This window comes from Berghia stephanieae, chromosome 4 (assembly GCF_034508935.2).
Source record: "Berghia stephanieae isolate SIO BIC M18660-M18661 chromosome 4, UCSD_Bste_1.3, whole genome shotgun sequence".
NCBI classification, from domain to species: domain Eukaryota; kingdom Metazoa; phylum Mollusca; class Gastropoda; order Nudibranchia; family Aeolidiidae; genus Berghia; species Berghia stephanieae.
Genome location: NC_088363.1, coordinates 28,506,374 through 28,578,462, shown reverse-complemented (window position 1 = coordinate 28,578,462; position 72,089 = coordinate 28,506,374). Strand labels below are relative to the sequence as shown.

At 34.8% G+C, this 72,089-nt stretch overlaps 1 protein-coding gene across 1 annotated transcript; it reads right to left on the bottom strand.

Annotated features, from left to right (window-relative positions):
* Nucleotides 1–12,964: 12,964 nt before the first annotated feature.
* On the bottom strand, nt 12,965–64,821 carry LOC144970366 (uncharacterized). Its single transcript, XM_078909927.1, has 4 exons — nt 64,792–64,821; nt 46,652–47,749; nt 35,592–35,622; nt 12,965–14,708 (listed from the first exon to the last, which is right to left on the bottom strand). The coding sequence occupies exons 2-4, from the start codon at nt 47,735–47,737 to the stop codon at nt 14,689–14,691; spliced, it is 1,137 nt and encodes a 378-aa protein (XP_078766053.1). The 5' UTR covers nt 47,738–47,749; nt 64,792–64,821; the 3' UTR covers nt 12,965–14,688.
* Between the last annotated feature and the right edge of the window lie 7,268 nt (nt 64,822–72,089).

Genomic DNA, 72,089 nt, shown 5'->3' with positions numbered 1-72,089 from the left:
AGAAAAAGAACATGAAGAAAGAATTCGTAGAGAAGAAAATGAAGAAAGAATTCGTAAAGAAGAAAAAGAACACGAAGAAAGAATTCGTAGAGAAGAAAATGAAGAAAGAATTCGTAGAGAAGAAAAAGAACACGAAGAAAGAATTCGTAGAGAAGAAAAAGAACACGAAGAAAGAATACGTAGAGAAGAACGAGAAGAAAGAGTCCAAGAAAGGGAACTAAAAAGACAAATAGCTTTAGCAGAAGAAGAAACCAAAAGGACCCAAATGATGCTGGAAATTGAAAAAACAAAAACCGGTCATGAAAGAAAACATAATAATAGTGATGAATTTTTCGTGAAACTCCCACGCATGCCAACATACGATGAACGCTCAGACTGTCTAGAATCCTTCTTACACCGATTCGAAGTTCAGGCTAAAGGTTATCGTTGGCCAGAAAGCAAATGGGCCACAGCCTTGATTAACTGCTTATCCGGAGAACCGCTAAAAGTTTTCTATACCTTAACAACTGAAGATGCAGATGACTATGGAAAAATTAAAGACGCTCTACTAAAAAGATTTAGATTAACGGAAGATGGTTACCAGGAAAGGTTTCACACTGCAAAACCGGAAAGTGGAGAAGACTTTAATACATTCGTGAACCGAATTACTCAATTTCTAAATCGGTGGCTTGAGTTGGCAAACGTAAAACAAGACGACTTTGCAGGCCTTTACTATCTCACGCTGAAGAATCGAATCTATCAAGCTTGCAACCCAGATTTAGTCGCATTCTTTAAAGAGAGAAAGCCAGAAAACTTGGACAAATTAAAAATCTACGCAGAAAACTTTAACAGCGCACATCCATTGACACCCCTTAGCAGAACATTGAAGGAACCATACTACGCTGCCGCTGCTCAGAGTCCAGGTACACCTAAAGTTCAGTACTCAAATAGAACGAGCCGATCAATCACTCGGAACACGCAAGTGAAACAGGATGACCATAGTAACAAACCATGGAACAAACAGTTCAATAGAGACCATAGCCGACCCTATCAAAACAAAACAAGAAATAGCACTGACAATAATACTGAGTATAAGAAAACCAACAAACCTATAATTAAATGTCAATATTGTGGAATGAAAGGCCACACAGCAGACAAATGTTACAAAATCGTGGGATATCCGAAAGAAACTGCAAATGCATCACTCCAAACCAGTGTAAATAATCAGACACGAATAATGTCAGGAGAAAATATAAATGTGTATTGCGTGAAAGGTATGTCACTTTTAACACAAACTCACAAATCAGGATCGCTATTTTTTTGTGAAGGCAAAGCTAATGGAACTGATTGCAAAATATTGAGAGACACAGGATGCAGTACAGTAGGAATAAAAGCATCTTTGATCAATGACGAAGACAAAACTGGAAAAACGGTACAATGCATCACATTCAGTGGCACAGTCGAAACCTTTGAAACAGCTAATGTGTACATAGAAACCCCATACTATACAGGAATAGTGGAATGCTGTATACTTCCCAACCCCGTCGCTGATGTTATTGTTGGCAATATAAAAGGTCTTAAAGACAACCCAACAGATGTAAAGGAATGGTCATTAACCCAAGAAACAGCTTGTCTAGCAGAAACAAGAAAGATGACTAAGACAACAGAGAAGCCAATGACTATTTCTCTTGAACCACAACAATTTGACAGGAACACGTTCATTGAAGAACAGAAAAGGACCCGACTTTAACTTCATATTTCAATATCGCAAACAAAGGGACGAAATCAAAAGTTGAATACATCATTGAAAAAGATATTCTGTTCAGGTTACATAGGAAAAGAAACAAAATAGCTAAACAACTGGTCACGCCGAGTATTTACAGAAACAAAATCCTTGGAATAGCGCACGATTCAATAACTTCTGGACATCTTGGGAGCTCTTCCACATTGAAGAGAATATCCGAGAATTTCACATGGCCTGGAATTACTAAAGACGTCCGAGAATATGTGAAATCGTGTGACACATGCCAAAGAAGAGTCGCAAAAGGCAGAATACCGAGATTGCCATTAGAGACAACCCCAGTTATTGAAAAAGTTTTTCAAAAAGTTGCAATTGACATTATAGGTCCTTTAACAAAATCAGATAGAAACCATACACACATACTAACACTAGTCGATTACGCAACCAGGTGGCCAGAAGCGATAGCATTGAAATCAACTACATCGGATCACATAGCTGAAGCATTGATGACAATTTTTACTAGAATAGGCATACCAAATGAGATACTGTCGGACAATGGACCCCAATTTACATCACATATGATGCATGAAACCATGAAACTCATGGGAATCCAACACTCATTCACAACTCCCTACCACCCCCAAGCAAATGGTCTTTGTGAAAGATTTAATGGCACTCTAAAGAATATGTTAAGAAAAGTGTCAGCAGAAAAACCAGATGATTGGGACAGATACTTACCAGCAATCCTATTTGCATATAGAGAAATACCCCAAGAATCTACAGGCTACTCCCCATTTGAGTTGATGTATGGACGATCACCTCGCGGCCCGATCAATATAGTAGCCGACATTTGTAAAGGGAATGAGGAGGACAATAACGAATTTATGTTTGCTTACGAATATGTAAGAAACCTGAAAGACAGAATAGAGGACACATGTAAGCTAGCACAGGAATCCGTCACTAAAAAAGCAGAGAAATACAAGGAATACTCCGATAGAAAAAGCAAGTCAAGAAAATTTGAGATTGGTGACAAAGTACTAATACTCTTACCCGATGACTCGAGTAAACTTTTAGCTACATGGAAAGGACCATTCAAGGTATTAGCAGTACGATCTAATGTTAATTACGAGATTCAAATTAACAACACAACAAAGACATTCCATGCAAACATGCTAAAAAAATATTTCGATAGAGACAGATTACCACAACCAATATTTAACCATGTTGAAGCTGCAAATGTAGGATTAATCATCGAAACTCACAGCGATGATGTCGAACTACAACACACCCCACAACACGGTAACCCTAAAAATAGTACAATTAATGACGTCACAATCAATCCTCAACTAAACGAATGTCAGAAACGAGAAATCAGGTCATTATTAGAAAAGTACCAGTCAGTCTTTACAGACGCACCCGGACATACAACATTAGTGGAACACGACATAAAGTTAACCACATCTATCCCTATCAACGTGAAAAACTATCCTATTCCATTTCACGCACGAGAACAAGTTGAAAGGGAAGTTAAGGATATGCTAGATACAGGAATAGTTAGATATTCTTCAAGCCCATACTCATCACCAATAGTAGTAGTGAAAAAGAAAGACGGATCGATAAGGCTATGTATCGACTTTCGCAAATTAAATGAAGCAACAGTGTTTGATGCAGAACCAATACCAAATCAAGAGAATTTATTTGCTGCCTTATCTCAAGCAAAATACATGACAAAATGTGATCTTTCTAGAGGTTACTGGCAGATTCCACTGAAAGAATCATGTAAGAAATACACAGCATTTCAATCACCATTAGGATTGTTAGAATTTAACTATATGCCATTTGGATTATCGACAGCCGCATCGACATTCCAAAGAATGATGCGTATGTTATTAAAAGACATCCCGTCTACACTCTCATACTTCGACGACGCATGTATTTTCTCAAACTCATGGACTGATCACATGACAACCTTAGAATTAGTGCTTGAAGCATTAAAACGTAATTCTTTAACAACAAAACCGTCAAAAACAAGCATTGCATTTTACAAAATTGATTTTCTCGGTCATACCGTTGGTCATGGGACACAGACACCCGAGACAGAAAAACAAACAAAAATCGCACAATTGCAACCACCTAAGACAAAAAAAGAAGTACGCAAAGTACTTGGGCTCCTAAATTTTTACAGGAAATACATTTACAACTTCGCGCACATCGCGACACCGCTAACAAATCTGACAAAGAATGGGTCACCGAACAAAATTGTTTGGACAGAAGCGTGTCAGAATAGCTTTAACCAATTAAAGGCATTACTCTGTTCAGAACCAATTCTTAAATTACCCAACATGTCAAAAGAATTTGTTGTAAGAACTGACGCGTCTGATAAGGGCATCGCAGGTGTACTATTACAGGAGCATGAGGGAACTCTAATGCCTTGCTTATATGCAAGCAGAAAATTATTGGACAGAGAATCACGATACTCTGTAATAGAGCGTGAAGGACTGGCCATCGTCTTTGCTTTAAAGACATTCAGCAGATATCTACTGCTAAAAGAGTTTGTGGTCGAAACGGACCATAAACCACTCACGTACATAAGAAATAACAAAATGAATAATAGTAGAGTACTAAGGTGGAGTTAATTTTTGCAAAATTACACTTTCAGTATCTCTCACATACCAGGCTGTGAAAATATTCACGCCGACCTACTTTCTCGATTAGTGTAAACACGTGAGAAGGGTATAACTTAACCTCCCATGCATACTGTTAGTTACCTCGCAAACTATGCCAAATCAGAACGCACAAATTCGATAATTTTATTTGTAAACATGATGACCCAACTTAATGTAACATTGAGTATTGTTTGGATATATATACCATACCCATTCATGATTTGGGAAATCTTCTCTTTATCTATTATTGTTATGAATTTTCACTCATTTATGATTAATAATTGAAATGTCAATATTTCATTTACATTTTCATTCATTTCATTTAGTAAATTACCTTCATATCATCGACTTAAATCATGCTTCATTGCCATCACTATTGTTTATCACAATGATTTGTAATCACATTGCCATCATGTCGTTCATCACAATGATTTGTAATCACAATCTTTCATTGTTATTGTCGACCATTCATATACCTACGTTAATATAAACATTTCCATGTCTAGTTAATAAATAATTTAATTGTAGCACAAATCATAACAATGGATTAATGCTAGAGTATCATGATAGTAAATTTACTTCCGTTTGTAAAATCTATCTTTCCCATAATGGTTAAAGAGTATATTTTAAACGTGGGTGGGGGGTGTCACAGTAAAGATTGTTCACAATTATCTTATTAAATTTTATTTTATTAAGAACTGAATTCATCTCACTCCAGTTATATTTCGGTAGGCTTAGATAAACTTTACCTTCTAATATTAGATCGTCTTTCCTTTTATAGCCTTCCCTCGAATTAATTTCTAATTAGTGAATACTTTTCGTTCTACATTCTGTCACGTAGCCACTTATTATAAAAGCTGATAGGTCTAACACTCTACACTCACTTTCTCTCCACAATCTATGCCGGACGGCCAGTCGCTCTATTCCTATATATATACTGGAAGATTTTTATCTTTTGGGACTTTGTAGATATTATATCTACGCCATTAAGACGCCGGAGCTTTTAACTTTGATTGTATAATCTTCAAGGATCAAACCCAAGCCCGCTGTACTACACTATAACCTCTTTCCAATTGCCTGGAAGCGGAATTTTACGAGTCCAATCCTGTTATCAGAGGAATAGATCATCCAAGCCCATCAACTGCCTGGAAACGTAAACTTATGAACCTGACATATTATCATAAGTTACGTAAAATATTCATATCTCTATTTGTAACTGCCACGATCACTGTTTATCTCTTTTAATTAAATTTCATCATTATTTTTATTTCATTGTAAACAAATCGTTAATTGTTTTTCATTTATAGTAACTAGTAAATTCTGGGGCCTCATTCTACATAGATCTTTATGCATAGTCGAGTAGCTCTTTACTCACTTGAGACCATGACAATATAAATCACGAACGAATATATTGATTGGAGTTTGGACACTGAGGGAAATGGCTAAAGGGACACATGCAGACATTGCATGTCAATCGAACAAAGGGTAATTTCAAAACTTACAAAGCGTAAGAATGTAAACAGCCCATGGCCTATTAAAAGAGTACTGTAGTTACGTCATGAAACAGCCCCATTCCACTTCGGAAATCAAACATGACACCATACAAGATCTCTCTCTCTCTCTCTCTCTCTCTCTCTCTCTCTCTCTCTCTCTCTCTCTCTCTCTCTTTTTCTCTCTCTCTATCTATCTATCTATCTATCTATCTATCTATCTATCTATCTATCTATCTATCTATCTATCTATCTACCTATCTGTGTGTGTGTATGTGTGTGTGTGTGATGAACGCGCGCACACACACACACACACACTTAACGTCAAACACGCATATTCACGCAAAGATCATGCATTTAGCATATTGCATCACTATCAAGAAATGTTTGACTTAACTCGTTCACATTCCTTCATATCAATTTTTGCAGCAATAATAATAATAATAATAATAATAATAATAATAATAATAATAATAATAATAATAATAATAATAATAATAATAATAATGATGATGATGATGATGATGATGATGATGATGATGATGATGATGGTGATGGTGATGCTAATAATGATAATAATAATAATAATAATAATAATAATAATAATGATAATAATGATAATAATAATAATGATAATAAATAATAATAATAATAATAATAATAATAATAATAATAATAATAATAATAATAATAATAATAATAATAATAAATTAATATATACAATAATCACGACACAGAGAGAGAAACAAATGAACTTGTTAATAATCGTGATGTCGATAATAATAAAGATGGTCGAAGTTACCATACTATGACTAGGACGTATATGATCAACATTAGCTTTTTTTCCCCCAGTCCAACAGAGTTGGAGCAAAAATTTCTCGGCACCTGAGGTGGGTTTTTTCTCGTATGTGAAGATGGTGAAAATTCGAGCCAGGTATTCAATGTGGCATCATTATCGTACATTATAGTAATAGCCTTGAATGGTGCCAGCAAAAATCCGCTCCATGCAATCGTTTGAGTGGGGAAATCCAGTCACTCGTGATAATAATCGTGATTTCGATAATAATAAAGATGGTCGAAGTTACCATACTATGACTAGGACGTATATGACCAACATTAGCTATTTTCCCCCAGTTCAACAGAGTTGGAGCAAAAATTTCTCGGCACCTGAGGCGGGTTTTTTCTCGTATGTGAAGATGGTGAAAATTCGAGCCAGGTATTCAATGTGGCATCATTATAGTACATTATAGTAATAGCCTTGAATGGTGCCAGCAAAAATCCGCTCCTTGCAATCGTTTGAGTGGGGAAATCCAGTCACTCGCTCAGCCATGGTACACAGTCGCTGACAGTCATCAACGGACTGTGTGAATCGGGAGAAAAGCGTCGATAGAAGGCGTTGTGACAGAAAGGGAGTCTGTTTCGCACTGTTGATAAAAGGCGATATATACCATTTCTCAGTTTTATATATTTAAAAAAATGCTGTCATCCATTTTTAAAACATGGATGTTGTGCCAGGCACCATTTGAACCAATAGAGCCACGCCCCTGGCTATAGGTTCTCACGAGTGAAAGGACGCTGGCACACTGTACCTTACACGCAGCCGTCTCCTATGGTAAGGTATGATAAGTATGAGACAATTAAAAACAAATTCAGTTTTATATCTTAAATTTAAATTTAAGATTAGTGAATAATATAAAGAATGTTAATCAAATCCCCCCCCCCAAATATTTAGATAACGATTTGTAATTTTTGAATATGAATTTAATTTTAGATATTAAATTATTAAACGTTTTATAGTTCAAGACTTACAAAATATTTTTTGATATGAAATAAGAGAGGTAAATTTTTATTTATTAGTGACATCACCGAAGCACAGATAGTATCAAGAGAGATTTAAAATTACGTCATCAATTTTTGTAGTGGGTATGCTAGAATTGCTTATTCGCAATTGAAGTCAATGGTAAAAAGGACTGAGTATATTATTATTATTATTATTATTATTATTATTATTATTATTATTATTATTATTATTATTATTATTATTATTATTATTATTATTATTATTATTATTATTATTATTATTATTATTATTATTATTATTATTATTATTATTATTATATATTATTATTATATTAACAGTATTATTATTATTAGTTTTGTTATTATGATTACCAAGTTAACGATTGCACTCGTCAAGTTATACGAACGATCACATGATCAAATTTTCTTTCCCGTTCTCTCGTCACAACAATTCAGAACCATGATGGAAAGCCTGCCTTTCACGTTAGAAGATAGAAACGGTTAGGAATAATTGTGCTTTGATATTTATCATTTTGCGACAGCAATAAAATATATTGTAGAAATTGCGATTTGATCCTTTTTTATTCGCGGGTGTAAATCGTTAACATTGCACTTTGTTTGGTAAAAATCGGAAATAAAATACGACTTTGGTGATAAAAAATTACTTTGATGACAATTAAATGTAACATAAAACAATTATTTTGAAGAGTTTATAACTCCCTCATTTGTGGTATTAATTTGATTGTAATTGAGAGATAGGAACTACAGAGTTATTTTTTTTCTGATGCGAAATTATTACTTTATATAATTTAGTACCAGAAAAATGGTTGGTAAATAAAAATTCTACCTTCTGTGATCTACCTCCACCGTCTTTATTCGTGTAAAATTGTGAGTCTTCGACCGATGACAGGCTCTCTAACCGGCTCTACTCGCCTTCCATGTATTACGCTATTGTTATGCAAAAAGTGTAACACCATTTTGAGTAGGCTTAATAGCAAAAATCTAAAAGTAAAATATAAAGTTCTGAGGAATTTGAAAGTCACATTGCTGAAATCAGTTTGAAAAAAGAAGAACATTGGTTCTTATTTCAGAAAAATCGATTGAAAACCAACTTTTCTACGAATAAATTTGATTTAAAAAATTGTTTTTCTTTATTTTAGCTTGTTAAAACATTTTAAAAATTCATCGGCCGATTTCCTTTATTTTTATATCATTGTTTATATCTCAATTAGACGAGATCAGTGATATACCTTACCTGTTTCAAATATTATTTTATGCATAGAACATAATTAGGCTTTTTGTCTATCAACCATGCCCGGATAATATATTCTTCGAGGTGGTGATTGTTAAGAAACTATCCGATGACCGTCTTCTAATGCTTCAGCGAAGACTCAATTAGTTGACAGCTTTGACATGTGAGCTGTCAGGACGACTAATCGTTGAAGGGTCAAGATGCCTAATAACTAAAATCTAAAAGCAACAAATATAATTGAGAGGTATTTGAAAGTCACTTTGCTGAAATCAGCTTGAAAAATGAGGAACATTGGTCTTTATTTCAGAAAAATCGGTTGAAAAACACTGTTTTACGAATACATTTGATTTTAAAAATTGCACTTGTATAAATTTTAGCTTTTAAAGCAACTTTATTATTTATCGGCCGATTTTCTTGATTTTTATATCATTTTCACATCTCAATGAGACAAACACGTTTGATTCAAAAGAGTTTAAAACACAAATTTCGTTTTTAGATTTCGAGTCCAGCCTTACTAATTAATTCATGAGCGTTGAGACAGTGACCCAACCATTAAATACAAAACCTCGTGGTCCAAGGCACATGGCTTTGGTGTCACATCACCACTCGTCACTTTCTGTCAACCCTATCCTTTTGTAGGTGTACCGCCTTCATGAATGTTCTCAAAGATATGCGGCATCGGTACTACCGAGATCTCGTTCATGGCGTCGAGATGTGATGTAAGAAGGCTACATCCGGGTACCGTTTTTCGATCGGAACGATTTCGTTAAGAGTCCATTCTTCTTCTTCTTCTTCTTCTTCTTCTTCTTCTTCTTCTTCTTCTTCTTCTTCTTCTTCTTCTTCTTCTTCTTCTTCTTCTTCTTCTTCTTCTTATTATTATTATTATTATCATCATTGTTATTATTAATGCAAGGAATGTCCCGATTACGATCTTGATTAAAGATTAATCGAATGCATAATAATCGACGAATGACAAATACGACGATTTACTCTAATACTTATTACCACCCGTCCCTAATTTACCTTTGTTTTGAGAAATCTGTGGGGAAAAAATATGTGCTGATTAAAATGAACGAATATTTAATTGAAAAAAAAACAACCTTATAGTCAAACTATTAATCTGCTTATTGAAGACACTATAGCACAAAATTCGCTCTTTTGAGAATAACAAATGACAACTTATTAGACATTGTCTCATGGGGCAGCATGGCTCAGCAATATGGTCTTTGCTTCTCACCAAAATATACAGAGTTCGACTACTCGACCCGCTGTGTGGCCTTGAGCAAGTCAACCACCCGCCCCCCTAGTTCACTTTGCTGTGCATTCGCCAATCCAGTCTTTCTTTGGGATAGACCCTAAAGAAAAAGATATCTTTGTAGATGAATGAAAGGAATTAGAATTTATTTATCTAATTACATTCTTATACTCTTGAATTTCTCTGCTACGTTTGACAACATTGATCTTTCCGTCTTCTGAAGCCGACTGTCAGAATACTTCGGCATTGACGGAGGTCTCATGGATTTCGTTTATATTTAAGTGGACGATATCATATAGTAGTAACCAATAGACACTCTCCTGACGATTTTATGTTAAATCGTGATGTACCGTAAGGCTCAGCTCTTGATCCCATTCTCTTCGCCCTATATGTATTCTACTCATAGCAAGCTAGGTAAGAGGGCGATGATACTACCTCTTTCTTCTTTTAGAAACAGTCATAACATAAACCACCGTTTATATGCTGATGACACACAGCTGAACAAAGATCTTCAATCGAGTTAACAAACTTGAAAATTGTTGCCCATCCAATAAAACTTGTATTGGATCAAACGGACTAAAACTAAATGAAAACAAAACTGACATGATCGTATGTTTCTCTATAAGTAAGATGAAATTCTGTTGACCTGTTCTATATCATAAGAAATGATACAACAGTTTTGCTATTTAAAATAATAAAATCTTGGTGCATAAATAAAATTTGCGTTCTCAATGGAGAAACAAATCGGTAATGGTTTTAACAATGAATTTTGAATTAAGAAGATCTGCCAAAATGAAACAATTCCTCTCTCTAAACTTATTTAAAAAACGTTTGTGTCGTCCTGATTAATGTTCTTCTTGCTGGTCTACCTGAGGATCAATTCAAGATTCAATAGAGCATTTGTATAGGGCAGTATTCACTAAACGTGCTCAAAGCACTTTACAAGGGGTCCCTTGTCAACTGCAATACTTAGCATGTAGCACTAGACGTGACGCCTGTTAGGCGATATGAGATTTTTTTTTTAACGGAGACACCGTTCTTAACGGCCATGTACTCATTTTGATGTCAAAGACTGCTTTCTCTCGGCTGCTTTGAAAAGCTGCGAGGTAGATCCGATTAAAACCGACATTTCATTTTAAAATTATGCATGCTCGAATTAATAAAATCCTTTACTTTCATCATTAATAAATCACTTAAACTGGGTGTCGTACCCGATATCTACAAAATTGCGTATGTTAAATCTTTATTGAAAAAAAATCTAATCTTGACAAAGAAAATCTAAAATAACTATCTTTCTGTCCCTAACCTTCTCTTTTTATCAACAGTTCTCGAACAACTGGTATTTGAACGACTTCTAGCTCACCTTAAAATAAATTTAATGGAAGAAATCCTTCTATCTGCCTAAAGAGAAAATCAGTCGATCGAAATTGTTCGTGTCCGGGTTGTAAATGACCTTAAAAGTTTCGATAAGGGTTTTTGAAAATCTCATTCTTCTTGATTTATCATAAACTTTTGACACTATCAATCACGAATTACTGTTAAAACGTTTAAAAATACCTTTCGGTATTTCCAGTACGGCACTCAGTTGGTTTAAAACTTATCTATAAGATATACAACAAATTGTAGTTGTAAATAATTTGAAGTCTGATCAATTTATTTTGGAATGCGTCCTGCAGGCTCAGTTCTTGGACCTGTGCTCTTTGTTATCTACTTACATCACTTTCAAAGATTATAAAGGGCTTTGGCTGTCCTACCACCGATGTGTTGATTACACCCAGTTGTTTGGATCGGAATGTACCAAGAACTTACAAACTGTCATAAGTGCATGTGAAAAATATGTACTGGGTGCAAGGGATTGGATGGGAAGGAAGAAGCGAAAGCTGAATGACGAAATAACAGAGGTGATATATGTAGGTAACAAGATTTTGAAACGATACGAAATTGTTAGTAGAAGAGGCGTGTCAATAGATCTTGTTGACTAGGTCAAAATCTTGGAGCATTCTTAGATTAGATTCAAAGCTGTCGATGGCCACCAAATGAAGACAATGATCCAATCACGAATATTGTTGAGAAAAAAATAGATCTATTCGGCAGTTCCTTTCTGATGATGTAACCAATAAACTTGTCGTTTCCTTCTATTTTCCAATATGGATTATTAATGTAATGCTCTGTTGTTTGATGTAACAGAAAATAAGTCATGCGGCTGCAGATGGTTCAAAACAATGCTGCCAGATTGGTCTTTCAGAAGCGAATGTTTGACGCTGCCCCACCTATGCTTCTCAAATTACACTGGCTGCCTGTTGAGAAAAGGACAAACTGCAAAGCGTGCGTCATAGTTTATCGATGTCTGGAAAACACTGCCTATCCCTCCCTACTAACAGAAGTCCTTAAGAAATATTTGACAACCCGATCTTTGCGTTCCTCCAATGACACCACACGTTTGGCTATCCCATACATTCGTACAAAGGCGGGAACAAGGTCCTTTTTCATTATGGTCCGTCTGTATGGAACACCTTTCTACAGAGCATCCGGGAGTACAAATCATTGCTGTGTTCAAGGAATCTTTGAAAATATTTCTTTTTTGATGTCATGTATTTTCTATAATATTTTTTGTGTTGATGTAAGTCGCCAAGAGCCTTACGGTTGAGGGTGCTGTGCGTATAAGAGTTCATTATATTATTATTATTATTATTATTATTATTTATTATTATTATTATTATATTATTATTATTATTATTATTATTATTATTATTATTATTATTATTAATATGATGAGAGAATGTGAGTAAATATCCTTTTCCAATGACTCAACTATGCGCCGCTTAGATCAGGACTCGAACCCTGGACCTTCCGGTCCGAAGGCGAGCATCATACCACAAGACCAGATAGCCGCAGAATAGACTGCAACGAACAATACAACAAGACAAATCATAGGATCTACTTATTTTGATAAGACTACAGCGCTGTTAATATGGTTGTACTGACTGCCGCGAAGGCTATGATTAAATATAACATAATCTGCATTATGTTACAAAGCAGTTGTCGACCATTCCGTTACTAATTATGTCTGAGATTAAATTTACTCCCGAAAGTTACCCAATAGGACTCAGATCGACAGATTCGAACCTACCAGCAGCCATTTGTTATAAGATCAAAGTCACCAACAACCAATGTATAGAAATTACATAAAATGTAAAAGAGGCATCAGCTTTATTAACCTAAATAAAAATCATTTGACACGTCTATTTGATCTAATAATGATACTACCTGGAGTTAACTGTGGCACTGTCTTTGTTAACCCGTCAACTGCTCTACACTGAAAAAAATGATCTCAGGTTTGATTGTTTTAGCCAAGATGAGGGTCCTCGATATTTGAATGACGAGTTTTTTGGGTCAAATTTTGAAATACGTATTTTTTCTGAGTACGACAGGTAACTAGTTTAAGGGTACAATGAAAACAATCTTGTAGACAAGAAAAGAATGAGGATTACTTTGTAATAGTCCTACTCTACAAGCATGAAGATATATATGGGAACCCAATATTTGGACACATAAGGTAGCTTGATTTTCAATACTATGGAGTGTAAATGATGTGTTACAAATTTCGCATTTGAGAAATTTATTGTAACGAGTCATGTGTAACAATAATATGTGAGTTGGGGTTGGAGAATTACATGTCTCATTGTACTAATTGGAAATGTTTATGTTACAGTTGTGACAAAACTAAGCAAATTATCAGAGCACAAATAATGGCTGCTTTCAATTGATGTTTAGCCGAGTTAGATTCAACAGGTAGTAAAGACCCTTCCTCTACCTGTCTGACAATATCTTTGAAACGACTCAAACACATTTGTAATTTGCCATCTTGCAATGATACACCATCAACGCCGGTAATTTTTACTTTCCAATCTAAGACTTGTATCATGAATACCAAGTTTTTGTTTATGACTTCAGGTTGTGAAATAAGTTGTAGTGACACAAATGGACAGACTAGAATTGGACTAATTATGATACCTTCCGAATAGGGTTGACTTAAATAACCATTTGTTGTGATATTTATCTTACGACATTCTTCAAATCCCGAATGCTCTCTGTAAAAATTGCACAACTCCAACCCAGAGCACGCCAAGCGTAGCTGTATTCCATGAATTGAGGTAGTATGTGAAGTCACATTTTTTATCCAATCCACCATTTTGGTTTCTACGTCATCTCTTAATACATCGGATGACAGTAGTCCAACTTGCAACGAAACCAGCTGCTCGAGTAAAGCAAAGCCATCGATCCTGTCACACTTCATAGTCTCAAGTTTAAACACCATTTCCCACAACTGCTTTTCATAAAAAAAATTATTATTTAGACTATCGCTAAGCTCGTCCAGAAAGGAAATGGGTACCATATTTGTCGGCAAGAATATAAAATATCCGTAATACTTAAATGAGTCCATTTCTTTTAAAGCTGTTTTACACAATTCCCTGTCATTGACAAAAAGTTTACCTGATTCACATTTAACCGGCGTACATTTGTCCTGAAAAGGAAGAAAACAAATGTATAATTAAGACTTTACTTAAAATTAGTTGCTAGATGTTATTCAATAGTTCTCTGACACACACACACACACAAAAAAACAAACATAATATATATATATATATTATATATATATATATATATATATATATATATATATATATATATATTATAAAATACTTGCGATCAATAGAAAGAATACACATTAAAACCGTCGTTGAAGTGAGCCAATTATTTTTCACTGAGTTGTTTACCATTAGCCTTTCTTAGTCGATGTTTTTGTTATTGACCTGAAATTCGCTCACCACGTCGCGGATGTGCTAAAACGACCTTTTTGCTCCTTACCGTGGACTGAAGTGTGTAGATTATTCTTTTTGCCATCAGTTTTTTCTTGAAACATTTTCAAGGTAGGAAAACACAATGTAAAAGACCAACCGTTAATCTGCGCGAAGCCACGACTTAGTTTAGAACAATGCACATGTGCCATTGGTCATCTTCAAGCTGGACTATTTGTGACCAATATCACAAGAGAACTGTATATTCGTTAGTGGATCGATTTGAAATAACACAAATGGTAAGGGACCGAGATCGAACTGGCAGACCACGAGTAACAACTCAAGGTGAGGACGTTTTTTTACGCACGCTACATCTACGGGATCGTTTTTGGACGGTGAGTGAAACTGCGTGAGCGTTTCCAGGTACACAAATTAGTCGACATACTGTTTGTCGCAGACTTAGCTCGCATCACGGAAAATTGCCTTTTGAAATCCCAAATTTTGATATAAAAATGAAGAAATTTTTGCCACAAAAAACCCCCAGAAAATTTTGCCACATTTTGCAGTAAAAATTGCCAAATTTTTAAAATTTAGTTAACTTTTCTTATTCAGATTCAGATTTAGACAACTTTATTTATTCACGGAGGCCAATTGAATATTCCATTGATCTAAAGATGCAATCAAACAATCACTCAGGTGCAAATCAAAAAAAATGATTAAAAGCAGCAAGCTTATATCAAAACAAGAGTACCGAAACCTCCAAAAAAGAAACATCAAAATCTCATTACACTGGCACGGGGAAAATTGCCATTTGAAATCTCAAATTTTGCAAAATTTTATCATTGGGGTTCAAAAATAGTGAAAAATAGAGATTTTTCATGAAAAATTGTAAAATTTGCGAGAAATTGCGGAAAAGTGCGAATTTTGAGGCCGCAATGGCAAACCACGATGACAGAGAACATGAGATTATCGCAAGACGTCAGATGAATCACATTTTGCGACTGGAAGAAATGACGGTACATTACGTTGTTACCGATGATCACACCAGCGATTTCACGATTCTTGAGTATTGGAATCCCCAAACAGAGGATATGGACAAGTCATGGTTTGGGGTGGAATGAGACTATTAAGTAAATGTATCCCTAACCATTGCAACCATTAATATATATAACAGTTATACTACTACTCCCTACTGTTTCTAAAACTTTATTCCAATTCCATTTTATCAATACCGTCTTCTAATGTAGACTACGTTTTATTCTAATCGTAAAAAGTCCGCAATTTCGCGGGGAAAGAACTATTTTCATTCGATATTGCCTGAATCATTTTCTTGATTAGCTTGATTACGATTAGATGCACACTTTAATCGATGTGCTTGTCGTCGCTGCCATGCTTTATTCGGCATGATTTTAGTTTATCAGTCAGTAGATATCAATATCAATAAGTCACAAGTCTTTACCACGCTTGACTTGGGAGGCCTTCCGAAAGCTCCTACAAAGGGAAACAACTTAAATAATATTCCCTCAACTAACCCCAAGAAAAAGTAAAACCTAGACTACCTTTAACTAACCCTAATATGAAAATAAACACCCTAGCATTATGACTGACCCTAATAGAAAAAAAAATCCCTCGGACTGCTTTGCACTACCTTTCAATACTTCACAAATTAAAATGGCGGCCGAGAATCAAAACAATGGTCAAATTAGGAAATTTTAAACTTTCACAAATCTATCAAGGTTTGTTCTAGAGTTTTTGATATGCTTCTTTATGATGACAAATTGAATAAATAAACGCATTACAAAAGATCTACGGTGAAAATACAAATTGAAAGAATACTGGGAATGTAGGATCTTTCGGAATGTCTCCCTTTTACCTAACTTATGTGAGGTTAAATGAAAATCTGAAGCAGACGCGAAAAATATCAAGTTTGTTCGGGCTAGAAGCTAGACAGATGCAATTGACAGTTTGCCGACAACGTTTAATTAAATATTTCCCAGGGCCATAATTATCACATCGATGGCATAAAAACGACAGTAATATCAGCAGTAATATTAGTTGACGTTGTTAATCGGTGAAACTTGTTTAAAATTTGTGTAAATCCGAATACCTTCATGTGATCAAGTGAATAATATCACTATGAATGCCACGATTTGCTAAAAACTGCCAATACACACACACACACACACACATGTAAACACCACACACAACGCACACACACAAACACACACACACACACACGCACACACACACACACACACGCACACACACAAACATACATGCAATTAGAACATACTACTACATAACAACACTGATCACCTCTAAATCAACAACACAACGGAAGTAATAATAATACTTGATGTCATAAATAGATGACGCAAACTGACAACTTTTTACAGTGACGAAATTGGTTGATTTTGAGAGTGTTAGTGTCGTCGGTACGTATTTTATGATATCTTTGTGACTCAACGAACTTTCAAACTGACTTTAAATTATAAAAGGAAATCAAGTTATCTGTTTATCTATCTGTAAAAAATACATTTATAATTTTCAAATCTTTCAGTAGAGTTGTGCGCCGTATCATTTTTTTATTGACTCAAATAAGCACAATGTTCTCCACAATGCTATATTTTTAAAAGAAAGGATTCCACACTCTAAATTGCACGACAAATTCCCTCCCCCCTTTTTTTAGATGTAATTATGAATTACACACCTTTTATTAATATTTATTGACATATTTTAATTCGTACTACCTTACAAAGGGGCATTCAATTTCCTGTCCCTCATTCTGTTAAGTTATTTACCTTAACAAGCCATTCACACATATCTCATTCGTCCTTAGTGTTATATTTATTGTTTTGTTGATAAAGGGGAAACTCCAAACGTCCACAATATCTATCTTCGTCTAATAACTTTAAGCTTATAATTCAACACTTATCGTTATTTTTTCCTTCGAGCTTCCATCAGCAATATTTTCATTCTACCCTTAACATGAATTAAATATAATTTTGTATGATCACTATCTATTTAAATTTGTGTCAGTGCATGACATAATCAGTCCGAAGGTGAACATTTTGGATTTGGATTTTTTCCCACATTTTCTGAAAGAATATGCTCCCCAAAGCATTACAATTTTTATTTGAAGTAAATCGTGTGATTTTTCATGAAGTCATGATCGGATGTCTGGGGAAAGGCATCCAGCAACTTTTCTCAAAGTTCATACTTTTTCAAATTGATTAGATGTAAAAAATATTTAGAATTGAAAGTAAGCTTATATATTCCCCGAAGATGTACAAAAAGGGTTGATTTAATCATTCATGACAAGAACTCATTTTTGATTTTAAAAATTGACCTTCTAACTAAACTTGGCAATATCTCAGTTCAAACCTTTTCACCATCCGACTAATTATGTCCACGCAGCGGCGTTGCCTGTTAACGGCATATGGTAGTTCCATAAACAGTAGAAGAAAATGATTTGCAACACAGTGGACACAATTAAGAAGACAGTACACACGTGAACCAACTTGGTAGAGGGGGGGGGGGGGCGATGGGTTATACGTATACGACTGAGGAAAGTCACATAATTTCTGAAAAGAACAAGCCACAACACTTAGATACCGTTCCGGTGTGGATAGGTCTTTGCAATTAAAGGATTCTTTGTCCACCCAGATAATTAAGGGTATGAATTTGCAAGATAAGACACTCACTCAATATGTGATATATGTAAATTTAAGAGATAAAAGGCTTTCATAGAAATGAATTGCCTTTGATGCTTCTAAATGAAATCTGCACCTATGGCATCTAGTTCAACTTTGGGAATTGACAAAAATCTGCAAAAAAAGTTCAACCGCTCCTGTTTCAATATGTCTGTTAACAGACAAACTAACAGAATAGTCAATTTGAGTTGCTATATTTACACTTGCCAATGTTCTATTACGAACTGCATTTGTAAGATGAGTCTCACTAATTTCATGGTTTTTTTTCAGCGCTCTGATGGAAGTGATTAAAGTCAATTTAGCCTTTAGATGTCCATGATTCGTCAGTGATTGCTGTATCTCTGAGAGCCATTCATGTCTATCATGCCATTTCACTAAAAAAGAGCGTTTTCGATCTTTCCACACCCGTGATAATTCAAAATTAGTTAGTTGGCTGGTGAGACCCATGCTTTTTTAATTCTAAATTGTCATCTACTGGTGTCTACCGAAAAAAGAGTCAATTTGATTCATTGCAATTCATTGTTAATAAATAAAAACAACAAAAAAGCCCCCCAAAAACTTCGAAGTAAATCACACTGGAAATTAGTGGAATGCGATTAATGATAACACGATCAAGGCCTGGCGATCTGTTGTTATTGAGCTTTTGTATGGCTTCACTTATTTTTTGGGGCGTTATAGGCGTTTCAAGCTCTGAATTGGTCTTGAATGCCCTTGTATTTCTCAATGTAGTACACGCTTATAGTGTTTATAATTTCTTTATAATTACATAAGGTCTTATTACATTTATCTTTGATTATAAGTCTGTTAGAGCATAAGAACTAAACTGTCTTGAAGACGAAGGCATGCACATACTAGCTGATATGTATAATAAGATATTTAAGACAAAACAAGTTCTCAATCTTGGAAGTGGAAAACTCATTCTGCTAAACAAACCCAATAAAAAGAAAGGCCCTTTAGTAAATTTGCGACCAATAGTTTTATTATCCACGCTAAGAAAATCACACTCAACGGAATTAGAGAAAAGGTAGAGGAATATCTTTCACCTTCACAAAATGGGTTTAGAAGAGATAGAAGCACTGCAGACATAGTATGGGCCCATCGATGGCTGAAAGCCAGAACGGAGAAATATAAGGAAGAATTTACCATACTTGGAATCGATGTGAGTTCAGTTTTCGACACTATATGCAGAACCAAATTGTTATCAATCCTTGACTCATTCTTGGACAAAGATCACGTGAAGCTCATAAGATATCTCTATTATCAAATACTACATTACAATTTGAATCCGGCAGAGAATTAACAACAATATCGACCTCAATTGGATCCCCTCAAGGAGACAGCTTGAGTCCAATTCTATTCACGATATACCTCGAATCGGCCATGAAAGATCTAAGACCAAAATTACCACCAATAAACAAGATAACTCGTGAATTGATATACGCAGATGATACAGACCTAATCTTTGAATCAGAACATCAAGCGAAAATATACATGCCAATAATATCAACTACCCTAGAAGCATGGAATCTGAAAGTGAATCAATCCAAAACAGAATATTAAAAAATCAACAAATATTTAAATGAATGGAAAAGTGTACGTAAACTAGGCAATTTGATCAACGAAAATGAAGACATCAGAAAACGAAAGCAGCTGGCCACCAATGCATTCAACCCCAACATTTATGGAATAGAAATAACATAATCAGTGAGAATAAACGAATACAGATTTACGAGGCACTGATTATTCCGATATTGACAAATAATTGTGGAACCTGGGGCCTCACAAAAAAAAAAACCAAAGAACTTAGAAAGTCTCGATTCATACCACCGCAAACAATTACGTCGCGTAATCGGAAACAATTACAAATACTGATCTCTATGAAAAAAACAGGGTCCAACGCCTGAGTACAATAATAAAAGAACAGCGATGGAGGCTATTTGGTAACATCTTACGTCGAGAAGATAACATCCCAGCCCAAAGTGCAATGCCAGAATATTTCCTTCATGGCAACAAATATGTAGGGAGATCTCCAACATCAATAGTAACTACCCTGAAACAGGACCTCTCTACGTATCAGAAATTTCTGGATTCAGATGAGGCCGAATTAATCCCCGAAGAACTAAGAAATACTGCAGTGCCCTCCGTACTAAAGTCACAACAAGATCTTGACAGCCTCAAAACTCTGGCCCAGGATCGTGACCAATGGAAACAATTAACAACATAGATGGAGAGAGCAGCTATACTTATCGACCATGACTGAATCACACAATTCTAAGCAAGCGTCATTCGGACTGCGAAGCTTACTACTACTACTACTACTACTACTACTACTACTACTACTACTACTACTACTACTACTACTACTACTACTACTACTACTACTACTACTACTATTACTACTACTACTATTAATGATAACACCGTGTTAATCAAATCAAAGGTAAATTCAGATCTTCTAAATATCTACTCAACAACACACCAACATACAAGGGATAACAGTTGATCGTCTTCGCTTTCTTTCTCCGGCAGACATATAAACGCACAAACACACACACACACACATAATATATACACTCATACATGTCATCAACTCGGCATTACAAGTAAGGAATACGTTGCTTAATTCGTTCAAAATGCTTCGTTGCATTGCATTAGTTTATTCAATATACTAGATAAAGAGGGGAAAGCATTTCAATATGTATTTTTAAATTTTATGTTGTTTCTTTTTGCTGCTTACCGATAATCTTGACGATAATCGTTTTTTTTTTGGACAGTTGGTGTAATAATTTGGATGGCCCACGTAACCATATTATCGTGACGTATATATTGTATCATCCCCGAGCCTAACAATGGAGCTCACAAATCATGGAATGCGTGGATGGCTTTTTGGTTATATTTAATGATGGGTTAATTAGGCTCAGTTTCTCAGTTTATCAGCTGGAGCGAAAATAATGGACAGTGTGTAAAAAGGAGTTCTGAATGTTTTGCTTCCCATGAGTGAAAGAGAGGGGAGAGAAGTGTTGGTCTAGACGATTATTCGCGCAGTGATGTCTGTCACAGTAAAGATTGTTCACAATTATCTTATTAAATTTTATTTTATTAAGAACTGAATTAATCTCACTCCAGTTATATTTCGGTAGGCTTAGATAAACTTTACCTTCTAATATTAGATCGTCTTTCCTTTTATAGCCTTCCCTCGAATTAATTTCTAATTAGTGAATACTTTTCGTTCTACATTCTGTCACGTAGCCACTTATTATAAAAGCTGATAGGTCTAACACTCTACACTCACTTTCTCTCCACAATCTATGCCGGACGGCCAGTCGCTCTATTCCTATATATATACTGGAAGATTTTTATCTTTTGGGACTTTGTAGATATTATATCTACACCATTAAGACGCCGGAGCTTTTAACTTTGATTGTATAATCTTCAAGGATCAAACCCAAGCCCGCTGTACTACACTATAACCTCTTTCCAATTGCCTGGAAGCGGAATTTTACGAGTCCAATCCTGTTATCAGAGGAATAGATCATCCAAGCCCATCAACTGCCTGGAAACGTAAACTTATGAACCTGACATATTATCATAAGTTACGTAAAATATTCATATCTCTATTTGTAACTGCCACGATCACTGTTTATCTCTTTTAATTAAATTTCATCATTATTTTTATTTCATTGTAAACAAATCGTTAATTGTTTTTCATTTATAGTAACTAGTAAATTCTGGGGCCTCATTCTACATAGATCTTTATGCATAGTCGAGTAGCTCTTTACTCACTTGAGACCATGACATTTTGGAGGGGACACATATAAAGAATTGAATTTATTTAGTTACATATATCTATTTCATCTAACTTTAAAGTTTAAATTGTAAAACTCTTAATTGCCCCACTTGATCATATTTTAATTGAACTCCCTATTTACAGGATTGATTTTTTTTTCCTTTTCATTTCTTCATTTAAATGGAATAGCAATTTATCCATTCATTCTTTCATTCAAATTGAATAGCATTTTATTGATTCATTCCGTCATTCATTTATTCATTTATAAATTATTCATTCATTCATTGTTCATTCATTTATTCATTCATTCATTCATTCATCCATTCATTCGTTTATTCACTCATTTATCCAATCATTCATACATTTATTCCTCCCTTCATTCTTTCATTCATACATTATCCATTCATTCATTCATCTATTCACTCAGTTTTTCATTCATTCATTCATTCCTTGTCCACTTTGTTATTATATCACTCATTTCATTTTGTTGTTTTCCTCATTCATGAATTGTTTTCAATATGTTTACATTCCATAACGATTCATTCACCTATCATCCAATCACTCAGTGTTGTGAACACATTTTGGAACTATTGTAAATCTTACGATATTTTATTGTTTTGTATTTCAGACATCACTGCTAAACACTCTTCAATGCCTAATTACAATTGTTGAACAACCATTGAACAAGAGAGAGGTCCCAGCCACGAACTGAGTTGGTAAATATATCCTTCATTATTCTCTTTTACATGAGTTGGGCATCACATAGTAACTATAGACATCGTGATTTGTTTTGCATAGTGATTTGTTTTAAATGCATTTTTGGCATATTACTGTTACCGAAAACCACTTATATATTATGTTCTGAAAAGTGAGTCTTTAAAAACTAAATAATAATAAAAGGAGTCTACTAGCCGTCGTGTTATATTTAGTGATAGATAACTTGGGATTATTTTAGCATCCTATTATTGTTATCACACTCTAGTATATTAGCGTCATTGCGAATAATTGTACACAAACTAACGACGAGTCACACACATTGGTGATACATTTTTCGTAGTAACATAGTTTAGAGTACACGCGATTGACACATTGTTATTGACACAAGTCATAATAACTACGCATTGTATTGACACATTGCTTTATAAGATATAACGATAAAAGGCATCAAATTCAACATACATAATAAGTTGAAATAAGAGAGAGAGATTTCTAAAAATAGAACAGTTCATTCCAGTAAGTGTAAATAAATAAAACAGTCAGTAACAGTATCCTGTCAATATAATATATATAAAACATCGTAACTAATTTATTGCAACATGGAAGCATATAAAAGATACTTAAGTCTCGCAAAGGACTTAGAAATACCCCAGGAAAGAATATTTTCATGGTGCGAAGAGAAAGTAAAAGAAGAAAAAGAACATGAAGAAAGAATTCGTAGAGAAGAAAATGAAGAAAGAATTCGTAAAGAAGAAAAAGAACATGAAGAAAGAATTCGTAGAGAAGAAAATGAAGAAAGAATTCGTAAAGAAGAAAAAGAACATGAAGAAAGAATTCGTAGAGAAGAAAATGAAGAAAGAATTCGTAAAGAAGAAAAAGAACACGAAGAAAGAATTCGTAGAGAAGAAAATGAAGAAAAGAATTCGTAGAGAAGAAAAAGAACACGAAGAAAGAATTCGTAGAGAAGAAAAAGAACACGAAGAAAGAATACGTAGAGAAGAAAGAACGAGAAGAAAAGAGTCAAGAAAGGGAACTAAAAAGACAAATAGCTTTAGCAGAAGAAGAAACCAAAAGGACCCAAATGATGCTGGAATTGAAAAAACAAAACCGGTCATGAAAAAACATAATAATATGATGAATTTTTCGTGAAACTTCCACGCATGCCAACATACGATGAACGCTCAGACTGTCTAGAATCCTTCTTACACCGATTCGAAGTTCAGGCTAAAGGTTATCGTTGGCCAGAAAGCAAATGGGCCACAGCCTTGATTAACTGCTTATCCGGAGAACCGCTAAAAGTTTTCTATACCTTAACAACTGAAGATGCAGATGACTATGGTAAAATTAAAGACGCTCTACTAAAAAGATTTAGATTAACGGAAGATGGTTACCAGGAAAGGTTTCACACTGCAAAACCGGAAAGTGGAGAAGACTTTAATACATTCGTGAACCGAATTACTCAATTTCTAAATCGGTGGCTTGAGTTGGCAAACGTAAAACAAGACGACTTTGCAGGCCTTTACTATCTCACGCTGAAGAATCGAATCTATCAAGCTTGCAACCCAGATTTAGTCGCATTCTTTAAAGAGAGAAAGCCAGAAAACTTGGACAAATTAAAAATCTACGCAGAAAACTTTAACAGCGCACATCCATTGACACCCCTTAGCAGAACATTGAAGGAACCATACTACGCTGCCGCTGCTCAGAGTCCAGGTACACCTAAAGTTCAGTACTCAAATAGAACGAGCCGATCAATCACTCGGAACACGCAAGTGAAACAAGATGATCATAGTAACAAACCATGGAACAAACAGTTCAATAGAGACCATAGCCGACCCTATCAAAACAAAACAAGAAATAGCACTGACAATAATACTGAGTATAAGAAAACCAACAAACCTATAATTAAATGTCAATATTGTGGAATGAAAGGCCACACAGCAGACAAATGTTACAAAATCGTGGGATATCCGAAAGAAACTGCAAATGCATCACTCCAAACCAGTGTAAATAATCAGACACGAATAATGTCAGGAGAAAATATAAATGTGCATTGCGTGAAAGGTATGTCACTTTTAACACAAACTCACAAATCAGGATCGCTATTTTTTTGTGAAGGCAAAGCTAATGGAACTGATTGCAAAATATTGAGAGACACAGGATGCAGTACAGTAGGAATAAAAGCATCTTTGATCAATGACGAAGACAAAACTGGAAAAACGGTACAATGCATCACATTCAGTGGCACAGTCGAAACCTTTGAAACAGCTAACGTGTACATAGAAACCCCATACTATACAGGAATAGTGGAATGCTGTATACTTCCCAACCCCGTCGCTGATGTTATTGTTGGCAATATAAAAGGTCTTAAAGACAACCCAACAGATGTAAAAGAATGGTCATTAACCCAAGAAACAGCTTGTCTAGCAGAAACAAGAAAGATGACTAAGACAACAGAGAAGCCAATGACTATTTCTCTAGAACCACAACAATTTGACAGGAACACGTTCATTGAAGAACAGAAAAAGGACCCGACTTTAACTTCATATTTCAATATCGCAAACAAAGGGACGAAATCAAAAGTTGAATACATCATTGAAAAAGATATTCTGTTCAGGTTACATAGGAAAAGAAACAAAATAGCTAAACAACTGGTCACGCCGAGTATTTACAGAAACAAAATCCTTGGAATAGCGCACGATTCAATAACTTCTGGACATCTTGGGAGCTCTTCCACATTGAAGAGAATATCCGAGAATTTCACATGGCCTGGAATTACTAAAGACGTCCGAGAATATGTGAAATCGTGTGACACATGCCAAAGAAGAGTCGCAAAAGGCAGAATACCGAGATTGCCATTAGAGACAACCCCAGTCATTGAAAAAGTTTTTCAAAAAGTTGCAATTGACATTATAGGCCCTTTAACAAAATCAGATAGAAACCATACACACATACTAACACTAGTCGATTACGCAACCAGGTGGCCAGAAGCGATAGCATTGAAATCAACTACATCGGATCACATAGCTGAAGCATTGATGACAATTTTTACCAGAATAGGCATACCAAATGAGATACTGTCGGACAATGGACCCCAATTTACATCACATATGATGCATGAAACCATGAAACTCATGGGAATCCAACACTCATTCACAACTCCCTACCACCCCCAAGCAAATGGTCTTTGTGAAAGATTTAATGGCACTCTAAAGAATATGTTAAGAAAAGTGTCAGCAGAAAAACCAGATGATTGGGACAGATACTTACCAGCAATCCTATTTGCATATAGAGAAATACCCCAAGAATCTACAGGCTACTCCCCATTTGAGTTGATGTATGGACGATCACCTCGCGGCCCGATCAATATAGTAGCCGACATTTGTAAAGGGAATGAGGAGGACAATAACGAAATTATGTTTGCTTACGAATATGTAAGAAACCTGAAAGACAGAATAGAGGACACATGTAAGCTAGCACAGGAATCCGTCACTAAAAAAGCAGAGAAATACAAGGAATACTCTGATCGCAAAAGCAAGTCAAGAAAATTTGAGATTGGTGACAAAGTACTAATACTCTTACCCGATGACTCGAGTAAACTTTTAGCTACATGGAAAGGACCATTCAAGGTATTAGCAGTACGATCTGGTGTTAATTACGAGATTCAAATTAACAACACAACAAAGACATTCCATGCAAACATGCTAAAAAAATATTTCGATAGAGACAGATTATCACAACCAATATTTAACCATGTTGAAGCTGCAAATGTAGGATTAATCATCGATACTCACAGCGATGATGTCGAACTACAACACACCCCACAACACGGTAACCCTAAAAATAGTACAATTAATGACGTCACAATCAATCCTCAACTAAACGAATGTCAGAAACGAGAAATCAGGTCATTATTAGAAAAGTACCAGTCAGTCTTTACAGACGCACCCGGACATACAACATTAGTGGAACACGACATAAAGTTAACCACATCTACCCCTATCAACGTGAAAAACTATCCTATTCCATTTCACGCACGAGAACAAGTTGAAAAGGAAGTTAAGGATATGCTAGATACAGGAATAGTTAGATATTCTTCAAGCCCCTACTCATCACCAATAGTAGTAGTGAAAAAGAAAGACGGATCGATAAGGCTATGTATCGACTTTCGCAAATTAAATGAAGCAACAGTGTTTGATGCAGAACCAATACCAAATCAAGAGAATTTATTTGCTGCCTTATCTCAAGCAAAATACATGACAAAATGTGATCTTTCTAGAGGTTACTGGCAGATTCCACTGAAAGAATCATGTAAGAAATACACAGCATTTCAATCACCATTAGGATTGTTAGAATTTAACTATATGCCATTTGGATTATCGACAGCCGCATCGACATTCCAAAGAATGATGCGTATGTTATTAAAAGACATCCCGTCTACACTCTCATACTTCGACGACGCATGTATTTTCTCAAACTCATGGACTGATCACATGACAACCTTAGAATTAGTGCTTGAAGCATTAAAACGTAATTCTTTAACAACAAAACCGTCAAAAACAAGCATTGCATTTTACAAAATTGATTTTCTCGGTCATACCGTTGGTCATGGGACACAGACACCGAGACAGAAAAACAAACAAAAATCGCACAATTGCAACCACCTAAGACAAAAAAAGAAGTACGCAAAGTACTTGGGCTCCTAAATTTTTACAGGAAATACATTTACAACTTCGCGCACATCGCGACACCGCTAACAAATCTGACAAAGAATGGGTCACCGAACAAAATTGTTTGGACAGAAGTGTCATTATTATTGTCGCCCATTCATATACCTACGTTAATATAAACATTTCCATGTCTAGTTAATAAATAATTTAATTGTAGCACAAATCATAACAATGGATTAATGCTAGAGTATCATGATAGTAAATTTACTTCCGTTTGTAAAATCTATCTTTCCCATAATGGTTAAAGAGTATATTTTAAACGTGGGTGGGGGGTGTCACAGTAAAGATTGTTCACAATTATCTTATTAAATTTTATTTTATTAAGAACTGAATTCATCTCACTCCAGTTATATTTCGGTAGGCTTAGATAAACTTTACCTTCTAATATTAGATCGTCTTTCCTTTTATAGCCTTCCCTCGAATTAATTTCTAATTAGTGAATACTTTTCGTTCTACATTCTGTCACGTAGCCACTTATTATAAAAGCTGATAGGTCTAACACTCTACACTCACTTTCTCTCCACAATCTATGCCGGACGGCCAGTCGCTCTATTCCTATATATATACTGGAAGATTTTTATCTTTTGGGACTTTGTAGATATTATATCTACACCATTAAGACGCCGGAGCTTTTAACTTTGATTGTATAATCTTCAAGGATCAAACCCAAGCCCGCTGTACTACACTATAACCTCTTTCCAATTGCCTGGAAGCGGAATTTTACGAGTCCAATCCTGTTATCAGAGGAATAGATCATCCAAGCCCATCAACTGCCTGGAAACGTAAACTTATGAACCTGACATATTATCATAAGTTACGTAAAATATTCATATCTCTATTTGTAACTCCCACGATCACTGTTTATCTCTTTTAATTAAATTTCATCATATTTTTATTTCATTGTAAACAAATCGTTAATTGTTTTTCATTTATAGTAACTAGTAAATTCTGGGGCCTCATTCTACATAGATCTTTATGCATAGTCGAGTAGCTCTTTACTCACTTGAGACCATGACAATGTCACCAATGCGAGTGTCAGCGAAATTCGGGATTCGAGTAGTTCGCGCAGTGACTAAAATGGCAGTATGTTTCGGCTTATTGACAAAAGAAAGCGTAGTTGTTTATTTTCTCAGTTTTAATTTTATGTAAAGTATGCTGTTATTATACCTTTAAAGATTGACACGGTTCTTGGCGCCACGCCGCTGGTTACAAGTGTGAAGAATGAACACTATATATATATGTATATATATATATATATATATATATATATATATATATATATATATATATATATTTAATAATAATAATAACAATAATAATAATAATAATAATAATAATAACAATAATAATAATAATGATAATGATAATAATAATAATAATAATAATAATAATAATAATAATATAATAATAATAATAATAATAATAATAATAATAATAATAATAATAATAATAATAATAATAATAATAATAATAATAATAATAATAATAATAATAATAATAATAATAATAATAATAATAATAATAATAATAATAATAATAATAATAATAATAATAATAATAATAATAATAATAATAATAATAATAATATAATAATAATAATAATAATAATAATAATAATAATTTGTTATGAGGCCTTGAAGAGCGGTGTCATCTGCAAACTTTATTAAATGTGCACTCATGTTTTGACTTCTACAGTCATTCGGGTATATTGTGAATAATACAGGGGACAATACACAGCCTTGAGGAGCACCAATATTTGTAGTTATACAGGAAGATATGTTTTGTCCTAATTGAACATATTGTACTCTCTGTGTAAGAAATTCGAGCACCCAAGCAATTATATACTTGTTTAAATTCAGACTAGTCAATTTTTGAACAACCATCTGAGGTTGCATTGTATTGAACGCTGAAGAAAAATCTGCAAAAAGCAATCTGCAATAGCTCTTAGCGTGATCTAGATGCCCGTAAATGTTGTTTGTAAACAGCAGAATGGCATCCTCTACTCCACGTCCTGGTTTGTAAGCAAATTGATGACTATCACTCAATGGCATAAACTGGTTCCTAATTTTAACAAGAACAAGTTTTTCTAAAGATTTCATGACTATTGAAGTCAAAGCAACAGGTCTGAGATTGTTCATTGATTCAATTTTTTCTTTTTTTTTTTTGGAACAGGAATAATTTTTGAAGTTTTTCAAAATTTTAGGGGTCGAAAAGCATTGGAGGGACCATTAAAAAATATGTGTATAAATTGGGGAAAGCTGATGGGCACATTCTTTTAATAATTTTCTTTTCAATCCATCCGGCCCAGCAGCCTTCCTCTAGTTTAGTTTCGAAAATACGAATCTCGTTTCATCTTCACTGACCTCAATAGTCATTTCATCTTCCAAAGCCCTGTCTAATTTATGTTTTTCATTTTCAATATCAACTTGTTTGCTGTGTCGAAACGTGAATAAAATTTATTTAGAGTTTCAATTTCGATATCTTCTGGTATAATCGTTGGCTTTGGATTATAGTTGACAAAAGTTTTAACCCCCGCCACGTGTCCTTTATATCCCCAGAAGAAGAGCATTTTTCAATACTATTTTTGTGCTTGTCTCTACAACTAAATATTACTCTCTTTATCTCTTTTTGTTTTGTTTTAAGATCTTTTTTGTTTCCACCAGTAATGAGTGTTTTCTTTCGGTTCAATAAAAGTTTTAGATCGGAACGATTTCGTTAAGAGTCCATTCTTCTTCTTCTTCTTCTTCTTCTTCTTCTTCTTCTTCTTCTTCTTCTTCTTCTTCTTCTTCTTCTTCTTCTTCTTCTTCTTATCATCATTGTTATTATTAATGCAAGGAATGTCCCGATTACGATCTTGATTAAAGATTAATCGAATGCATAATAATCGACGAATGACAAATACGACGATTTACTCTAATACTTATTACCACCCGTCCCTAATTTACCTTTGTTTTGAGAAATCTGTGGGGAAAAAATATGTGCTGATTAAAATGAACGAATATTTAATTGAAAAAAAAACCTTATAGTCAAACTATTAATCTGCTTATTGAAGACACTATAGCACAAAATTCGCTCTTTTGAGAATAACAAATGGCAACTTATTAGACATTGTCTCATGGGGCAGCATGGCTCAGCAATATGGTCTTTGCTTCTCACCAAAATATACAGAGTTCGACTACTCGACCCGCTGTGTGGCCTTGAGCAAGTCAACCACCCGCCCCCCTAGTTCACTTTGCTGTGCATTCGCCAATCCAGTCTTTCTTTGGGATAGACCCTAAAGAAAAAGATATCTTTGTAGATGAATGAAAGGAATTAGAATTTATTTATCTAATTACATTCTTATACTCTTGAATTTCTCTGCTACGTTTGACAACATTGATCTTTCCGTCTTCTGAAGCCGACTGTCATAATACTTCGGCATTGACGGAGGTCTCATGGATTTCGTTTATATTTAAGTGGACGATATTATATAGTAGTAACCAATAGACACTCTCCTGACGATTTTATGTTAAATCGTGATGTACCGTAAGGCTCAGCTCATGATCCCATTCTCTTCGCCCTATATGTATTCTACTCATAGCAAGCTAGGTAAGAGGGCGATGATACTACCTCTTTCTTCTTTTAGAAACAGTCATAACATAAACCACCGTTTATATGCTGATGGCACACAACTGAACAAAGATCTTCAATCGAGTTAACAAACTTGAAAATTGTTGCCCATCCAATAAAACATGTATTGGACCAAACGGACTAAAACTAAATGAAAACAAAACTGACATGATCGTATGTTTCTCTATAAGTAAGATGAAATTCTGTTGACCTGTTCTATATCATAAGAAATGATACAACAGTTTTGCTATTTAAAATAATAAAATCTTGGTGCATAAATAAAATTTGCGTTCTCAATGGAGAAACAAATCGGTAATGGTTTTAACAATGAATTTTGAATTAAGAAGATCTGCCAAAATGAAACAATTCCTCTCTCTAAACTTATTTAAAAAACGTTTGTGTCGTCCTGATTAATGTTCTTCTTGCTGGTCTACCTGAGGATCAATTCAAGATTCAATAGAGCATTTGTATAGGGCAGTATTCACTAAACGTGCTCAAAGCACTTTACAAGGGGTCCCTTGTCAACTGCAATACTTAGCATGTAGCACTAGACGTGACGCCTGTTAGGCGATATGAGATTTTTTTTTTAACGGAGACACCGTTCTTAACGGCCATGTACTCATTTTGATGTCAAAGACTGCTTTCTCTCGGCTACTTTGAAAAGCTGCGAGGTAGATCCGATTAAAACCGACATTTCATTTTAAAATTATGCATGATCGAATTAATAAAATCCTTTACTTTCATCATTAATAAATCACTTAAACTGGGTGTCGTACCCGATATCTGCAAAATTGCGTATGTTAAATCTTTATTGAAAAAAAATCTAATCTTGACAAAGAAAATCTAAAATAACTATCTTTCTGTCCCTAACCTTCTCTTTTTATCAACAGTTCTCGAACAACTGGTATTTGAACGACTTCTAGCTCACCTTAAAATAAATTTAATGGAAGAAATCCTTCTATCTGCCTAAAGAGAAAATCAGTCGATCGAAATTGTTCGTGTCCGGGTTGTAAATGACCTTAAAATTTTCGATAAGGGTTTTTGAAAATCTCATTCTTCTTGATTTATCATAAACTTTTGACACTATCAATCACGAATTACTGTTAAAACGTTTAAAAATACCTTTCGGTATTTCCAGTACGGCACTCAGTTGGTTTAAAACTTATCTATAAGATATACAACAAATTGTAGTTGTAAATAATTTGAAGTCTGATCAATTTATTTTGGAATGCGTCCTGCAGGCTCAGTTCTTGGACCTGTGCTCTTTGTTATCTACTTACATCACTTTCAAAGATTATAAAGGGCTTTGGCTGTCCTACCACCGATGTGTTGATTACACCCAGTTGTTTGGATCGGAATGTACCAAGAACTTACAAACTGTCATAAGTGCATGTGAAAAATATGTACTGGGTGCAAGGGATTGGATGGGAAGGAAGAAGCGAAAGCTGAATGACGAAATAACAGAGGTGATATATGTAGGTAACAAGATTTTGAAACGATACGAAATTGTTAGTAGAAGAGGCGTGTCAATAGATCTTGTTGACTAGGTCAAAATCTTGGAGCATTCTTAGATTAGATTCAAAGCTGTCGATGGCCACCAAATGAAGACAATGATCCAATCACGAATATTGTTGAGAAAAAAATAGATCTATTCGGCAGTTCCTTTCTGATGATGTAACCAATAAACTTGTCGTTTCCTTCTATTTTCCAATATGGATTATTAATGTAATGCTCTTTTGTTTGATGTAACAGAAAATAAGTCATGCGGCTGCAGATGGTTCAAAACAATGCTGCCAGATTGGTCTTTCAGAAGCGAATGTTTGACGCTGCCCCACCTATGCTTCTCAAATTACACTGGCTGCCTGTTGAGAAAAGGACAAACTGCAAAGCGTGCGTCATAGTTTATCGATGTCTGGAAAACACTGCCTATCCCTCCCTACTAACAGAAGTCCTTAAGAAATATTTGACAACCCGATCTTTGCGTTCCTCCAATGACACCACACGTTTGGCTATCCCATACATTCGTACAAAGGCGGGAACAAGGTCCTTTTTCATTATGGTCCGTCTGTATGGAACACCTTTCTACAGAGCATCCGGGAGTACAAATCATTGCTGTGTTCAAGGAATCTTTAAAAATATTTCTTTTTTGATGTCATGTATTTTCTATAATATTTTTTGTGTTGATGTAAGTCGCCAAGAGCCTTACGGTTGAGGGTGCTGTGCGTATAAGAGTTCATTATTATTATTATTATTATTATTATTATTATTATTATTATTATTATTATTATTATTATTATTATTATTATTATTATTATTATTATTATTAATATGATGAGAGAATGTGAGTAAATATCCTTTTCCAATGACTCAACTATGCGCCGCTTAGATCAGGACTCGAACCCTGGACCTTCCGGTCCGAAGGCGAGCATCATACCACAAGACCAGATAGCCGCAGAATAGACTGCAACGAACAATACAACAAGACAAATCATAGGATCTACTTATTTTGATAAGACTACAGCGCTGTTAATATGGTTGTACTGACTGCCGCGAAGGCTATGATTAAATATAACATAATCTGCATTATGTTACAAAGCAGTTGTCGACCATTCCGTTACTAATTATGTCTGAGATTAAATTTACTCCCGAAAGTTACCCAATAGGACTCAGATCGACAGATTCGAACCTACCAGCAGCCATTTGTTATAAGATCAAAGTCACCAACAACCAATGTATAGAAATTACATAAAATGTAAAAGAGGCATCAGCTTTATTAACCTAAATAAAAATCATTTGACACGTCTATTTGATCTAATAATGATACTACCTGGAGTTCACTGTGGCACTGTCTTTGTTAACCCGTCAACTGCTCTACACTGAAAAAAATGATCTCAGGTTTGATTGTTTTAGCCAAGATGAGGGTCCTCGATATTTGAATGACGAGTTTTTTGGGTCAAATTTTGAAATACGTATTTTTTCTGAGTACGACAGGTAACTAGTTTAAGGGTACAATGAAAACAATCTTGTAGACAAGAAAAGAATGAGGATTACTTTGTAATAGTCCTACTCTACAAGCATGAAGATATATATGGGAACCCAATATTTGGACACATAAGGTAGATTGTTTTTCAATACTATGGAGTGTAAATGATGTGTTACAAATTTCGCATTTGAGAAATTTATTGTAACGAGTCATGTGTAACAATAATATGTGAGTTGGGATTGGAGAATTACATGTCTCATTGTACTAATTGGAAATGTTTATGTTACAGTTGTGACAAAACTAAGCAAATTATCAGAGCACAAATAATGGCTGCTTTCAATTGATGTTTAGCCGAGTTAGATTCAACAGGTAGTAAAGACCCTTCCTCTACCTGTCTGACAATATCTTTGAAACGACTCAAACACATTTGTAATTTGCCATCTTGCAATGATACACCATCAACGCCGGTAATTTTTACTTTCCAATCTAAGACTTGTATCATGAATACCAAGTTTTTGTTTATGACTTCAGGTTGTGAAATAAGTTGTAGTGACACAAATGGACAGACTAGAATTGGACTAATTATGATACCTTCCGAATAGGGTTGACTTAAATAACCATTTGTTGTGATATTTATCTTACGACATTCTTCAAATCCCGAATGCTCTCTGTAAAAATTGCACAACTCCAACCCAGAGCACGCCAAGCGTAGCTGTATTCCATGAATTGAGGTAGTATGTGAAGTCACATTTTTTATCCAATCCACCATTTTGGTTTCTACGTCATCTCTTAATACATCGGATGACAGTAGTCCAACTTGCAACGAAACCAGCTGCTCGAGTAAGCAAAGCCATCGATCCTGTCACACTTCATAGTCTCAAGTTTAAACACCATTTCCCACAACTGCTTTTCATAAAAAAAATTATTATTTAGACTATCGCTAAGCTCGTCCAGAAAGGAAATGGGTACCATATTTGTCGGCAAGAATATAAAATATCCGTAATACTTAAATGAGTCCATTTCTTTTAAAGCTGTTTTACACAATTCCCTGTCATTGACAAAAAGTTTACCTGATTCACATTTAACCGGCGTACATTTGTCCTGAAAAGGAAGAAAAAAATGTATAATTAAGACTTTACTTAAAATTAGTTGCTAGATGTTATTCAATAGTTCTCTGACACACACACACACACAAAAAAACAAACATAATATATATATATATATATATTATATATATATATATATATATATATATATTATAAAATACTTGCGATCAATAGAAAGAATACACATTAAAACCGTCGTTGAAGTGAGCCAATTATTTTTCACTGAGTTGTTTACCATTAGCCTTTCTTAGTCGGTGTTTTTGTTATTGACCTGAAATTCGCTCACCACGTCGCGGATGTGCTAAAACGACCTTTTTGCTCCTTACCGTGGACTGAAGTGTGTAGATTATTCTTTTTGCCATCAGTTTTTTCTTGAAACATTTTCAAGGTAGGAAAACACAATGTAAAAGACCAACCGTTAATCTGCGCGAAGCCACGACTTAGTTTAGAACAATGCACATGTGCCATTGGTCATCTTCAAGCTGGACTATTTGTGACCAATATCACAAGAGAACTGTATATTCGTTAGTGGATCGATTTGAAATAACACAAATGGTAAGGGACCGAGATCGAACTGGCAGACCACGAGTAACAACTCAAGGTGAGGACGTTTTTTTACGCACGCTACATCTACGGGATCGTTTTTGGACGGTGAGTGAAACTGCGTGAGCGTTTCCAGGTACACAAATTAGTCGACATACTGTTTGTCGCAGACTTAGCTCGCATCACGGAAAATTGCCTTTTGAAATCCCAAATTTTGATATAAAAAATGAAGAAATTTTTGCCACAAAAAACCCCCAGAAAATTTTGCCACATTTTGCAGTAAAAATTGCCAAATTTTTAAAATTTAGTTAACTTTTCTTATTCAGATTCAGATTTAGACAACTTTATTTATTCACGGAGGCCACTTGAATATTCCATTGATCTAAAGATGCAATCAAACAATCACTCAGGTGCAAATCAGAAAAAAATGATTAAAAGCAGCAAGCTTATATCAAAACAAGAGTACCGAAACCTCCAAAAAAGAAACATCAAAATCTCATTACACTGGCACGGGGAAAATTGCCATTTGAAATCTCAAATTTTGCAAAATTTTATCATTGGGGTTCAAAAATAGTGAAAAATAGAGATTTTTCATGAAAAATTGTAAAATTTGCGAGAAATTGCGGAAAAGTGCGAATTTTGAGGCCGCAATGGCAAACCACGATGACAGAGAACATGAGATTATCGCAAGACGTCAGATGAATCACATTTTGCGACTGGAAGAAATGACGGTACATTACGTTGTTACCGATGATCACACCAGCGATTTCACGATTCTTGAGTATTGGAATCCCCAAACAGAGGATATGGACAAGTCATGGTTTGGGGTGGAATGAGACTATTAAGTAAATGTATCCCTAACCATTGCAACCATTAATATATATAACAGTTATACTACTACTCCCTACTGTTTCTAAAACTTTATTCCAATTCCATTTTATCAATACCGTCTTCTAATGTAGACTACGTTTTATTCTAGTCGTAAAAAGTCCGCAATTTCGCGGGGAAAGAACTATTTTCATTCGATATTGCCTGAATCATTTTCTTGATTAGCTTGATTACGATTAGATGCACACTTTAATCGATGTGCTTGTCGTCGCTGCCATGCTTTATTGGCATGATTTTAGTTTATCAGTCAGTAGATATCAATATCAATAAGTCACAAGTCTTTACCACGCTTGACTTGGGAGGCCTTCCGAAAGCTCCTACAAAGGGAAACAACTTAAATAATATTCCCTCAACTAACCCCAAGAAAAAGTAAAACCTAGACTACCTTTAACTAACCCTAATATGAAAATAAACACCCTAGCATTATGACTGACCCTAATAGAAAAAAAAATCCCTCGGACTGCTTTGCACTACCTTTCAATACTTCACAAATTAAAATGGCGGCCGAGAATCAAAACAATGGTCAAATTAGGAAATTTTAAACTTTCACAAATCTATCAAGGTTTGTTCTAGAGTTTTTGATATGCTTCTTTATGATGACAAATTGAATAAATAAACGCATTACAAAAGATCTACGGTGAAAATACAAATTGAAAGAATACTGGGAATGTAGGATCTTTCGGAATGTCTCCCTTTTACCTAACTTATGTGAGGTTAAATGAAAATCTGAAGCAGACGCGAAAAATATCAAGTTTGTTCGGGCTAGAAGCTAGACAGATGCAATTGACAGTTTGCCGACAACGTTTAATTAAATATTTCCCAGGGCCATAATTATCACATCGATGGCATAAAAACGACAGTAATATCAGCAGTAATATTAGTTGACGTTGTTAATCGGTGAAACTTGTTTAAAATTTGTGTAAATCCGAATACCTTCATGTGATCAAGTGAATAATATCACTATGAATGCCACGATTTGCTAAAAACTGCCAATACACACACACACACACACACACATGTAAACACCACACACAACGCAGACACACAAACACACACACACACGCACACACACACACACGCACACACACAAACATACATGCAATTAGAACATACTACTACATAACAACACTGATCACCTCTAAATCAACAACACAACGGAAGTAATAATAATACTTGATGTCATAAATAGATGACGCAAACTGACAACTTTTTACAGTGACGAAATTGGTTGATTTTGAGAGTGTTAGTGTCGTCGGTACGTATTTTATGATATCTTTGTGACTCAACGAACTTTCAAACTGACTTTAAATTATAAAAGGAAATCAAGTTATCTGTTTATCTATCTGTAAAAAATACATTTCTAATTTTCAAATCTTTCAGTAGAGTTGTGCGCCGTATCATTTTTTTATTGACTCAAATAAGCACAATGTTCTCCACAATGCTATATTTTTAAAAGAAAGGATTCCACACTCTAAATTGCACGACAAATTCCCTCCCCCCTTTTTTTAGATGTAATTATGAATTACACACCTTTTATTAATATTTATTGACATATTTTAATTCGTACTACCTTACAAAGGGGCATTCAATTTCCTGTCCCCTCATTCTGTTAAGTTATTTACCTTAACAAGCCATTCACACATATCTCATTCGTCCTTAGTGTTATATTTATTGTTTTGTGATAAAGGGGAAACTCCAAACGTCCACAATATCTATCTTCGTCTAATAACTTTAAGCTTATAATTCAACACTTATCGTTATTTTTTCCTTCGAGCTTCCATCAGCAATATTTTCATTCTACCCTTAACATGAATTAAATATAATTTTGTATGATCACTATCTATTTAAATTTGTGTCAGTGCATGACATAATCAGTCCGAAGGTGAACATTTTGGATTTGGATTTTTTCCCACATTTTCTGAAAGAATATGCTCCCCAAAGCATTACAATTTTTATTTGAAGTAAATCGTGTGATTTTTCATGAAGTCATGATCGGATGTCTGGGAAAGGCATCCAGCAACTTTTCTCAAAGTTCATACTTTTTCAAATTGATTAGATGTAAAAAATATTTAGAATTGAAAGTAAGCTTATATATTCCCCGAAGATGTACAAAAAGGGTTGATTTAATCATTCATGACAAGAACTCATTTTTGATTTTAAAATTGACCTTCTAACTAAACTTGGCAATATCTCAGTTCAAACCTTTTCACCATCCGACTAATTATGTCCACGCAGTGGCGTTGCCTGTTAACGGCATATGGTAGTTCCATAAACAGTAGAAGAAAATGATTTGCAACACAGTGGACACAATTAAGAAGACAGTACACACGTGAACCAACTTGGTAGAGGGGGGGGGGGGCGATGGGTTATACGTATACGACTGAGGAAAGTCACATAATTTCTGAAAAGAACAAGCCACAACACTTAGATACCGTTCCGGTGTGGATAGGTCTTTGCAATTAAAGGATTCTTTGTCCACCCAGATAATTAAGGGTATGAATTTGCAAGATAAGACACTCACTCAATATGTGATATATGTAAATTTAAGAGATAAAAGGCTTTCATAGAAATGAATTGCCTTTGATGCTTCTAAATGAAATCTGCACCTATGGCATCTAGTTCAACTTTGGGAATTGACAAAAATCTGCAAAAAAAGTTCAACCGCTCCTGTTTCAATATGTCTGTTAACAGACAAACTAACAGAATAGTCAATTTGAGTTGCTATATTTAAACTTGCCAATGTTCTATTACGAACTGCATTTGTAAGATGAGTCTCACTAATTTCATGGTTTTTTTTCAGCACTCTGATGGAAGTGATTAAAGTCAATATAGCCTTTAGATGTCCATGATTCGTCAGTGATTGCTGTATCTCTGAGAGCCATTCATGTCTATCATGCCATTTCACTAAAAAAGAGCGTTTTCGATCTTTCCACACCCGTGATAATTCAAAATTAGTTAGTTGGCTGGTGAGACCCATGCCTTTTTAATTCTAAATTGTCATCTACTGGTGTCTACCGAAAAAAGAGTCAATTTGATTCATTGCAATTCATTGTTAATAAATAAAAACAACAAAAAAGCCCCCCAAAAACTTCGAAGTAAATCACACTGGAAATTAGTGGAATGCGATTAATGATAACACGATCAAGGCCTGGCGATCTGTTGTTATTGAGCTTTTGTATGGCTTCACTTATTTTTTGGGGCGTTATAGGCGTTTCAAGCTCTGAATTGGTCTTGAATGCCCTTGTATTTCTCAATGTAGTACACGCTTATAGTGTTTATAATTTCTTTATAATTACATAAGGTCTTATTACATTTATCTTTGATTATAAGTCTGTTAGAGCATAAGAACTAAACTGTCTTGAAGACGAAGGCATGCACATACTAGCTGATATGTATAATAAGATATTTAAGACAAAACAAGTTCTCAATCTTGGAAGTGGAAAACTCATTCTGCTAAACAAACCCAATAAAAAGAAAGGCCCTTTAGTAAATTTGCGACCAATAGTTTTATTATCCACGCTAAGAAAATCACACTCAACGGAATTAGAGAAAAGGTAGAGGAATATCTTTCACCTTCACAAAATGGGTTTAGAAGAGATAGAAGCACTGCAGACATAGTATGGGCCCATCGATGGCTGAAAGCCAGAACGGAGAAATATAAGGAAGAATTTACCATACTTGGAATCGATGTCAGTTCAGTTTTCGACACTATATGCAGAACCAAATTGTTATCAATCCTTGACTCATTCTTGGACAAAGATCACGTGAAGCTCATAAGATATCTCTATTATCAAATACTACATTACAATTTGAATCCGGCAGAGAATTAACAACAATATCGACCTCAATTGGATCCCTCAAGGAGACAGCTTGAGTCCAATTCTATTCACGATATACCTCGAATCGGCCATGAAAGATCTAAGACCAAAATTACCACCAATAAACAAGATCACTCGTAAATTGATATACGCAGATGATACAGACCTAATCTTTGAATCAGAACATCAAGCGAAAATATACATGCCAATAATATCAACTACCCTAGAAGCATGGAATCTGAAAGTGAATCAATCCAAAACAGAATATTAAAAAATCAACAAATATTTAAATGAATGGAAAAGTGTACGTAAACTAGGCAATTTGATCAACGAAAATGAAGACATCAGAAAACGAAAGCAGCTGGCCACCAATGCATTCAACCCCAACATTTATGGAATAGAAATAACATAATCAGTGAGAATAAACGAATACAGATTTACGAGGCACTGATTATTCCGATATTGACAAATAATTGTGGAACCTGGGGCCTCACAAAAAAACCCAAAGAACTTAGAAAGTCTCGATTCATACCACCGCAAACAATTACGTCGCGTAATCGGAAACAATTACAAATACTGATCTCTATGAAAAAAACAGGGTCCAACGCCTGAGTACAATAATAAAAGAACAGCGATGGAGGCTATTTGGTAACATCTTATGTCGAGAAGATAACATCCCAGCCCAAAGTGCAATGCCAGAATATTTCCTTCATGGCAACAAATATGTAGGGAGATCTCCAACATCAATAGTAACTACCCTGAAACAGGACCTCTCTACGTATCAGAAATTTCTGGATTCAGATGAGGCCGAATTAATCCCCGAAGAACTAAGAAATACTGCAGTGCCCTCCGTACTAAAGTCACAACAAGATCTTGACAGCCTCAAAACTCTGGCCCAGGATCGTTACCAATGGAAACAATTAACAACATAGATGGAGAGAGCAGCTATACTTATCGACCATGACTGAATCACACAATTCTAAGCAAGCGTCATTCGGACTGCGAAGCTTACTACTACTACTACTACTACTACTACTTACTACTACTACTACTACTACTACTACTACTACTACTACTACTACTACTACTACTACTATTACTACTACTACTATTAATGATAACACCGTGTTAATCAAATCAAAGGTAAATTCAGATCTTCTAAATATCTACTCAACAACACACCAACATACAAGGGATAACTGTTGATCGTCTTCGCTTTCTTTCTCCGGCAGACATATAAACGCACAAACACACACACACACACACATAATATACACACTCATACATGTCATCAACTCGGCATTACAAGTAAGGAATACGTTGCTTAATTCGTTCAAAATGCTTCGTTGCATTGCATTAGTTTATTCAATATACTAGATAAAGAGGGGAAAGCATTTCAATATGTATTTTTAAATTTTATGTTGTTTCTTTTTGCTGCTTACCGATAATCTTGACGATAATCGTTTTTTTTTTGGACAGTTGGTGTAATAATTTGGATGGCCCACGTAACCATATTATCGTGACGTATATATTGTATCATCCCCGAGCCTAACAATGGAGCTCACAAATCATGGAATGCGTGGATGGCTTTTTGGTTATATTTAATGATGGGTTAATTAGGCTCAGTTTCTCAGTTTATCAGCTGGAGCGAAAATAATGGACAGAGTGTAAAAAGGAGTTCTGAATGTTTTGCTTCCCATGAGTGAAAGAGAGGGGAGAGAAGTGTTGGTCTAGACGATTATTCGCGCAGTGATGTCACCAATGCGAGTGTCAGCGAAATTCGGGATTCGAGTAGTTCGCGCAGTGACTAAAATGGCAGTATGTTTCGGCTTATTGACAAAAGAAAGCGTAGTTGTTTATTTTCTCAGTTTTAATTTTATGTAAAGTATGCTGTTATTATACCTTTAAAGATTGACACGGTTCTTGGCGCCACGCCGCTGGTTACAAGTGTGAAGAATGAATAATATATATATATATATATATATATATATATATATATATATATATATATATATATATATATATATATATATATATATATATATATATTTAATAATAATAATAACAATTTAAAAATAATAATAACAATAATAATAATAATAATAATAATAATAATAATAATAATAATAATAATAATAATAATAATAATATAATATATAATAATAATAATAATAATAATAATAATAATAATAATAATAATAAATAATAATAATAATAATAATAATAATAATAATAATAATAATAATAATAATAATAATAATAATAATAATATAATAATAATAATAATAATAATAATAATATAATAATAATATAATAATAATAATAATAATAATATTTGTTATGAGGCCTTGAAGAGCGGTGTCATCTGCAAACTTAATTAAATGTGCACTCATGTTTTGACTTCTACAGTCATTCGGGTATATTGTGAATAATACAGGGGACAATACACAGCCTTGAGGAGCACCAATATTTGTAGTTATACAGGAAGATATGTTTTGTCCTAATTGAACATATTGTACTCTCTGCGTAAGAAATTCGAGCACCCAAGCAATTATATACTTGTTTAAATTCAGACTAGTCAATTTTTAAACAACCATCTGAGGTTGCATTGTATTGAACGCTGAAGAAAAATCTGCAAAAAGCAATCTGCAATAGCTCTTAGCGTGATCTAGATGCCCGTAAATGTTGTTTGTAAACAGCAGAATGGCATCCTCTACTCCACGTCCTGGTTTGTAAGCAAATTGATGCCTATCACTCAATGGCATAAACTGGTTCCTAATTTTAACAAGAACAAGTTTTTCTAAAGATTTCATGACTATTGAAGTCAAAGCAACAGGTCTGAGATTGTTCATTGATTCAATTTTTTCTTTTTTTTTTGGAACAGGAATAATTTTTGAAGTTTTTCAAAATTTCAGGGGTCGAAAAGCATTGGAGGGACCATTAAAAAATATGTGTATAAATTGGGGAAAGCTGATGGGCACATTCTTTTAATAATTTTCTTTTCAATCCATCCGGCCCAGCAGCCTTCCTCTAGTTTAGTTTCGAAAATACGAATCTCGTTTCTTCTTCACTGACCTCAATAGTCATTTCATCTTCCAAAGCCCTGTCTAATTTATGTTTTTCATTTTCAATATCAACTTGTTTGCTGTGTCGAAACGTGAATAAAATTTATTTAGAGTTTCAATTTCGATATCTTCTGGTATAATCGTTGGCTTTGGATTATAGTTGACAAAAGTTTTAACCCCCGCCACGTGTCCTTTATATCCCCAGAAGAAGAGCATTTTTCAATACTATTTTTGTGCTTGTCTCTACAACTAAATATTACTCTCTTTATCTCTTTTTGTTTTGTTTTAAGATCTTTTTTGTTTCCACCAGTAATGAGTGTTTTCTTTCGGTTCAATAAAAGTTTTAGATCTTTTGTTATCCAAGGCTTGTTGTTAGGATAGTATCTTATTTCTTTTTTACAACTCACTAGCTGTCCACAGAATTTTAAATACTCAATCACACAGTCATTCAGCTCATCCACACTATCACATGATCCGATAAAAACATTCCAGTCAGTGCATTCAAAACAACCACGCAAATCTTCACACACACTTCCGTTCCAGATCTGTACACTTTTCTTTACTGGTTTTACACTTTTAAAAACAGGGCTGTAGGTGGGGAGTAGCAAGAGCATGAAGTGGTCAGAAAAATCTAATGGGGCACGGGGTAAACATTTATAACTATTTTTAACATTACACAGGAATAAATATAATGTCTTTTTGTCCCTTGTCTCGCAGTCCACGTATTGATAAAGTCCCGGGAGAGTGAAATCGTTACATTGGTTAAAATCACCAGTGACCATCAATACGGAGTCGGGTGACTTAATCTGAATGTCCTGTATTTCTTTCCTCAAAATAATTTTTGCTGTGTTATTGTCTGATGATGGTGGAATGTAGACGTTGATGATGATGACATGAGTATATTCACGGGGTAGATAATATGGTCGTGACGAAACAGTAAGAAATTTAATATAATCGTCACAATACACTTTCTTTATCTGACTGTTACTGGGGTGGCACCATTTGTTGTTAATATATGCGCACACCCAACCCCCAGTTCGTTTATTAACATTAGTCCAATCTCCTCGAAATAGTGAATAGTGTTCAATTTCAAAACATGACGATGGTATGTGAGGACAGAGCCAAGTCTCTGCTAAAGCTATTATGGAGGCTTGACGATAGTCACTATTATAACGACACAGTGAAATCAGTTCATCAATTCTATTCTTAATGATCATGCATTACCTGTCACTACACAGGGTAAAAATGGAGGAAAAGGCCGTTTGTTAAATTTTGTCTTTATTCCTCCTTTTCTCCTCCTCTTCCTTACTTTTGTGTCAATAGTGGGTGGTTGGCCGTTGATCTTGGGTGGTCGTTATAGACTGATACATATTTATTTAGATATGGCATGCGAAAAAATGAACTAAGCCAAATGATAGAATCCATCGAAAAATAAGCACCTGATGTCAAATATTGAACGACAAGAAACGCAATAAAATTAAATGATAATAAGGCCAAAAGTGTCATTTTAGGTCATCTCAGAAAAAAATATCTAATGTATCATAAATGTGAATAGTTTCTCTATTGTTAAAAATATCGGCATCTTCATTGACATCTGGACAACATTAGACAAGCATGTATAACACGCTTCTCAATACTCAACTGCCTACCTTAACAAAATTGATAAAATAAAACAATTAAAAAATTAAAAAACGACACAACCTTTACTGTAACAGTAACACTGTTTTTTTCTCCTCTCATTTTAGACGGCAACAGCGAGATTATTGGCTACAAATTATTCAAGACAATACGCTTCAACAGTTGTGACGTTACTTCCCCCGTAATGACGCAGGGTAACTTAGTAACTGGTTCTAAACTATCGGAACAATGGCGGACACCCTTATGAAAGAGTCCTCTGACGAGCAAAAAAGTCTATTCAGAGGAGAATAACATTATAAATCTGATCATGTTTTGAATTTTATACATTCTGATCACATGACATGTGAAAAAGTTCTAGCCAGCATGAAGAATAAAAAGTACCGATTTTCTTTGTTTGGAACCAAGCTGCTCGTTGCTGGGCGACGTGACATCAGACTATTGAATCCTATTCTGCATGATTAGTCCTTCAACGCAGTAAGAAACTGCTTCATATCTACTAAATGAGTTTCATTCTTGAATAAATATTCCAGCACAAAAATCTGGTATTGTGTTTAAATGTCTTACAACAAGTCAAACATCGTATCTCTATGACGAACTGAAGTTTTAAATACCGACTCAATCCATTCGCTCATTATCCGATGGAAAACTGCTTGCTCGTTTTCCAGAAACGTCGCAACCCTCTTGAACAAACTTCCAAAAGAATTTTGACATTTTTCATCAAACAATATATTTAAAAAGCATCCCAAAGCATAATTCATTTCCAAACTAATGTGTTAACGCATCTGTAAAGCGCTCTATTCACTTCCTTGTGACATAGTAACGCTCTCAACATATATTTAATGCATTAGATATTATTATTGCTTTTTATTTTGAGAATTTTAAACTGAACAACAACAGTCCATTTTTTGTATATTCCCGTAGTAAAGAATCTTTTTGAAGGCCTAAAACTTTCTCTGTCCACTGCGAGATTGGAGGCTTCGGACCTAAATCTCGAGTGTCATCCAAATAAACAGCAACACCGGAAATATGATGGATAACAAACAAGTATTCACTTTATATTAAATTTTCTTACCTTGGAATCCGCCACGTTATGTTCCCAACAGACATCACTTTTAGCTGTATTCTCCTGCTTGTCAGGTTTGAAGGGGAGATCGTTGAAATAATAAAAATATAGATATGATGTGGACTCCAACGAACCAGGGTAATAATCGCAGTTTTTAACGTATTTGGCATCTAAACCGTTGCATAAAAAGCAAAACAGATTTTTAGCTGTAGAGACCCGTAGTGAGGGTATGTCAGGGAGGTTATGGCAGAGTTGGATTAAGACTGGAGAAGAAGTGTCTGGACACGAGGTGAAGAACGGTTTATCTGGATCAAAGTAACTATCCCAGCCACTCCCACATTTTCCACCATATATCTCCATTGTTTTTGCATAACAAGTAAATCCATTGGTTTCTAACAAATATGCTTTCAGCAACTCGAATCGATCTACAAAATGACGGACTTTGTTTTGGGTCACCCCACATTTTAATCCATACACAAAAGGTTTCAGTCCATTAGTTAAATTCTGTTTCAAACTTCCTATATAAGAGCTATTAGAATCTAATCCTAATTTAAATCCATTACATACACCACAGAATATATTATCAAATGTTAATGCGGTCGTGACATCTATAGCTGGAACTAAGTATTCAAAATCGGTATAAGCCGATTTGTTTTCACATTTGTCTCTGATTATCGGATCTTGCCACGTCGATGAACATCCATAAGTACGGATGTGTTCTTTATCGTACGTTCTGTTAAAGAGATCGTGCATTTCATCATAACTACCTTTGTTGAACAGGTCTCTCTCCATTTCAAAATCTTTATATACCCAATCTGGAGAAGGGCAACACGTGCCTCTTTGAATGCAATCTTCATCACACGTACAAGGAAAGCAATATGGTTCACTGCAACAAGTATATCGGTCGTATACAAGTTTTCCATCCACACATTTACGCCCACAGAAAGACGTGTGGATTATTGGCCAGTTCTCTAATGTTATATCATCGCCTAAGAGTCGTTTTGCTTCATCAGAGAAGAATGCAGACACAATTGAGCTTTTCACAATTATAATTAGAAATAACCTTAATAACGAAAAGCCGCATATCCCTGCCATTTCTGGAAAATTCTGGAACAACGATAAATCATGAGATTAATATTAATCAACATTAATAAAAAATTATCATTTATGGAGCTCTAATATCAATTAGCAGAATACACTAAAGGGTTTTACAATTGATATGTGCACGTAGGCATCTAAAAATATCAACAGGGTTTGAAATTATTACAAAAAGTTTGCATTAATAATAATAATAATAATAATAGATCTTTATTGTCCATAAATATGGCAATTTGTCATTTAGTTACACTTGTTATAATGTTAAACGATAACTAAGATTGAACAGATATTTCACTCCTACTTATTTTCTCTCTCTCTCTCTCTCTCTCTCTCTCTCTCTCTCTCTCTCTCTTTTCTTTCTTTCTTTCACACGTGCGATATACACAACATAAACATATTCATTTCGTTTTCAATTTGTTACGATTGTGGCAATTCGACACCAAAAATTATCATCATTATCAATTGGTCAGTTAATCTTACATTAAATAAATTAATCAGTTAATCAGTCAACGAATCAATCCTTGGTTTTTCTGTACCATATGAAATATTCAAAATTTTTATTGCTGATGGAACGAACGTTGATTTATACTTGTTAGTTCTACATTTAATCTGACAAAACCTTCTCCCAGATGGTAAAAGACTAAATTCATGGTATAAAATATGTTTTTTATTGTTGTTAATTGAGAATGCTTTCCTTTCTATTTCTTTTCCATGAATTCTTTCTACTCCATCAAGAGGATGGTTTATTATTTTTGATGCCTCTTTGATAGATTTTGAAATTTTGATTTATCTTTAAGTCGGCATCCTCCAAACCATATGGTGCAGCCAAACGCAATTACACTTTTAATCAATGAGTCATAAATTCTTAACATAGTTTTCTTCCTTACTTGAAATGTTCTCAATTTCCTTAGGATGTATAATCTTTGGGCAACTTTCTTAGATATTATATTAATATGTTGAGAGAAATTGAGGGAACTATCAATGGTTATTCCTAAATATTTAAAATAGTCAACTATCTCAACATCATCTTTACCGATCGCCACACACTTTAAGTCGTTTTTATTTTTTACACCAAACACCTGTTCTTTCGTTTTTTCAACATTTAATTCAAGCTGATTTTGTTTACACCAATCGGTGAATATATTTATTTGTTTGAAATAATTCTTTTCGGTAACTTTATCTTTTAATAAGCCAAGAATAGCAGTATCGTCTGCATATTTCACTATAAAACAATTTTCAAAGGATGGTCTGCAGTCGTTGGTGTATAAGATGTACAGGATTGGGGAACTCACGCAGCCTTGGGGACATCCGTTCGACAACGTTCTTTTGTTGGAGATATGTTCACCCAATTTTACACATTGCGGTCTATGGGTCAGAAACTCTTTATACCATTTAATAAGGTAGTTTGGAATATCCATGCTGCACAACTTTTGAAGCAAAATATCTGTGTTCATGGCATTAAAAGCTGACGAAAAGTCGACAAACAGGATTCTGGCGTAATTCGAGGGCGTTTGGTCAAGGTGTTTCGAGATGAAATTTGTGGCGGTTAATAGTGCGTCTTCAACACTGAGATGTTGCTGGTATGCAAATTGGTACGGATCTAGCAATTTCAGGTCATAACATTTTTGTAGGAGCTCAGATTTTAAAATTTTTTCTAAACATTTCATTACAAGCGATGTAAGCGCCACTGGACGGAAGTCATTCAATACGGTCGGACAACGCTTTTTTGGAACTGGAACGACAATCGATGTTTTCCAAAGTACTGGCACTGATTGTTCATCGATTGACCTTTGAGATTACTAATTGCATTTTAGATATTAATTTTACAATGCATTCGTTGACGTATATATTTGTAACGATGTTTCTTTGTAATAAGATATGCTCTCTGGTTTAACTTACAATAGAATTAGACATCGGATGTTATTGGTTCTGATGGTCCATTTATTTTTAACTTCGTCCTATGCTAAAGATAATTATTTGAAACTAAAAGAGAAACATGAGCATTGTTTTATATTTTTGTCTTTATCCGCCTAGTTATTTTAAATACTAGCACTTTACATTTAAAGTTTTAAATGAATGTGATCAAATGTTGGATAAATTTGAACCCAATGTTTATTGTTGTAATAGACAATACATTTTTGACTTTGTAAGAGAACGCCACGGAGCTTTTTATTTGGGCATGGAGAGATTTATTCTGCATTTAATGAGTTATATATTTCGCGTACTTATCGTAAAATGTTTTTCCAAACTTAAGAACGGAAAATGATTTAGATACATTTAAAGAAAGTGATTGTATTCAAAATAATGAGAGGAACCACGAACTGGTATCGATGTAATGCAAGTACTCCCACTTCATTGTCATCCTAATTAACCGAAAGGTTGGTACAGAACCCATGTTATGAAAACGATGGCGTCTGTTAAAGATGAGATTTGACGAAACAAATTTAAATCCAATTTCGATAGTACGAGGGACACAACCAAGTGCTTGGTCACATCCTCAGATATGAACCGTCTAATGGAAGCAATCTTTTTTAGTTGAATAAAGAGAGATCTAACAAATTATAAACCTGATACTCCATCGACAGTCCAGAGTCTAAGAATGTGCCAAGGTTTTTCACTTTGACAACAATTTGAATGGAGGCATCCCCCAGCTTCAAATATGTTTCACTTTTCTACTTCGTGTCCCCCACATACAACACCTCCGTCTTATCATCAGTCAGTTTTAGTCTGTTCTCAGTCATCCATTCCTTAACACTTTGGATACAACTTTTACTATCAGCTGATACTTATTGTAAATTTCTCGTATTGGAGACGCAGTGCAATTGCATATCATCAGCGTATTGATGGTAAGACAGACCGAAACTTCTGATGATTTTAGACAGAGGGTCAACGTACAGAACAAAAAGAACGGGTCCAAGTACTGAACCCTGGGGAGCCCCACAATCAAGAATAATTTCCTCAGATCTGTATTCATCCACCGTAGTACTCTGTTTACGATTAAACAAATATGACCTAAACCAATCAAGCGCTGTATCAGACACGCCATAAAAATTTCAAGATGTTTGAGGAGAAGACTGTGGTCAATAATATCAAAAGCAGACGATTAGTCAAGCAAATTCAGCAAAGAACATGAACCATTATCTATTACAGAGAGGAGATCATTAACAACCCTAACAAGTGCCGTTTCCCCCGAATGATATTGCCTATAAGCCGACTGAAATTTTTCTTCAAAACAATTATTTTTAAGATGAGACAGTAATCGTTTCAAAACAAGCTTTTCCAAGATTTTAGAGAGAAAAGGAAGATTAGAGAGGGTGATAGTTTTTTAAAGTTCTCTTTATCTAGATCAGATTTTTTCAAAAGGGGTTTGGCATGAGCAACTTTGGAAATGTCTGGTATAGCACCTGACTGCAACGAATTATTTTTAGGATGGCAGTATTTACCGTGTCTAAATCGCAACTTTTATTTGGAGACGACATACTGCAGTTACGTAAGTCAGCTTCAGTGATCTTTGAAAAATAATTTGTTAATGAATCACAATGAATCTTATCAAATGTTGGTATCCGTTTTTTTCTTTAAAATATTGAACAAAGCGAGTTGGTAGATTTGCACGATCGATTGAAGATGGGAGAGTTGCTTGCGTCTGTTGTCGCAGCAGTTCCTGTCTCGGACGCCCGACTTTTTTCAAGCGGTCTTCATAGAATTTATTTTTGGCCCTGAAATTGACGGCTTTCGCATCATTTCTAGCCGTGATGTACAGTTTCTTATCAACAGCATCTCTGGATTTGAGCCATTTTCTCTCTGCCCACCTAATGGCTAATCCAGTCAATTTTTTTTCTGTATTATACCAGGGATTCACCCTTACTACTCTAGTTTTTAAGGGAGCATGCTTTTCCACCGTATCAACAATTGATTCGTGGAGACCATTTGCATCATGTTTATTTTTAACGTTATGGTCCAGATCTTGTTTAAAAATGTCCATGTTCACATTCTTCATATTACAAGATGTTATCACCTTTTTCTTACTTCGTGCTTCATTGGAAATAAAACTCCAATCTCCACCAAGAAATATACAGTGAGATTGGATTACAAAATGTTGGGTCGACCACTGAAACAATTGAAGAATATAGCATTCTTTGGACTCCGTTTAAATAAAACTCTACAGGGGAATCATCAAACTTGCCTAAATGTGACCCATAATACAGGCATATATTCAACTTGTCTGACCAGTATTGGAGTAAGTTTTGACTGCCTTGGATCTATACAAGATAAAACGTATTACTGTCAATGAAAATATTCAGAGAGCACGAATACATCAGTCGAAAGCAAACATTAAGCCATACATGTTTTAGACTTCATCAGCAATTGAACACCTCCCCCCCCCCACCCCCAAACAAAAATAGGTAGTATATCAGACTTCATCACACCATCACAAATTTCATCAGCTGTAGGCATTGACAACACATAATTTACGCTAGACATTGCGCGAATGGAATAAACAACTACTTGGCACAGTAGACACAGAGTGGACCCTAAATCATTTTGACGCGTTTTTCATATGCACAAAAACATCATGAAAAATGAATGTCTAGTGGCAGAGATTCGTGTTGTGTGATAAACGTGTTATTTGACGCGATGAGCACACTGTCTTGTGCATTTAATAAACTTGAGCTCGAATTTGAAAACATTTCTTCTCCCGATTCAAAACAAATTTCTTCTCATTATACCATTGGCCACACGTACATCTCTTTCCATTATCCTCCTAAAGTAACAAATTATCTTCCTCAGAATTCCGTTGTCATCAAACCTTTCTCTGTCGATCTTCACAGGACTCGCAATTAAAACCTTTAACATTATTACACTTATTTGTCACTATCTCACTCAACATATCCATATTAAAATTCATTAAAAGTTTAAATAAACGTTTAGTCATTGACATGAGTGCAAGTAGTTACTATGCCATTTCCTGAACTTCCGATGATTTTTTTTATTACTCGATGGAGATGATATGGAATTCATCACAATAATACTAAGTAACACGCCCAGCAGGCAGACGTTGTGTCTTGTGCTGTCGTTAAAATGGATGTTATCACTGTGCTCTCGTTGTATTTCCAATTGGATTCAGTAGTCTGATGTCACGCCGCCAGGCAACGGCGGCCATCTTGGTTCTAAACAAAGAAAATCATTACTTTTTGTTCTTCATGCTGGCTAGAACTTTTCATTCCCTTTTCATATGCCTTTTGATCAGAATGTGTAAAAGTCAAAACATGATCATATTTATTTGTTTTTTTCCTCTGGAAGCGTTTTTATGCTAGCCGGAGAAATATTTCATACGGGCGTGCGCGATTGTTCCGATAGTTTAGAGCCAGTGTTACTAAGTTACCATGCGTCATTAGGAAGGAAGTGAGGTTACGACTATTGAATCCTATTAGATTTTTATATCAATCAACTTGTAATACTTTGGTGTTTAATATGGCCCAGACATTATTAATTAAATTACGTGATATTTAACATTTTAAAATAAATATTCCAAATCTTCTGACATTTTTATTCATTTCGGTGCATCTATATTTAGATTTTATGAAATTGATCAATTATGTGCAACTTAACATTTTAACGACATCATTTTATTTGCATACCTGAGTGAGCACTATTCGAACTGACATTTTCATTTTACCAACGCCTTACGCACAACGGAATTTAGTATACAAAAATGGAGACATTGTTTACACTGCTTGTCCAACATGAGTTGTTTTTATCATCAATTTTTGGACTTTTAATCATTACTCTTTTACTTCGCCTTACTGTGAAAGAAATAAAGAACGTAAAAATCGCAGTGGTCGACGGAAACAACACTGCATCATTGGTCATCGACCAAAATAATACAGATCGACAACTCAACATTCACTTTCCCCATTATTAGTCTTGTCCAAAGTACCTATATGTGTTTTACTATCCTCAGTCCGCGTTGTACACATTAATGCAATGTCCATTAAAAATAAACACGATGAAATACAAGACAATATCATTAATTGCAACATAGACATTTTGTGTATAACCGAGTCCTGGCTCTGTAAAGATATTGGCGATCATCACATTTCAGTGTCTTGTCCACCTTCACAGGAATGGAAATCATCACCATGAGGTGTTCCCAAGGGGGGGGGGGTAGGTATTTATATATAAAAGACAAGTTTCCAACGTGTCCTTCGAACCAAAAAAAGAAAGAGAGAGAGAGAGAGAGAGAGAGAGAGAGAGAGAGAGAGAGAGAGAGAGAGAAAGAGAGAGAGAGAGAGAGAGAGAGAGAGAGAGAGAGAGAGAGAGAGAGCTACGAGGCTGCACGGCTATCCTTTCATTCCGATTCATCAAATGTCGATATTAAATGTATTTAACGCCGGGCCCAGAAATTCAAACAGTACATTCTGTCTTGAATTTCAGGAAGATGTCCTACACCACATATTGAAAAAGTCACCATTTATATTTATTGGCGATTTCAACAATCATTTCCAGTCGCAACGTTCGCCCGTGAATAAAATCAAAGTTTTACTCTCGGAGCAGGAGCTAAAACATCACATAATGGAAGCAACTCATTAATCTGGAAGTACGATTGATTAGGTCATTTCTCCTATCAGGGGTATCACGTACAAAAAACCCCAGACGTGATTGATTTGGCGCTATCAGACCATCGTGGAATTTTTGTCGACCTCTATCTGTGTAATGCTTCCCCTTAAAAAAGAACAGGGAAAAGAGATTGTTAATACATAGACGTTTAAAGTATTAAGTCTGAACTTAATGAAAAAATTTTAAATGTGAAAAATATATTAGACTTCAACAGTATGGCTTTAAAACCCTTAACAAATACGCCCCATTGAAAACTGGTCATTTTAGAAAGACAAAATACAAGTTTAACTCGGAGATAAACCAAAATTGAAAAAAGGAAGGCAGAAAGAGTTTGGCGAAAAAGCGGCCTCGAAGTACACACATTTTATATTTATAAATCTGTAAAAAAATACCTTCTATAATTTGATAAATATGGCCAAAAGAAATTATTACAACACTAAAATAGAAAACATCAAAACTTGTAAAGTACTCTACAACAGCGTTGCTAACAACCTACCAGGGAATAAAAAAGAACAGCCAATTCCCAGTTTCAAAAAATGGTAGCCTCCTTGCTGAAGATTTTGCTATATTCTTTAACAACAGAATCATAACCATTTGACAAAATTTGGATAAACCAACACATTCACCACCCACCTTCAAATCTTTAAATGGAAACATTTTCGACTCCTTTGAACCTATAACCGAAGACGAAGTTCGAGAGACTATCATTAAAGTCCATATAAGCACTGTGATCTTGACACCCTTCCCATATATCTGCTTAAAGAATGTCTCGACGTTGTGCTTCAAGCAATTACCAAACTTATATATATAACTCTCTTTCCTCTGGACTAGTCCCTGATGTGTATAAAAATGCCATTATCAAACCCTTGGAAAAAGTCAGATGTCAACACAAATGATGACACAAATTACAGACCCTCTTCGAACATTCCCTTTTTATCTAAAGTGCTTGAACGAATTGTCTTAAAAAGGCTACTGCTTCATGTAAATGAAATAATAATCTCAATAGTCTTCATATAAATCATACCACAGCACTGAAACTGCCCTTTTAAAACTTAGCACCGACATTCTTAACAATTTAGACACAAATAATGTATCTCTTTTGGCTTTATTAGATCTACCAGCTGCATTTGATACAGTTGACCACTCAATATTGATCAAACATTGGAATAAAACATGGATCAGAAGAACAGTGATTGAATGGTTTAAGTCATATTTAGAATGTAGGAAACAAGTTGTCCAGATTAATATGGCTAGATCAAATGAATTCTGCCTTTGGGATGGTGTTCCACAAGGGTCAGTCTTGGGTTCTGTTATTTTTACCATGTATACTCAACCTCTTTCTGAATTTTTTTGGTAAGAAATTACATTTTCTACCACTTTTATGCTGGCGATACACAGCTATACAAATTTGATATTCCAGGCAATATTCCTTCATTGACATCGCCTGCATTGCAGAAGTAAAATGTTGGATTGAAACAGATACGTTGAAATTGAATGATGAAAAGACAGAAGTTATGCTTTGAACTGAAAATAGAAGCGGAAATGGTTTGATGGAACATTTAAGTGTGAATATAAATGGTTGTTCAATTTAACCCATGACAGGCGTTCGAAATCTCGGGGTATTCCTGGAACATGATTTTTTTTACGAAAGTGCGAGTAGACAGCCTCTGTAAATCTCTTACAAATTATCTTAAGATTAGATATTTCCTTACTAAAGATGCAACAATGAACCTCGTCACAACTCTTTTTTTTATCACATCTAGACTATTGCAATGGTCTTTTATCTCACAATAGCCATGATAAAATTTCGCGCCTGCAGGTCATACAGAATAGTGCAGCTAAATTATTGACAAGACAAAAGAGACTGTCACATTCCCTGCCTATTCTGCATGAGCTGAACTGGCTGCCTCTCAAGGAAAGAATCATTTTAAGATTGCTCTGTTTTGGTTTAAAAAGACTAAATGATGAAACACCTGACTACATTAAAAGCATGCTAGAAATTTATGTACCAAAAAAGAATTCTATCCTCGACTGACAAAACGAAACTTACCCTTAGAAATAATTACAATTATAACCAGCGGCGTGGCATGCTTACAGTATAAAGTGGTGCCAGACGAAAATGACTTACACATGCTACATGTGTAAATATAAAAGAAAGAAAAAAAACTTACATACTTGTAAAGTAAATTTGCATGGTGATGTTTCTATTCCTGCAAATCTTTTCAATAGTTTGTTTATATAAATCACGAACGAATATATTGATTGGAGTTTGGACACTGAGGGAAATGGCTAAAGGGACACATGCAGACATTGAATGTCAATCGAACAAAGGGTAATTTCAAAACTTACAAAGCGTAAGAATGTAAACAGCCGATGGGCTATTAAAAGAGTACTGTAGTTACGTCATGAAACAGCCCCATTCCACTTCGGAAATCAAACATGACACCATACAAGATCTCTCTCTCTCTCTCTCTCTCTCTCTCTCTCTCTCTCTATCTATCTATCTATCTATCTATCTACCTATCTGTGTGTGTGTGTGTGTGTATGTGAGATGAACGCGCACGCACACACACACACACAAAGTCAAACACGCATATTCACGCGAAGATCATGCATTTAGCATATAGCATCACTATCAAGAAATGTTTGACTTAACTCGTTCACATTGCTTCATATCAATTTTTGCAGCAATAATAATAATAATAATAATAATAATAATAATAATATAATAATGATGATGATGATGATGATGATGACGATAATGATGATGATGATGATGATGATGATGATGATGATGATGATGATGTATAATAATAATAATAATAATAATAATAATAATAATAATAATAATAATAATAATAATAATAATAATAATAATAATAATAATAATAATAAATTAATATATACAATAATCACGACACAAAGAGAGAAACAAATGAACTTGTTAATAATCGTGATTTCGATAATAATAAAGATGGTCGAAGTTACCATACTATGACTAGGACGTAAATGACCAACATTAGCTATTTTTCCCCAGTCCAACAGAGTTGGAGCAAAAATTCCTCGGCACCTGAGGCGGGTTTTTTCTCGTATGTGAAGATGGTAAAAATTCGAGCCAGGTATTTAATGTGGCAACATTATAGTACATTATAGTAATAGCCTTAAGGAGCCAGCAAAGATTCGCTCCTTGGAATCGTTTGAGTGGGGAAATCCAGTCACTCGCTCAGCCATAGTACACAGTCGCTGACGACAGTCATCAACGGACTGTGTGAATCGGGAGAAAAGCGTGGGTAGAAGGCGTTGTGACAGAAAGGGAGTCTGTTTCGCACTGTTGATAAAAGGCGATATATACCATTTCTCAGTTTTATATATTTAAAAAAATGCTGTTATCCATTTTTAAAACATGGATGTGGTGCCAGGCACCATTTGAACCAATAGAGCCACGCCCCTGATTATAAGTTTTATGGCGGCGGTTCCTTTACACACAATGGGCCAATTGTGTGAAATTCCTGTCCAGACGGATAAGAGAAGTGAAACCTATTAATAGTTTTAAATCATTGTTAAGCATTACCTTTTTACTGTTACATTTTCATGATATTGATAGGATATTACATATACTGCTGCTTTGACATCATTCTGGTATACGTTTTATATATATAACTTTTGTATATTTATTTGTAACGTGCATTGAGCATCGCGCGATATAAATGCCATGTATTATTATTATTATTATTATTATTATTATTATTATTATTATTATTATATATTATTATTATTATTATTATTATTATATTATTATTATTATTATTATATATTATTATTATTATATTATTATTATTTATTATTATTATTATATTATTATTATTATTATTATTATTATTATTATTATTATTATTATTGTTTGGACATAAAACTTGTCTCTCGGCACAAAATCAAATCAGTGTAAAGTTATAGATATATCATGCGTATTGGCAGTGAAGGAAAAGAAGATAGATGAAGAATCTTTGTAAACCTGCTAAAGGGCTGGCAACAAAGGATTCAATCTGACTGTTCAACTGAATGGCAGCAACTTTGACGAGACTAGAGAGGCGTCTCTATGCTATGATGATGCAGTGAGTGTGAGAGAGTCATCACTACACACATAAACAACAGAAACAATTTAAAAACATGACTATGACACGCAACCACTCAGACACGATGCTATACTATTTATCCTTTTCTCTATATAGAACAGGACAAGACAAACAATAGCTTGACTCTCTCTACACTTCGCATTGATGTTTGTCGTCTGACGGTCGACCTGTCAATATTCATTTTTGGCTAGGACGTAATCATTAATAGAATGTTGTGTGGTTTTGAAAGTGAAGAAAACCTTAAGAAGTCACATTTATATTATTTTAGAGTCATCCTTTTGAATAATTTTGAGTAAAACGAGCGAGTAGGAAGTTATTTTCTTAGATTTCATGAACGGCCGATCACCGCTTGTTTACTATAGTAACGCAATTCCCAGCCCAAGTCAAAATGGCGGATGGTTTTCTCATCGAGGCCGCTGGTTGGCTAGCCAATAAGAGCACGTACGGTTTCCATTGGGTAAATTCCTTGCACAATAGCCATGTCTTGGAATCAACAGAAATTGCATATGCCCTCTGTCAAGACTATCAGAAGATAGTGTGAAAGTTTTAAGCAAATTGGCTGTCTCAAAGAAGGGGGTTAGCATCTTAAAAAGAACACGCACTGACGAAAATGTGGCAAGAGTTAAGATTTGGAAGACTGGCATTTTGTCATTGGGGACATTGGTATGTATCCTGGAAACGTTTGCAATAAACACATAATATCAAAATAAAGGGGAGGCCTTCCGTAAGCTCCTCGTACAAAGGGAAACAACCCAAATATTCCTTCAACTAAGAGGACCAAAAACACCCTAGGTCCTTTACTAAGACCAATGACTAACCCTGATTGAAAAAAATCCGCCGTCCTCAAGCTAACCTTAATAGCAAAAAACAAAAAAACAAAAAAAAAAAACAAAAAAACAAAAAAACAAAACAACAAACAACCAAAAAACACCCCAAAAAACAAAACAAAAACAACCCTAGGACTGCTTTGCACTTCCATTCAATATTTCAAAGACAAAATGGCGGCGGAGAACCAAAACAATGGTCGTATTAGGACAAATTTAACTGTTACTAATCTATCATGGTTTGTTCTCGAGTCTTTAAAATACTACTATATATTGATAAATTGAATAAATAAACGCCTGACAAAAGATCCACGGTGAAAATACTAATTGAAAGAGATGTTACAACTAGGAGCTTACGGAAGGCCTCACAAATAAAGCGACAGCACAACAATGTCGCTAGGTTCAAGTAAGTATTATCCAATCGCAATATCGGGATTTTGGTTGTTGTTCTTAATTTAAAGATTGTATCGCTAAGAATGACTAATAAACCATGGGTGTATACGAAATTCAATATCAAACCGTTTCCATTACTATCACAAAGAGAATATACACAAAGTAGATAATCATTGGGAGCATTGATAGAATAATTAGTCCAGAAATTTGACCACCTAGTGAAAACATTAGTTGTTGCGGTATTTCAAATACTTACGGGTCGCAAGTCAGTCTCTATAAGCAGGCAAGGTCTTTTGGATAGACTATTATAAATTTTTAAACAAAACGATGAAATACGGTTAGTCTAGTAAGCCATTTTAAGATTGTGATGTGTGAATATATTTTATTTTGCGACTTAAACTGGCTTCCAACACATTCTAGACGTCTAGCATAAAACTGCCAGAATTTTTGAAAAATATTGTTTTAAAAAACTCATACAATTCAATCCCAATTCACGACAGGATCATGCATATTATGTCTAACTAATTTTCTACTTTCAATAACGCCATCAAAGATTCTGTAAAAGAATTAGCACTTATCAAAAACAAACAACAAGACGAACGTGCATGACCGATGACATCCCGGATATAATGGATAAGAGTAGAAGGAAAAAAATAATAAGTATTTCGAAATTACCAGTAAGATTCGAAAAGTAACATGTAGTGAAGCCAAGTCTAGATGGCTGTAAATAAAGGATCCGAAAGACATGCACAGAAGGGTAAAAGGAAAAGGCAACAATAAGAAAACAATTGAATGCATAAAATGAAAAGGCGGACAATTGATAATGTGAAAAGCTTAAATTCATAATAGATGGCCAGAAATTATAAAAGAGTTGTATGATGATGACAGACTTGCAACAAAACCAAAAGTCAAATACTGAAGTACCTCAAATCGTGAAAGAAGAGGTAAAACATGCAATGAAAATGTGACACGAAGAAGATGAAATCAGAACAAGCCCTAAGGTCAGAAAAATCACAAACGAAATGTTGAAACATTCGGAAATATTGGAGTTACCGTTCTCACAGAACTTAAAATTGCAATCTGTGGAACAGGTCATATCCCAATAAAACTTTTGATATCGATATTCATCCCCCAAGAGACAAGCAGCAACAGAATGCTGGCTTCACCGGGCTTATCAGCTTAATGAGGCACATAACAAAAAAATAATTGTTTCGCAGTAATAGAAGAATGAAAAGAATAAAGCCATAAATTGGAGAGGGACATTGTGGTTTTGTGGAAATAAAGTGAATGCCATTTACATACTATTAAAGCTAACAAAAAGAAATATGTAGGTTAAAAAACGGGAATGAATTTTTCACTGAAGCATTTGATATAAATCATTCTGATCTAGAACGTCAAGACATGGGTAGTGGTGGAAAAGACATGAGAATCATCAGAAAACAGAAAGCAGCAGAGAGATCAAAAGACAAGCGAATGTCAACCGATAAAAAGAGGAGTGAGTATGATGTTATCGATATTGAAATGGGTTTGTAGTAGCTAACAGAAGAGAGAAACCTACGGAGAGTTCTATTTCTATCACCTTGCATGTGAAGTGCTGAATGATGAAGAACAGTGCTTAAAATACGTCCGAATGAAACCAAGCACTTTTTACATGCTGCTTGACACCATTGAAGTTTAAATCACAAACAGGTTTATTATTATGTTCTTTTTATTTACAGCGATAAAACAATGAGACAAATAAAGGGTATATCAAGATTATAGGGCAATTGTTGAACTGTAAACAAAATCAGACAAGGAGGTCCAACAACTTTTTGTGATTTTTGAGATGGAGAACGGCCTATAAGAACTAATGGATAGTATTATGACTGAAACAGAAAATGGGTCTTCTCAGCCTAAATAAGAGGAGAACGGGCATCGTGGTCATCCTGTGCAAAAAAAAAAAAAGAACATGTCACATTGTTTCAGAAAAGCGTGGTATTGTTATGGAACAAATAAAGCAATTTAAATAGTAGACATTATCATAGGAACCGATGGATGGTGCGAAACGGAAACGAAATGCCGGATTGGTAGTAGTGTTAGCACAGTAGTAGTTGTAGTTTTTCTTCTTCTTTTAAGAACACGCAATGAAAAGGACTCCCGAGGCTGTTATCAAATCCACGTTTCATATATTATGTACTAACTGGCATGCAGAGGCACTCAGAGAACACGTTTAGCGAACAGCCACGAACACAATGAATACACTGTTCAGATGTGGACGGAAAGGCTAAAATTCCTTCGTCATCAAACAATGAATGGCCCGTTTGCCATGTTCGCCGAATATTGTTCAGGTGTAGACCCACCTAGAGAATGTAAGAACTTTTTTACTCTATCCCTAAATCGATTCCGATTTCGGCATCTCTGAGTAAAAATATTTGCCTGACACTTCTTTTTAAATAATCTAATTCATTTTAATGAAATTTAACGCTTGATAATATGACGTCACAAATTATTATTGCACTTGATATTATTACGCATTACTCTTTAAGGAGAGGGGTAGAATAATAATTTAGGATATCTGAACTCATAAGCTAGATATTCTGATAGTTGCCATTTGTATCGCAACCTGAATAGTGCACCCGTTTGGAACAAGCCCGAATTCGAAACGCAATTGTGCAATATTTCAAAATAACTTTCATTCATATTATGTAAATAATATGAATGGGTGATTTTTGTTTGTTTTTATCTAAAAATATTTTCCATGCTTTTATGTTCCCCCCTTTTTTATATGTTTATCTAAAATAATATGCAATATGCAATTTCCATTACTATTCAAAAGCCTTCGACTCGGTAAATATAAAGTATGTGTAAGATTGGACGATGAGGCCTGCGATTTTTTTTAATATTAAAAAAGGAGTGAGACAAGGATGTGTTTTATCGCCAGACCTTTTCAACATACACTGAAATAATCTTCGGTGGAATTGAAAAAGTACCAGGCATATGTGTTGGAGGGAGAATTTGACGACCCTGAGGTATGCAGGTGATGCGGTTCTTATGGCATAGACACCAGAAAATCTTCAGATCATGCTTGGCAAATTAGTGGCTGGTAGCGAAGCAAAGGGACTTTTGGTGAACGTTAAGAAAACTGAGTGCATGGTCGTTAACAAACATCACCAACGACACTACAGATTTCAAAATAAATAAAACAAAGAATAGCGATTGCTAAAAATACCTTCCGCAACCTAAGATCCGTCATCTATGCCACCAATATTAAATTAAACACGAAACTTAAGGTTATCCAAATTTACGTTTTCTCGTCTCTCCTCTTCGCATGAGAAACATGGGCCGGTTTTGATGAACGTGGACTAGCGCTTAGTCTCCGACTATTTCTTGACTTTAGCCAAGGACTTGAAAAAAAAAATCGGATTTCATTTGAGCTGACGAAGCAAGTTCTAGACTGAAATGACTGCCCCTTCAGAATAAGTTTGGCAAGATTTAGTCATTTTCTGAGACAGGACTTCAAATTTTAGTCTGAGACTGGTTACTAGGATACACCATAGCGTCAGCAAGACAGCAGTTATTTTTAGATTGAGAACGCTTCGATTCAGAAGGAAAATACATCGGTTACGGATGACAGAGTCAAAAAGTGTCCTGTTGCTATTGACACTGGCTTTAAAACACTATACGATAAGTGCAGACCATCGAAAGTACACATTTTTGTGAGTAAAAACAAAAACAAAAAAACTGAATCTAGTCGGCTCGCGTGTTGCGAGTGAACGGAAATTCAAAATCGAAGGGATTGCGTCAAATAAAGAACAACCAAAAAATATTAGAAAGTATTGTGGAGACAAAAGTTATATTGTAACTCACTGAAATAATGTGATTTATCAGAACAAACTTTCTTTTATGTTTGTTTGTTTTTTGTTTTTTTGTTTTTTTGGTTCAATTTTTTTGGGTTTAAATGAAACGCTCATTGGCCTAAATATAGAATTGACAGTCGACTCAGTTGACCATTGGCATCGTTGTAGTCGACCTGTCGACAGTCAATATCACGTGATTTGATTCATCATTGCAAAAATAAGTTAAATATGACAGAGAACGAAACATTTTCTATATCTGATGTATTGCTAATTTCCTCTTTGGAAATCTTTTCTGCTGAAAGTATGAAGGCGGGTATCTTACCTGCTATCTTGGACTAGAGAGCATGATGTTACTAGCATCGTTCTTACCACGCCTACTTCTAGGCAAGAGACTAGTTAGACCCAGACTAGAAAGCGTTCATTAAATCTGATTTTTTTAGTCACTCGCTCCGCTTATGCTTAAGACTAGCAAGTCATTTACTAGACTAGTAAATAACTAAATCTAGTCCTCGTTCATGAAAACTGGCCCTGGACTCTAGACAAGAAATGTCCAAACCGCCTAGAAGGTTTTGAAATGTTGTTGAACAGAAGATTGCTAAGCATCAAATGGGCAGGCAGAATAACAAACGTAATAGTTTTGCATGGAATGGGGAAACCCATCCAAATTGTGAAAACTATCAGAAAAAGGCAAATCGGCTTTCTTGGCCATGTGTCGCGACGCGAGCACATTAAAAGCCTAACATCAGCGGCTATATAGAGGGAAAAATAGCTCGTGGTCGTCAGAGGTTGACGTTTTTGAGCAGTTTGAGCCCATCAACAAGCAACATCCCTACAAAGTACATGAGGGAGGAAGTGGACAGATCTTCGTGGAAGCATATGATAGGAAACGTGCATACAAGCGCAAACCACGAATAATTAAGTAGTGCCAAGTAGTGTTAACGACCAGGTACTCATTTTACACCCGATAACAGCAGTTTCAAAAATAAGTTTTTTGTTTAACGTTCCCATGGTTTGCTGTATTTTAACAATGATAGAGGCTGCACAATGTTGTTTGGGGTTTGTTTTTTGTTTGTTTGTTTATTTTCTTTTATTTTTGTATGCCAAAGATCATACGGTTCTCTCTTTTATTTTACTAGTTAATAAGACTTTTTCGGATCATCTTAATCTACTGCTATTTAATAATGTAAACAATTTCGAAATGATATGAATAATAATACGTATTATATCTATACCCAATTATAACCCACCGCACTCGTATTAAAAAGGGTTGATTTAGATATTTTATAAAATTGAAATAAAGTGAATATTATGAGATATTAGAAACATTTATATGTTTTATCGAGGGCAACATGTACCTATTAGCAGGTCTGGTACCCGAACGTGTTGTAATGGAGAATAATTTACGTTGGTTTGAGAGTATTTCCATTACAACAACGAGCTCATAATAATTTGGGTAATCAGACCTGCAAATAAAAACACGCCTACTACATACAACACAATAATTAAGACACAAACTAGAGTTGTTGATAGCGGCAGCGGCTGGTGATCGTTATTTGTCACAAGGAGGGATTTTACAACATATTTGTGTTTTTACAATATCTTCGGTTGTCAAGTTGTCTTGTTTTATCTGTATTTGTATTGTAAAATCAATTGTAAAATCAACAAAACAAATTAAGTGCAGCTCCTTGGAAAATAACACGAGTCGTCATCGTCGGTTAGGCAATTATTTTGTTGTGTAATCAATCACTCTGAGACATGCAATTTAGGTTCATGGAAGGAGCGAGAATGGAGGGGAAAAGGGGGGAGGAGGATGGGGAGAATGAAAAGATCTTGAGCTTTATATCACGCATTATCCACCAAATGTGCTCAAAGCGCATTACAAAGGGTCACATTTAATCTGTAGAACGAGACATGACGCCTGTTAGGCGATATTACAATTATTATTTTTTCCCGACAAAGACAACGCTGTTAACGGCCAGGTCCTAATTTTACATCTGAGTATGGTGAGAGAAGGCAAGTGTCATACCGCAAGACCACATAGCCGCACAAAGAAGAATAAGAAGAGGGAGGACAGTAGGGTGAGGGGAACAACAACGATGAGGAGGTAGAAGAGGAATGGGGAGGAGGAAAGGGAGAGAAGTAGAAAGTAAGAAAAAAAAGAGTATCCGAAAATAATCCCGACTTCGCTCGGGATCGATTTCGGTCTTTTTGCATGTGAATCGAGTGCTCTACCAGCTGAGCTATCAACAAATATCTTTTTAATTCTTTAAAAAAAATGATAATGTTAATGTGTTTGTTGTTGTTGTTTAACAATGCAGCAAATGCAAAAACGACACCTTCTCTCCCTCTCTCTCTCTCTCTCTCTCTCTCTCTCTCTCTCTCTCTCTCTCTCATCCCTACATTATTCTAACTCTTCCTCTTCCTCCCTATCACATGGTTCCCGTTTCACCTCCCCCCCCCCTCCCATCTAAATTTCTACTTCTATTTAATAACCCATTTACTTATTCTTCTCAATCCTTACCCTTCCCTTCCTATTCTTTCCACCCTCCTCTTATTATCTTTACTGAACCCCCCAATATTCCCCAAACCCCCACCCCTTTGTATTCCGTCAGATGGAAAAAAAATAATCTGAAATGCCATCGGTGTAGCAGTAAAACACCTGAGCCCGGTCTTCTAAAATTTTGACAGATTTTAATTAGAGTACCGTCTCTTTTGCTACTCGACGATCAAACTATATTGATCATGATTCATAAATGCCGATGTTTATCGACAATGCAATTTTCATTTCAGTTCAATTTTCCGAGCAAGTTTCGTGTAATCAAAGGCTAACGGCAATTACCAGCCAATTTGACAATTCTAGCGTACTTTGACAAAATACATTTTCTTTCATTTTAAACCAAATAAAACCCGTTTTAAATGCAAAAATTGGTGAACTATAATAGCTATCAACTTATTAAAAATGCTCAAACTTTAAGAATGTTAGGAAACAGAAGTCTCACATTTTCAGGATTTGGGCAAGTTAAGAGTCATTTCAATTATAATCGATTTTTGAAGATAAAACGTTTAGCTAGCAACAACAACAAAAAGAAAAAAGTGTGTTATCAAAGCGAGATGAATCGATGTGTAATTCCAGAAAATATGAATGATAATTCAAGTCTTGTTCCAAACTTCAAACAATGTGAGTGACAAATAGTACAACATCCAATTAAAAAAGAAGAAAAGAAGAATTTTTCCCAAGATCAAATAATATACCGTAGTCATTGATTAATGGATCAATTTTGAATTCATAATTGCCTTAAAAAAATAATTGAAATTTATTTTCATAACCTCACAACAAAACCAGGATTTGATAAATTTACTAACAAGAATGTCTAAAGGATCTGAATATCCTCCTCCATCACCAGCCACGTAACTATTGAAGCATAATAATGATGAGCTTATTACCATTCTTCTTTCATTGTTTTGCTATTAATTTTCTACTACTACTACTACTACTACTACTACTACTACTACTACTACTACTACTACTACTACTACTACTACTACTACTACTACTACTACTATTATTATTATATAGAAAGCAGATAAGAGAAAGTGTGTGTGTGTATGTGTGTGTGAGAGAGAGAGAGAGAGAGAGAGAGAGAGAGAGAGAGAGAGAGAGAGAGAGAGAGAGAGAGAGAGATTTAAAAGACAAAAGAGGGTGGTACACATGTATCATTTGCAACATTTTGTAGAGAGAAAAAGAATTTTTTTTTAATTGAAAAATCATGATAATAGAAAAAAATAGATAACGGTGCTGTCGGGAATCGAACCCGATTCGCCGATTTCAAGTCTCCTGTAACATTCGGCCACGCCATTCTGCCTCATGAATGACGACGTGTATTGTAATATTAAGCTACAATCCCTCTACTCACTACTGATTTGTTGTTTGGGTACTTTCTAACACTTTAAAAAATATTTTGTTTACTTTACTTATTTCTCTTCTTATTTTATGTGCATTACTAACGTTCGTGCATTTTTAAAGAAGCGTTTGTGTGCTATTACAGTATGTCTGGGTATTTTCATTGTTCATTATACTCAATGGCATAAACTGGTTCAGGTGTACAGATCTGGTCGGAAGTGTGTGTGAAGATTTGCGTGGTTGTTTTGAATGCACGGACTGGAATGTTTTTATCGAATCATGTGATAGTGTGGATGAGCTGAATGACTGTGTGATTGAGTATTTAAAATTATGTGAACAGCTAGTGAGTTGTAAAAAAGAAATAAGATACTATCCTAACAACAAGCCTTGAATAACAAAAGATCTAAAACTTTTATTGAACCAAAAGAAAACTCTCATTACTGGTGGAAACAAAAAAGATCTTAAAACAAAACAAAAAGAGATAAAGAGAGTAATATTTAGTTGTAGAGACAAGCACAAAAATAGTATTGAAAAATGCTCTTCTTCTGGGGATATAAAGGACACGTGACGGGGGCTTAAAACTGTTGTCAACTATAATCCAAAGCCCACTATTATACCAGAAGATATCGAAATTGAAACTCTTAATAAATTTTATTCACGTTTCGACACAGCAAACAAATATGATATTGAAAATGTAAAACAAAAATTGGACAGGGCTTTGGAAGATGAAATGACTATTGGGGTCAGTGAAGCAGAAAAGAGATTCGTATTTTCGAAATTAAACGAGAGGAAGGCTGCTGGGCCGGATGGATTGAAAGAATGTGCCCATCAGCTTCCCCCTCCCCCCCCCCCCATTTATACACATATTTTAAACATGTCCCTCCAATGCGTTTCGATCCCTGAAATTTGGAAAACTTCAAAAATGATTCCTGTTCCAAAAAAAAGAGAAAAAAAAATTGAATCAATGAACGATCTCTGACCTGTTCTACTGACTTCAATAGTCATGAAATCTTTAGAAAAACTTGTTCTTGTTAAAATTAGGAACCAGTTTATGCCATTGAGTGATAGTCATCAATTTGCCTACAAACCAGGACGTGGCGTAGAGGATGCCATTTTGCTGTTTACAAACAACATTTATGGGCATCTAGATCACGCTAAGAGTTTTTGCAGATTGATTTTTGCAGATTTTTCTTCAGCGTTCAATACAATGCAACCTCAGTTGGTTGTTCAAAAATTGACTAGTCTGAATTTGAACAAGTATATAATTGCTTGGGTGCTCGAATTTCTTACGGAGAGAGCACAATATGTTCAATTAGGACAATAGATATCTTCCTGTTTAACTACAAATATTGGTGCTCCTCAAGATTGTGAATTATCCCCTGTATTATTCACGATATACACGAATGACTGTAGAAGTCAAACCTGAGTGTACCTTTAATAAAGTTTGCAGATGACACCGCTCTTCAAGGCCTCATAACAAATGGCAACGAAGTGACTTATTGACAAGAAATTGATAGATTTATGTCTTGGTGTGATGCCCACCACCTAGAGCTTAACATAAGCAAAGACAAAGGAGCTAGTGATTGACTTTAGGAGAGTGAAGGAACCGATAGAACCGTTAAAATTAAAGGATCAAATCGTCCAGCGAATTCCTCACTACAAATACCGTGGTGTAACGATTGATGACAGGCTCAAGTGGGATGGACACTTTAAAATAATTAGGCATAAGATTTTTTATCAAAACTTTCTCAGTTTAGAATAAATAAAACCCTCTGCACATTATTTTATAAAGCAGTAATTGAAAGTGTCTTGTCATTTTGTATAACAGCTTTGGGAGGCAATTGCTTAGCAGTGGAATGGAACAAATTAAATTCAAATATTTAAAAAATCTAATAAGTGCTATATAAATGATGTTGACGATGTAGATATTTTATACGAGAAATTTTGTATTAGTAAAATAACTAAAATATTAAATGACGAGAATCATCCACTAAGACCATCAATTATCAGGCCAGGAAGGAATGGTCGCCCTTTCTCTACTTCAACAAAAACAGAGAGACACCGAAAATCTTTTCTGCCGTCCAGTATTTGGCTTTATAACAACAAGCAATAATAATGTTATATAATTATTTCGCATTTTACTTTCAAATAATATAAATATTAATTTATCTGTTTTGTAATCTTTTCAATTTTCAATTTATAGCGACAGTTTTAACTATTTGTGGAGATTCTCCTTTTTATATATACCCACATCCTATTTCCATTATATGTTTATCTTATTGTGTAAATTATAACACGTCTGTACAAAAAAAAAATCCTTTTTGGGATGCAATAAAGTATTATTATTATTATTATTATTATTATTATTATTATTATTATTATTATTATTATTATTATTATTATTATTATTATTATTATTATTATTATTATTATTATTATTATTTTTATTATCATTATTATTATTTTTATTATTATTATTATTTTATTATTATTATTATTATTATTATTATTATCATTATTATTATTATTATTACTACTACTACTACTTCTACTAGTAAAAAGCCCGCAATTTCGCGGGGAAAGAACTATTTTTATTCGATATTGTACCCACCATCATTTAATGAGGGCAGATTGGTAAACAACGTTGTCTTTGTAACTTGGTACATCCTCTGTTAATTTTTCTGTGGCCCAAAATGATGTGTAAACCACTATAGCCTCTGACCCGTGACACAGTAACATACAGTTGTTCGTGTGTGGAAACACGTTGTGGTAAGAAATTCAACTGCGAAAATAAACCTGAAGTAGCAGACGTGAGCAGAGTTGAGAGGCGATCCTGGGATCGAGAACTTACCTTAGAGTACAGTACTCACAGTGGAAACAAAGTGAGTTGTACGCGACATGCCGTACAAAAGTTCAAGAAAAAAAAAGAATTCAAGAAATAAATAATTCAATAACACATCCATTTATCTACTTAATTCATTAAAAAACATAATATGTATAGTATAATCTAGAAGTTTTATGTATATAGACCATAGATATGGATGACTATATGGGCAACAAAGAGTAATTTCCTATTGGTTGATTGGCTGTTATTAGTGTGTCATACCGGAAGTAGCTCTTTTCGTTTGATGAATAGGAAAGTTGGGCTATCAATACACTCCTGGGCTCTGATTCATGGAGCGGGACTACGACGATAGTCCTAGACTAAATCCGTTGTCTCAGACTAAAAGGCGTTGTAAGATATTCATGAAGCCGGACTACGCGAAGTCTTAGACTAAACGAGGGACTAAACGGGTGAAATTTACACCCGCGATTTAGCAGGTGTAAATATCGTAGTCTGAGACTAAATTTCAAAATCATAATATGTCCTCTAGGCTGAGGGAGGTAATTGTACAGCGATTAGAACAAGAATACCCGACAGTTTTTTATTTTATATTTATCTATTTATTTATTTATTTATTTATTTATTTATTTATTTTTTGGTTTTGTTTATTTTATTTTCTTTCCTTTTCTCGAAGATTCGACAATCGCACATACACTCCTCATCTTGCCCATTCAAAACACTCTGCAGGGACTCCTCCTCCCCCCTCCCCCCCCCCCCCACCCACAGTTTCATAGTAACTTCCTCCTCCTCCTCCTCCTCCTCCTCCTCCTCCTCCTCCTACTACTACTACTACTACTACTATACTACTACTACTACTACTACTACTACTACTACTACTACTACTACTACTACTACTACTACTACTACTACTACACTACTACTACTACTACTACTACTACTACTAACTACTACTACTACTACTACTACTACTACTACTACACTGTTGCTGCTGCTACTTTCACTATTATCATTACTCCTACTACTACTACAACTACTACTACCACTACTACTACTTCTACTACTACTACTACTACTACTACTACTACTACTGCTGCTACTACTACTACAACTTCTACAACAACAACAACTACTACTACTACTACTACTACTACTACTACTACACTACTACTATTACTACTACTACTACTACTATATACTACTACTACTACTACTCTACTACTGTTGCTGCTGCTACTTTCACTATTATCATTACTCCTACTACTACTACAACTACTACTACCACTACTACTACTTCTACTACTACTACTACTACTACTACTACTACTACTACTACTGCTGCTGCTACTACTAGGTTCCTACTACTACTACTACTACTACTACTACTACTACTACTACTACTCTACTACTTACTACTACTACTTACTACTACTACTACTTCACTACTACTACTACTACTATTACACTACTACCTACTACTACTACTACTACTACTACTACTACTACTACTACTACTACTACATTTCTTTTATGTCTTTTATCGTCCATTATTTTCTAGACATTTCACGTCTCTCACTGGCCTTATCATTTTTATCACACCGCGCTAACGATTCGTTCACACTCCAACCATCGTTGAGTACAGACGATGCAATTTATACTGCATTTCATCTTATTTGTTTTCAACGTTTATTTGTTTATTGTTGTACCGACGAAGGGTTTGTACCCGAAACGCCCATTGTCTGTATTGTTTCCACCGATTCCTCTCCATCATCACTCTTTCGTTAGTATTTTCGGAACCCCAT

What these genes read in the sequence shown, in the direction of transcription:
- LOC144970366 (XM_078909927.1), bottom strand. Translation starts at nt 47,737, where the DNA reads ATGGCAGGGATATGCGGCTTTTCGTTATTAAGGTTATTTCTAATTATA. An exon ending in ATAACGTGGCGGATTCCAAG is followed by an intron (nt 35,623 to 46,651) that starts GTAAGAAAATTT and finishes CTTCCTTTTCAG; the next exon opens with GACAAATGTACGCCGGTTAA. An exon ending in GCCGGTTAAATGTGAATCAG is followed by an intron (nt 14,709 to 35,591) that starts GTAAACTTTTTG and finishes CTTCCTTTTCAG; the next exon opens with GACAAATGTACGCCGGTTAA.